The 68,655-nt window shown below is 45.5% G+C and overlaps 2 protein-coding genes, 1 long non-coding RNA gene and 1 pseudogene across 3 annotated transcripts; 1 reads left to right on the top strand and 3 right to left on the bottom strand.

Annotated features, from left to right (window-relative positions):
- The first annotated feature begins 9,090 nt into the window (after positions 1-9,090).
- On the top strand, positions 9,091-17,323 carry GPRC5D (G protein-coupled receptor class C group 5 member D). The gene is made up of 4 exons (XM_068561142.1): positions 9,091-9,143; positions 9,927-10,853; positions 15,858-15,926; positions 17,056-17,323. Exons 2-4 carry the CDS (start codon positions 9,959-9,961, stop codon positions 17,061-17,063), a joined length of 972 nt encoding a protein of 323 aa, XP_068417243.1. The 5' UTR covers positions 9,091-9,143; positions 9,927-9,958; the 3' UTR covers positions 17,064-17,323.
- Positions 17,324-18,993: 1,670 nt separating this feature from the next.
- Positions 18,994-24,944, bottom strand: LOC137775584 (uncharacterized). Its single transcript, XR_011076045.1, has 3 exons — positions 24,848-24,944; positions 21,500-21,598; positions 18,994-19,238 (listed from the first exon to the last, which is right to left on the bottom strand). It is a non-coding gene; the product is annotated as an uncharacterized lncRNA (long non-coding RNA).
- Positions 24,945-31,648: 6,704 nt separating this feature from the next.
- Positions 31,649-33,160, bottom strand: LOC137775583 (splicing regulator SDE2 pseudogene; annotated as a pseudogene).
- A 6,105-nt stretch (positions 33,161-39,265) lies between these two features.
- GPRC5A (G protein-coupled receptor class C group 5 member A) lies at positions 39,266-59,072 on the bottom strand. Its single transcript, XM_068560581.1, has 4 exons — positions 58,901-59,072; positions 43,436-44,364; positions 40,567-40,625; positions 39,266-40,269 (listed from the first exon to the last, which is right to left on the bottom strand). The coding sequence occupies exons 2-4, from the start codon at positions 44,355-44,357 to the stop codon at positions 40,177-40,179; spliced, it is 1,074 nt and encodes a 357-aa protein (XP_068416682.1). The 5' UTR covers positions 44,358-44,364; positions 58,901-59,072; the 3' UTR covers positions 39,266-40,176.
- Between the last annotated feature and the right edge of the window lie 9,583 nt (positions 59,073-68,655).

Here is a 68,655-nt window from a genome sequence, read left to right as displayed (position 1 = left end):
ATATTAGTTCATCAATAGTAACAAAGGTACCATACTATTTCAAGATGTTAATAATAGGGGAAACTGAAGTAGGAGGCGGGAAAGGGGGAGAATGGGAACTCTGTATTTTACACTCCATTTTTCTGTAAACCTAAAACTGCTTTTTCAAAAAAGTCTGTTAGGGACTTCCCTGGCAGTCCTGTGGTTGAGACTCCGTGCTTCCACTGCAGGAGGCATGGGTTCAATCCCTGGTGGAGGAATTAAGATCCCACACGCTGTGCGGCATGGCCAAAATAAATAAATAAATAATAAAAAGTCATTTTCAAAAGCATAGCAGAGACAACATTGCATAGTATTTTACTGATATTTATATAGAATATAAAAACTTTAAATAACAACACAGAAACAAAAATTTAGACATGATTTTTATTTAGTGAACAAATGTGCTTACCTGTTTGTAAATTCATTCCATGTACTACCTGAGGAGAAAGCAGTGTGTACATCTGGTACACTGTTGGACCTGGTTCTTTCCCTTTTTAAATCCAACCAAAATTGAAAACCCTAAAAATTCACCCAGATAGGTTGTTGTGATTAGTAATATAGTAATACTCTCTATTTAGCACTGGAAATTTTTCTTTAATCTTAATCCACATGATAAACATAATGTCTTTTTATCATTCTTCAGTATAAGAATTAAATGCAATCATTTATTCTCTTCATTGTTCAAGTTTAATTCAATTATTGATTCACAGTTTTGAAAACCAAATGGATCCTTTTTTACTAATATTTATTTATTTATTTGGTTGTGCCGGGCCTTAGTTGCAGCATTCAGGCTCCTTAGTTGTGGCATGCAAACTCTTAGTTGCGACATGCATGTGGGATCTAGTTCCCTGGCCAGGGATCGAACCTGGGCCCCTTGCATTGGGAGTGCGGAGTCTTAACCACTGCACCACCAGGGAAGTCCCTCAAATGGATCTTTTATTCGAACATTTTTCTTTCAAACTTCATATTTTCCTCGAAAAAGTAATGATTGTGACCTTGAGAGAAAAGCAAACTGTAACAATGCATATCTCTAACTTTATTTCACTCAAACTGACTTTATAACCTTCCATTCTATGTGTTACAATTATGTTGGGAACATACAGCAGCTAGAATTACCTTCTTTATAAGGAAAATTTAAAGACTTTGGAATGAACATCCTTTCGATGGAACGCTGGTGCCTCTGAGATTACCTGATCCTATAAAGATGTGTGCCTTTGGCTTCGACTAGGCTATTTTAGAACTCTATAGAAATAAACGTTAACTTGTAGAAAACTCATAGCAATGCAAGTAAGTCTTGCATTTGACATGTACATAAATCCTGTTTAGCGAAGGTTTAATTGAACCGCTGGAACAAGAGGATCCATTTCCCAACTGGCTTTTCCATTCCCATGTCTGGTGCTTTGGCCACGATGGCTGGAAGGCTGGACTCAGCTGGTGCTGTTGACCAGAGAACCTACATGTAGTCTCTTCTGTGGCTTGGGATTCTAAGAACAAAGCAACTGTGTCTCAGGAGAAAGCAGCCAGACACCAAGCACTCCAAGGGACCAAAACTGAAGCTGCAAGGCGTCTTTTGACCTAGCCTTGGTAGAATGTGCACAACATCACCTCCACCCCATTTTATTGGTTACAAGAGAATCACTAAGGCCAGCCAGGGCTTCAAGTGGAGGGGAATTTGACCCCATCTCTTGATGAATTACAGCCATCTTTTAAAACCACCACGTCTTTTGGAATCCTTGAATGTGTTTGACATGTTAAAATATATCACGATTTTCTTCCAAAATTGTACTTAAGAATGTCCCAAAATCAGTTAAACGTGCACTTTTATTATCCGAATACCATGTCCAAAAATATCTGCCAAATGAGATAGTTTTTCAATTCGAGAAATCTACATCTTATTTCTGAGTGTATGTATTATGCTTAGCTTAGTATTTTACCTTCTGGCAACCAGGAATTCCACCGTGTACGTAAATGGATATAGCCAGCTCCAACATCTGAACAAAATATGTCTAAAGGTTTTGCTCACTGGCTTTTCATTTGATTTCAATAAATTTGTGAGGTTCAAGTAAAATTTCTTTAGGTGCCAAAGCTTCATGATGAATAAACCATGGTTGTTAGTCATTTTTTCTGGTCATATTTGTTGTCTAAGCTTATAATTCCTCTACAGTTTTCCAGTTTAAACAGCTGAATTAACAATATATTTTCAGGCTTTCCTGGTGGCGCAGTGGTTAAGGATCTGCCTGCCAATGCAGGGGACACGGGTCCGATCCCTGGTCCAGGAAGATCCCACATGCCACAGAGCAACTAAGCCCGTGCGCCACAACTACCAAGCCTGTGCTCTAGAGCCCACGCGCCACTATTACTGAAGCCCGTGAGCCACAACTACTGAAGCCCACGTGCCTAGAGCCCATGCTCCGCAATAAGAGAAGCCACCACAATGAGAAGCCCGCGCACTGCAACGAAGAGTAGCCCCCGCTCGCTGCAACTAGAGAAAGCCCGCACACAGCAATGAAGACCCAACGCAGCCATAAATAAATAAATAAATAAATTTATTTTAAATATATATATATTTTTTCCAACTCAGAGATCATATCTAATCCAGTTGTGAGTGAAATTAAACACCACAAAAAATCCCCTATAAAAATCCTTTTGTAGGAACAAAATTGTGTTATTTGTAATGAGGTGGATGGACCTAGAGTCTGTCATACGGAGTGAAGTAAGTCAGAAAGAGAAAAACAAATACCATATGCTAAAGTGCATATATGGAATCTAAAAAAAACGGTACTGATGAACCTAGTGGCAAGGCAGAAATAAAGACTCAGACGTAGAGAACGGACTTGAGGACACGGGGAGGAGGAAGAGTAAGCTGGGACGAAGTGAGAGAGTAGCGCTGACATATATACACTACCAAATGTAAAATAGATAGCTAGTGGGAAGCAGCCGCATAGCACAGGGAGATCAGCTGGATACTTTGTGGCAGAGGGGTGGAATAGAGAGGGTGGGAGGGAGGTTCAAGAGGGAGGGGATATGGGGATATATGTATACGTATAGCTGATTCACTTTGTTGTACAGCAGAAACTAACACAACATTGTAAAGCAATTATACGCCAATAAAGATATTTTTAAAAAAAGAAAAAAATCCTTTTATCACTCATTTCCGATCTAATCGAAAGTGTTGGAAATTTATATCAGTGCTTTTATCAAGCTGAATCACAAACTCTATATCAGACTATAATTGCATTAAAGCGTTGCTTCCCTGTGTTCTGCAGTAGTACAGATTTGGTGAGATATTATGAGATACTAAGAGGTTTAATTTTTAATTTGTCAGCTGATTTATCATTTTACCCTCAAAAATCATATGTACTATTCCATACATACTGGAAGAATAATTTTTAGCAGCTGTGTGACCCGTTTTCCTTTTTGCCACTTAATATGTTGTTAAATGGATTATTAGAAGTCTCTTTCATTAATAGTAGATGACAACTTAGAAATCATTGATAAATTTATGTATTTTCCCTTTGGAAACATGAGGGACTTATTGACAGGTTACCATGTTATTTTCTCGGGTGTGTTTTTAATTTTGAAGATTTTAAGTTTTCATTTGTAAAAGTTTCATCACAAATTATATGTTGTCTCTCATTTTTGTTAAGCTTTGCATATTTTATTAAATCACACTTAAATAATCTTCATTATAAGATTTTGCATCTACTTCTTCCTTTTCAGAATGCAGCTCAAATAATAAAAATTTTTATTGGTCAGCATTTTTCTCAATATTGTCATGTTTACACTTCCAGATCGAGAAGTTGAACTTGAACATACCTCTACATTTTCCCATCATCTTCTTTCTACTAATAATGATAAAACAACCCAGTATAAGAGCAATGTATATTAGTTCAATTAAAATGTTATAATAGGGACTTCCGTGGTGGTGCAGGGGTTAAGAATTTGCCTGCCAATGCTGGAGACACGGGTTCGGTCCCTGGTCTGGGAAGATCCCACATACCGCGGAGCAACTAAGCCCATGCGCCACAACTACTGAGCCTGCGCTCTAGAGTCTGCAAGCCACAACTACTGAGCCCGTGTGCCCTAGAGCCTGTGCTTCACAACAAGAGAAGTCACCGCAATGAGAAGCCCGCGCACCACAACGAAGAGTAACCCCTGCTCGCCGCAACTAGAGAAAGCCTGCGCACAGCAATGAAGACCCAATGTAGCCAAAAAAGAAAAAAAAAAAAAGTTATAATAGCCACCAACTGGGGAAAAAATGTCAGATAACTTCCTTCCCCCAAAATACTCTGAATACTAATTAAATAATACTCAGTTGAGAGTCTTCACAATTTCCTGACCCAAATAAAACACTGCGGTTCTTCACAACTAACTGCACATTATAATATACAATTAAACTGTACAACATTAACATCCTGATAGGAAATTGATCAAGTTAGCCATCATATACCAGAAAACTGAAGGAGTTGCCCAGGGCCAGCTACATAATTTGCAGGGCCCAGAGCAAAATGAAAATGTAGGACCCTGCTTGGACATAAGTCAATCCCCCGTTTCCAAGGGCCCATCACCCCAACCCACGTCAGACAGGTGAGTCCAGGTGGAATGTGGCAGCAGTCGAGAGACAGGGGCAGAAATGGGGAAACCAGGTGACCCAGTGCACCTGGGGTGGCATGGAGGGGTGGCTGGGAACCTGTCCCAGAGAGACGGGGGGCCGATGAGACATAGGCACCATGGAAGGCAGGTCATGCATGAGCCGAGGCTCCAAGCCCCCAGTGCCTGCTCCACTGTCCCATCTGACTTCACTGATAAAACACAAATTCAGGGCTTCCCTGGTGGCGCAGTGGTTGGGAATCCGCCTGCCAATTCAGGAGACACGGGTTCGTGCCCCGGTCCGGGAAGATCCCACATGCTGCGGAGCGGCTAGGCCCATGAGCCACAACTACTGAGCCTGCGCATCTGGAGCCTGTGCTCCGCAACAAGAGAGGCCGCGATAGTGAGAGGCCCGCGCACCGCGATGAAGAGTGGGCCCCGCTCACCGCAACTAGAGGAAGCCCTCGCACAGAAAACGAAGACCCAACGCAGCCAAAAATAAATAAATAAATAAATAAATTTTTAAAAAACAACAACACAAATTTAAAGATTAAATTAATAAGAATTTCAAAACAGTGACGACAAAGCATTAAATTCCAAGTACAGGACAATTCTGTATGTTGGGCCCTGAACAAAGGCACTGGTGGCACCCCCATGAAGCCAGCCCTGGAGAGGGCAGTGAGCAGAAGAGTGAAGGATGTTCCCAGCTGACTCACCCCATCTCACACAGCTAGCTGGTCCTCACATGGTTGCCATGACAGCTGTTTGGGGATGAAGGGTATGTGATGCACTCTCCTAATCTTTCACGTCTTGACCGACTTATCACATCTAAGGGCTTATCTCTCTTAGGGCCTGTCCTCACGAGGTGAGAAGTGTCAGGAAAGCAACCTCGTACAGCAGCAAGAATGGGACCAGGAGTCAGACAACGCTGGTTGTCTCCCTCTAACATTCCACACCTTGGGCACGTCCCTTCGTCTCTCTGGGCCTCTGCTTCCTTATTGCTAAATTCTTCATGTTATAATGGTGGCTTCCTTATTATTATTAATGAAAGGGTTAGACTAGGTCACCTCTAACATTCCCTCCAGCTCTGTTTCTGGGAGAAGGAAACAATGCAAATAGATGTTTGGCAAAAGGCGTTTAGCCTCTTGACTGTTTTACCTCCATTTTCAACGGACTCGTTGTAATCAGTATAATCTGACTTATCAAAGCCATATCTGAGCTGTTTGGTGTGATGTTGTCACCACATAAAAGACAAAAGTAAGGAGGTGTGAGTAAGCAAAGGAAGCCCTCATTTCCTTAGGGCCCAGAGCAGATAGGCTAATCCTATGACTCCAGATTTTAAAATAACAATAATCAGTACCTGTGACAGTTCTTTTATCTAAGGTGCTCAAAGGGCTTTGTGGTCATTAACCCATTAATTCACCTGCCTCAAGCCATCAGGGGGTCAGGAGGAATCTCCTTAGAAGACCAGCACACCAGGAGCTCAGACCTCACAACAGTGAAGAATGCCATGACTAAAGGCCAGCCAGAACTGGGCCGGAGGAGAGACAGGGCCACCAAAATAGTCCTCTTGGAAGAATTAAATGGGAAATCTTCCTGTTGGTCTACTAACAGCAATTTCACAGCTCACAAGGGTCTTTGAGTGAATCCTCCTGGATGTCACATTTTAGCATCTGGAAAATTCCTTTATGCTTAACGTAAACTTCAGATTAGCTTTTACAGCTTCAGACAGACCGTGCTTATGCCCAAAGCAAGTAAAGGGGAGGACTCTTCTCCCTAGAATCATCTTCTCTCAGAGGAAAAAAAAAAAGCTTTTTAAAGTTAAGGCGTCTTGGGACTTCCCTGGTGGCGCAGTGGTTAAGAATCCGCCTGCCAATGCAGGGACACGGGTTCGAGCCCTGGTCCGGAAAGATCCCACATGCTGTGGAGCAACTAAGCCCGTGCGCCACAACTACTGAGCCTGCGCTCTAGAGCCCGCAAGCCACAACTGCTGAGCCCACGTGCCACAACTACTGAAGCCCGCGCGCCTAGAGCCCGTGCTCCACAACAAGAGAAGCCACCGCAATGAGAAGCCCGCGCACCACAAAGAAGAGTAGCCCCCGCTCACCTCAACTAGAGAAAGCCCGCGCACAGCAACAAAGACCCAATGCAGTCATAAATAAATAAATAAATAAATTTTTAAAAATAAAAAATAAAGTTAAAGAGCCTTTATATGATAAAACACAACTGCAGAATGAATTTGTCCAGGGTTTGTTAAGATTCTGATTTATTTGCAGGTGGTTTCCATTTAAAAGCATTGGTTGGAAAACCACACTGCTAAAAAGTACCTTCACGTGGCCTGGAATTCTATCATTAGAATCCTTCAATTAATCAACCCATCCATCACCTAGGAGGTGCTCCCCACAGGGCCAGGTGCTATGGGGACATAAACTGCGGAGCCTAACCCCCAAGCAATTACAAGTCTAATCAAGGGGATGAGACCATTACAAATAAAAGTAATTAATAGATGTATTATTTAAATTCATTTATTGCTTATAGCTATTAATAAATTGATTAATACAAATAAAATGGGCAGAAAATATTATTTCTAATTTTGGACAGCACAGACCCTACATGTTGTAGAGTTCCCGGCAGGAGTGATCAGTGAGGGCCAGAGTGATCAGGGAAGCTCACAGAGGAGATAAGATGAACTAGACCTCAGAGGTAGGGAAAGTGTATTTGGGTAGGAAGCAGGATCAATGGGAATTGAGCACAGAGGATAAGTGGGAATAAAGCAAAAGGCAGTTCAGGACAGGGACAACCTCTAAGAGAAGGCAAGCAGATGGGAGTGAGAAAACCAACCTGAATAAAACACAGGGTCAGGAGACCTGAAGGAAATATGGTTGGATGGGGGAGGGAGGGGCCAGATCACAGGGACACTTGAAACCACACTAACAAGCACTGACTGGGGTCTTCAGAAGTCCTCTGTCAAATGCAAATATCCATATATTCAATATCCTGTAATAAATCATAACAGAAAAGAATATGAAAAAGAATATATATCAACAGCAAAGATATATATATCTCTGAACCACTTTGCTGTACACCAGAATCTAACATAACATTGTAAATCAACTATACTTCTATTTTTAAAAACTAATTGCAGATAACTAATAGGGACCTAATGTCTAGCATAGGGAACTCTACTCAATACTCTGTAATGGCCTATACGGGAAAGGAATCTTAAAAAAGAGTGGATATATGTATATGTATAACTGATTCACTTTGCCGTACAGCACAAACACAACATTGTAAACCAACTATACCCCGATAAAAAATGTTAAAAAATAAAATAAAAATAATAATTCATTTAAAAAATGAAAGCAAGGAAAACCTCCAAACATTTTTTAAAAAGGCAAATATCCAGGAAAAGAACCAAGGAGTTAAGTAAATTTGAAGGGGGGCTTGGGGGGTGGCCTGAGGTCAGTATAGCTTGGACCCTGTACTGCGTATTCTATTATACGTCACCACAGAGAAAAAGAATATGTTATACCAATATCTGCTGGAACTTTTAACTGCAAGTTCTTCTATCTTGGGCCCTGGGAAAGCCACGACGGAATGAGACCCAGAAAGAGTACGTTCTGATGGGCGTGAGGAGAGCAAGGAGAGAGGGAAATTATACCAAAGGCTTTGGCAATCCCGGAAGAGCTGGTCCAGGTAGGGACCCCACTTGATGGGCAGCCAAAGCCTGAGGAAGGGGCTGCCCAGGTGGCGCAGTGGTTGAGAGTCTGCCTGCCAATGCAGGGGACACGGGTTCGAGCCCTGGTCTGGGAAGATCCCACGTGCCGCGGAGAAGCTGGGCCCGTGAGCCACAATTACTGAGCCTGAGCGTCTGGAGCCTGTGCTCCGCAACAAGAGAGGCCGCGATAGTGAGAGGCCCGCGCACCGCGATGAAGAGTGGCCCCCGCTTGCCGCAACTAGAGAAAGCCCTCGCATAGAAACGAAGACCCAACACAGCCATAAATAAATAAGTAAACAAAATACAAAAAAAAAAAAAAAAAAAAAAAAAAAAAAGCCTGAGGAAGGACCTCCACAGGAGAGGAAAAGAAATGGGCAGAGCAGAGAAGACAAATTTCCCCTAATCACACTGATGCCAACCACCGGCCCTTTTAATGTGCATAACCCTTCTTTATGGCCCAGTAAACCTCTTATTCCTCTGGCATGGATGCTCTTTTGGATCTTATGATCAAGATGTGGGGAAGACTGGAGACGGCTTTTTAGGGAATAGGTCAGAAGAAGAATGAAGTGTCCTCGCGTGAGCCCAACAGAGGGCCTCTCGCAGCCTCCAGACCACATCGGAGGCTGTGGGGAGGAGGCGGTCTTTCCTAAAGCCACACCCCTTTATAGGCCCTGCAGGAACCCGAGTGCGGGCCTCCATCCTTCCGCCCGTTTGGGGAGAGATTAAAGACACTGAGGTTGTCTCCTTCTTACTCATTGGCAGTTACAACCTCGCAGCCACTACAGTCTTGGCCTCCAGCGTGCACACAGAGGAGGTAAGTGGGACTGAAGGGGCCATGCCCTCAGCTGTCAGCCTGGGTCACTCCAGCCAGCTGGCTTGGGAATAGCTGAAGGGGAGTAGAGCTAGGGGTATTCAGCTGCAAGGTACTTGTTTCCAAATGAATATGTGTGATGTTTTTCTAGACAACCCCAGGCAAGACATAGAGTTTGGTGCTAAACTCTCCAAAAAGTTAATTGAAGGCAGAGACCTTTTTGTAAAATTCTTTGACAGACTAAAACAGTGGGTATTTAACTGTAATGCACTGCCTTGGATTGACTTGAATTAAAAGAAGGAAGAGTCATTAAAATGACTGGGAAAAATCATCTGCCTGTCTCCTTCGAGCAGTGCCTCATGTCTTGAATGATCAAATGGTCCATTAATGTTGACAACGCTTGTTCTGGAGCCTGCTATAACTGGAGTCCTAACCATCATGCAAACGTGGTCACATGCCCGATTTTTATGAAAAAGATTCTGCCTTAGCCCTCAAAAAGCCTTGGTGGAAATTGTGACGTGAAAATTCATGAGTTTTCTGGAGCCCCTAAGTGAAGATGGTTCTCCTTTTCCCAGCAGGATAGAGCTAGGATCGTTTTGAGGGGTTGATAGTTTTGAGCTATTTCATTCAGTAGGTCCAGGTATCTTCATGTGGGAATCGGAGATATTATAGTGTCCTGCCCAAGACTACCCAACAGGGGTTCTTGAGGGTGCAGGTCAAGTTATGAAGTTATGTTTGTTCCTTTGTCTTTTACTTTTTTTTTTTTTTTTTGCACGGGAACAAAAGACCATTCTCGTGAGGTCCACCTACAAGTCACCATGTATGAGGACTGCAGAGAGTCCACTGGGGACTATTACTTCCTCTGTGACACCACGGGAGCGTGGGGCACTGTTCTGGAGTCCCTGGCAGCCACTGGCATAGCAGTTACAGTTTTGCTGCTCCTGGCATTTCTCTTCCTCATGAGAAGGGTTCAAGACTGCAGCCAGTGGAATGTCCTCCCCACGCAGTTCCTCTTCCTCCTGGGCGTGCTGGGGCTCTTCAGCCTTGCTTTTGCCTTCATCATCCAGCTCAATCAGCAGACCGCCCCCATCCGCTACTTTCTCTTTGGGGTCCTCTTTGCTCTCTGTTTCTCGTGCCTCTTGGCTCATGCCTCCAACCTGGTGAAGCTGGTCCGGGGTCAAGTGTCCTCCTCTTGGACGACAATTCTGTGCATTGCTATTGGTGTCAGCCTGTTGCAGACGATCATCGCCACCGAGTATGTGACTCTCATCATGACCAGAGGTACGATGTTTATGGATATGACACCCTATCAACTCAACGTGGACTTCGTGGTCCTCCTGGTTTACGTCCTCTTCCTGATGGCCCTCACGTTCTTCGTCTCCAAGGCCACCTTCTGTGGGCCGTGTGAGAACTGGAAGCAGCACGGAAGGCTCATCTTCATCACCGTGCTCATCTCCATCATCATCTGGGTGGTGTGGATCTCCATGCTCATGAGAGGCAACCCACAGCTCCAGCGGCAGCCCGAGTGGGACGACCCTGTCCTCTGCATCGCCCTGGTCACCAACGCGTGGGTTTTCCTGCTGCTGTACATCATACCGGAGCTGTGCTTTCTCTATAGATCGTGTCAGCAGGATTGCCCTCTGCAAGGCAATGCTTGCCCACTCCCAGTTTATGAAGGCAGCTTCAGAGCGGAGAATCAGCAACTCTCAAGAGGTACTTTCCTGGGGAGCTTGGGGAGGCTCTCCCGTAAGAGAAGCAGGAGAAAAAAACAGGGCAAGAGGATGAACCAAGAGAGAAAGAAAAGGGAATGGTCAGAATTTAGGTGGGTGACTACATACCTCAAGCCTGGAGATGGGGACACTCAGAGTCAAGGTTAAACTTTTCTGAAAATTCAGTTCCTCCGAAATACAGAGATTTATGGGGAGAGGCCAAGACAGAAATGACTCAAAGGCCCTAAATAGAAAGGGTGTGGCTCTGAGTATTCATGCTGGACAAAGAAAGGCACCCCCTATAAAATGAGTTAACCAGCCCCAAATTAGGCTTGGCCCATGCCATTGCATGACATACTATGCTAAGTGCAGATGTTTTGGCCATCAAGTGCAAAAGCAACCCTGGCACCAGTGACTGACATTTTTCAAGTTTAAGTCTCAAAGCCAACTTGCCCAAATATCATAACAGACTGATTTGTATGACTCATCCCCTCATTAGAGTCTCAAAGCCCAATAACTGCTGGATTCCTACTTTGTAAACCATTCACTCCTTGAAAGCCTTCGAGGTTTACAAAAAGTGACAGGATGAGCCATGAAGTCAGAATTCTGAGCAGAGTCTCAGATGTGTAATCATTAATAGAAATAAAGAACTTGCTTATGTGACATTTTCAGAATAATTTCTGGGTCGGATTTGTATCCTTATATAAGACCAAGCCACCTGACTATATACTGTTAAAGAATAAAATATATTATCCATGATAACAAGGAGGCTTGGACCCCAATAACCTGGGGGGATTAGTGGCTAATTTCAGTTATCTGGAAATGTGTCAAAACTCATTAATCCCTTTCTGAAATATCTGGCCTATTATTCATAACCCAGTATCACAGTTCTACATCAAATTTTGTGTCTTAATAGGCATCTGATTTCTCACAGTGTATTTCTAATGTGCAAAGATGATGTTATTTTATATATTGTATAGCACACATTATGCTTACCAGGCTCAAAAAAATTAATAGAAGCTTTCCTTTTAAGTCATACACTTTTTTGAGCTGTAATCTATGGCTAATTACATACTCAAATTCAATCCTGTGCAGATGGAAGCATCTATTAATTCTTTTCAGTTCAGTTGACCACGAGTTGGAAATTGACACTACACATCCTTCTTTTAAGAGTTTTTCATTGCTTTTGATGATGTGAGGTTTGGGGCAGAATTGCAGCGTCGATCTTTCTTGAAACTACTTCTCATAGTTCTCACCGAAAAATAGGATAAAACTTCTTCTGTTTGCTTTGTTGCTGTTATGTTTCCAGGAAACAAAAGTCAGAGAGAGAGAGAGAAAGTTCTTAGAGTTTCATAATACCCAAAACCCACTGGGACTTGTAATGATCAATTTTCCATGTGCCCAAAAGACTAGGCAGGTGTTTAAAGTGTTCTAAGAAGTGTCTTAGTGGAAAAGCAAGAGCTTTCAAAAGCACAATGTTTCCTTAAAACTATCCGTATTTCTGGAGCGTGGGTAGAAAATCCATTTCTGCCAGTGAGAGTCATTAGCAACGTAGCTCAATATTGTGTGGCAGAAAAAAAATCGATAGTGTAGAAAAGAACATATAGATTGCTCTCCAAAACTAGGCAGAATAACCAGAAACTTAAGCTTAGAGAAGGAAATCAGAATTTAGGTCACCTAGAAAAAGTACAAATATCAAAAATTAGAAGGATGATTAAAATGCAAGAAAAAGTACAGGATGACACCTACCTAGGAAAAACGTACAAAGAGATACAAAATAAATAAGAGCCAGACCAGTACAGTATAATAACAATAACTCAAAAAATCCTAAGTGTTACTGTAGGTCATGAGCTGACGGTGGGAGCGCAGCCCACGGCTGTCTGTTTTTGTTTGCTCAAGAAACAATCGTAGTGCTGTGTAAACAGACAAGTGGTCAGCTGGAACAATCCGGCCGTTGTTCTCAGCATCTGTCAGTCCCTGACAAGAATACCCATTCCAGCTCTGAGATCCACTGATGAGAAGTGTGGGAGAGGCTGGGTGGAAAACCACAGAGATGATGAAGGGGTTATAACGTCAGACCTACATGGAAAGGTTAGGACAGTGAAACTGAGATGGTAGTTCTTAAGCTTTATGTGCCTTTCTCATGGACATTCAGGTTGTCTCTAAATTCTGTACTGAAACACAACATTTTGTACCAGTCCCTGAGGCGTGCATTTGTCATGTGACTCTTCTAATTTATAGCTATGACTCCAGTCACATAATTATTTGATTTACTGCTGGGTTGTGAGACCAGAATTATTCAGTTGAAAGAACAGTCAGACAAGAGGGGATTAGCAGGGAATTTCACACGTATGAATACCTCTCTCCAAGAGGTTGTTGTCCTGCTTTCTGTCTCCAGCTAAAGACGAAGGGTAGAAATAGACTCAAATCGAAGCACAAAGCATTTAGATTAAATACAAAACTAAGAGTTGGTACGCACTGAAATAGATCAGCAAAGCGGATTAAGGACTTCATTTCCTTGGAAGTCTTTCAAAAGATTAGTCTTTATCTCTCGGAAGTGGCTTAGGGTCTTAGTTCGAAGATATAAAAACATCTTGATGGAGAATGAAAATGCAATCAGGCATATTAAACACCAAACAAATGGGTATAAATATTCTTTGCCCCGTGTTATAAACGTGTTCCTTAAAAACTGTAGACTGATGGAACTTTTAAAATCAATTGCTCTTTTAACTGAGAATTTTAAATGTGATATAATTTGCAAAGACCTTAAATATAGAATATCAGCCATGAATCTTTGTTTATGAAGGGAAAGCTCCTGTTCTAATTATTGCCTGCTTTATCTGTTTTAGATGAATTAGAATATTGTTATATCAAGTTTGCTAAAAGCAAGACCCCTGTATATTTTAAAGGATCACGTAACTGTGGGCATTTTTTCTATCCTGTGTTTAAATATCTACAGACAAATCTAGTATGATTTTTTTGAAGGTATTATTAAGACAGAAATAATGAGGCTATGAAATGTAAAAATGGGTCAATGAATATCAAATGATGTAAAACGAGAGAAAAATGTTCTTGCAAACAGAGGTCCTTCAGATTGTTTTCCTTACAGCAAGTACCAGGCATACCAACTTTTGGCAAACATAGCCTTTTTTTGGACAATTCTCAACACTTTTTGCTTCAAGGTGCCCACCTTACTAGGAGAAACCAAATTTGGATGGTCCCAGGCAGTGTCATTTTTGTTTGTTCTTTCAGGGGGACAAGACTGAAAACCTCTCTTTGTAACCCTCTAGAGCTACAGGTCACAAAGAGCGAACTGGCGTAAAGTACAGAAGAAGCCGTGAGTCTGGGCAGGATTTGCTTGGTGTGAGGACAGACCAGGCAAGGATAATGACATTCTCTTTGTCATTATGCTTGGGTGACAAGGATAATGGGGCAGCAGAATGGGTGCAGACCCTGTCCTCACATGCCCTGGCTTCGAGGCTCAGCTCTGCTTCTTACCAACGTTGAGACCCAACCAAGCTCCCCAACCTCTGGGAGCTCAGGCTCCTTGTAGTGAAATGATGGTCATAGTGTCCCTGGCCCCTCCAGGTATCAACGTAAGGTCTTACTTACTCAACTCGGATCCATACCAGGAGGTGGTGGCAGGATTAATAGAGAGAAACACTCGACTTTTTGGTAAATTCATGAACAATAACTCAAGCCGGAGAATTAGGCTTCTCTAATTTATGATCTGGTCTGATGAGACTATTGGAGGAACACGGGTTACCAAGGGCCTGAGTGGGAAGGAGTCTTGTTATGCTGCAAGGAACGAAGTTAAACCAAGGATTCAGTTCATTTCTGCTGAAAGAAGAATGTTTTATTTTCACAGGATTCAATCCCTCTAAAAAACACCAGTAGGAGGAGGATGTCAGAGCATCAATTATAACTATACCACCAACACCACCGCCAATAACAATATACAAAGGGAAGCACTATGGTGCTTTCTATATTTCATGTCCTATTCCAAGGGCTTTCTAGATATTGATAGATTTAATCTTCAAAGCAACCGTATGAGATAGATTGACTATTATGACCATCATGATTCCTCTTTTACTCCCATCAGGAAACAGAGGCAACAAAACGTTAAGGAACTTGGCCGCAGGTAACACAGCTAACAAGTGAGAGGGCAGAACAGTCCATGCGCTCAGCGCTGCAGCCACTAAGCAGGAACAAAATGACACGGCTACGTCCCAGACCATCAAATGACAACTATGTATCGAGCAAGGACCTGGTCTAAGAGACAGGCACAACTCCTGTCTTCACAGAGCTTACAGGCTTGTTGAGGAGACAGATATTAAACAACCAAGTGTGATTATTCTACGACAGTATAAAATGGTCTTTAGGGATTTTAAAAATTATGTCCAGTTTTTTTCTTTTCTTTTTTTTTTTGGCCGCACGGCACGGGCTGCGGGATCTGAATTCCCAGATCAGGGGTCGAACCCATGCCCCCTGCGGTGGAAGTGCAGAGCCCGAACAACTGGACCGTCAGGGAATTCCCTATGTCCAGTTTTTAAAATTGAACCAAAGCTTGCAGAGTATCAAGCCTAAAGGGACTTTAGAGATGACGTAGTGAAGGTCTTTTATTCTACTGCTGAAGACAGTGAGATGCCCAAGGTCACGAAGGTACGAAGACCCTGACCCCGTGCTAGGGCTCTTTCTGTAGAAAGCAATGATGAGCCTTCAGCCTCTTCAGTTACTAAACACAGATGTGCTTCTCCTGAGCACACAAATGTGATCCCTATGCAACCTTCCTCAGAAGCTTTAAAAACACTCTTTTTAAAATCACAGATTAAAACCACACACACACACACACACACACACACACACACACACACACAGCCTCCGCGGAGAATTCCTTTTTTAAAGGGTCAGGAGCCTCTTTGCAAGCCATTGAGTCTCATAGTCCTCAGGTGCTGTTTCCAGGTGAATCCGTGACACTAAGCCAGCCCTTCTGTCCTTTGACTTTCAGCCCAAGACGGTGATGGAGCTGAGGAGGATGTAGCATTAACTGAATATGGTAACCCCAACTCGGCAGCAGGTAAATGTGCCCATCTGCATTCTCCAGGGAAGGACAGAGCAACTCACTCCTTCCCTAGGAGAGCAGTCAGTCTTCATCTCCAATGGCTGTACTGACCTGAGAGAGGAGAGGCAGGGCAGGGTCATCCCTCCAGGCATGTGGAGCTTGAGCCATCCAGACTGAATCCACACCAGGGCAGTGCAATAAAGCTAAATCATGCCTTTGCCTCTGCAGGAGCCCCTCTCAATCCCCACCGCCACTGCCATCGACAGTATATTCTGGTGCAGGTGAATGTCCCTGAAGGAAAAGGCAGCTTGAAGGGTTTGTGCGAGGGTGAAGAGATGCAAGCTCACGGCTTGTTGCCTTGGGGACAACAGGGGATTATAAATATGTATGAGTGTCAGATCTGTTCTTATTATCAGTTGTCTAAATGTACCCTCTGGGCCACGCTGGCTGCCTCTCTGAGTCACTGTCTAGCTCCAGCAGCCCAGGCTGCCCCGAGAACTGGGCTGGGTCTGTCAGCATCAGCTGGACGCCCAGATGGGTGTACCAATTTTAATCCTTGCCTGCAAAAACAGAGGGACACTGCTGAGTAGGACTGGAAGTAACTTGCGTTTGTGCCGTGATGGCTTGAAGACACACAAATCCGAACAGCTAAAAATACCACTTTGGGACACAATTGTTTTATTATGAGGATCAGAAGTCACTAAGATCCAAGAGGGAAAGCCATGCTCAGACTGTTTGTTCAATGAACTGTGCTAGGCAACTCTAACTAGGTTAAACCCTCTGGTCTGTTATCTGAGAATTTGCCTTTTCCTGGAATGACACACAGACCAGGACACAGCTATATCATCTGCTATAATTAATCCTCCAGAGGGCCTTTACACGATGAGAAAATCTGTACTATCCCTGCCAAGAATTTCTCAGATTACTTTCAATTTCCAGTAATCCTGCAAAAAGATTCTTGTTAATGGCTAAGAGGGAAGATGGTAAAGTAGTTGTGATATGGATAGGCTCAACATTTTTTTCCTTTTTTTTATTATCAAAAGATTAAATGATGGTGAAATGATAATATTTCAAGCATAGTTTTGGAGAGTATTATCCCCTATGTTGCCTCAGAAAGCTGATGATGGCATTTCTTCTTTTGCAGACTGTTGATCCCACACAGGAGGATTTCATCCCTTGGGCTAAAGGAAGCCCTCAGCAAGATGCAGAATGATAAAGTCCGCAGGAAACATGAGTAGTGAAAACCCAGAAGATCATCCTACTGTAGCCCTGATGGGCCACTGGGAAGCCCACCTGTCAACAAAACATCAGCTCGTCCTTCCTTCCCTGACACCTAGTCCTCTCCATCCATCTGGACCCTTCATCAGGAGACTGCCCTTTCAAGCAGAATTACAATCTTGCTGGCCACCCTACCGTGACTATGTGTCTCTTTCTTCATTCTTTTGGCTGCATTGGGTCCTAGTTGCACGCAGGATCTTTGTTCCAGCACGCGGGATCTTTGTTCCAGCGCTGGAGCTCAGTAGTTGTGGCACACAGGCTTAGTTGCCCCATGGCATGTGGGATCTTAGTTCCCCGACCAGGGATCGAACCCGCCTCCCCTGCATTGGAAGGCGGGTTCTTAACCACTGGACTACCAGGGGAGTCCCTCTTTCTTCATTCATGTAACTGAAAGATTCCCTTCCCCAGTAATGCTAGGACAAATTGGCATCTCTTACTAATGGGACCGAAAGACCTCAGTCTGATGAAATTATGGTCATGCTAATATGACAAATTATAGATGTCAGTAGCAACTTAGTACTGGATTACCCCTCTAGTCATTTTTATAAAGGGCCCCTAAATATGATTGACCCAGAATTTGCAATAAAAGTTATAGCAGAACCCTCAGGATCCCCACAATTGTGCATCTCATGGGCTTGCAATCTGGCAGGTTTCTCCCATGATGTTAGCACCCTCATGACAGTGAGTACGGCAGCAGATGTGACTGAGGTCAATGACCTGCTTTGATGAACTAAAAACAGCAAAGGGAGAGCCACCCGAGTTGATGCTCGTAAAGGATTTCAGGTGTACATGAAAAGGAGAGTCCACCTGTCTTGATGTTTCTAATGCACTGATGCCTCTGCCCTAATTACTTTTCCTTCATCCCTCATGCAGCTTCCCATCCTTCCCAGTGGATATATACATCCTTAAGACCCATTTGTTGGGGCTTCCCTGGTGGCACAGTGGTTGAGAGTCTGCCTGCCAATACAGGGGACACGGGTTCAAGCCCTGGTCTGGGAGGATCCCACATGCCACGGAGCAACCGGGCCCTTGAGCCACAATTACTGAGCCTGCACGTCTGGAGCCCGCTCTCCGCAACTAGAGAAAGCCCTCGCACAGGAACGAAGACCCAACACAGCAAAAATAAATAAATAAGTGAATAAATAAATTAAAAAAAAAAAAAAAAAAAGATCCTTCACTTTCAAAAAAAAAAAAAAAAGACCCATTTGTTAGATATAACAGGTATAACAGGACCAGAGTCAGAGGCGTGTTGCCCTAAGGATTTTTAGAGTCTAATTCAGCCTCCCACCTCGCAGATGAGAAAACAGAGCCTCGGAGAAATGGAATGACTTGTCCAAAGTCACACGGTAGTTTGTGTTGGGCCAGGTCTTCTGACTCTCAGGCCACTCCTCTCTCACCCTACGAGGCTTCTCCATGCCTGTATTTCTGTATTAACAAGTAAGGCGTGCACCCTTGAGAATCAAATGTGATATTTCAGACCAGTGAGTGTTGAGCGCCTGCTATGTGAAAACACTTTGAAAAGAAACTAAGATTCCATATATTGAAAAAAAGCCCTTTTAATGACCAGTGCACGGCATGGATGAGTATTTCCCGAGCACCTGCAAGGTACCAGGAATTGTTCTCGGACTCAGTCCTAGGCGGACAAGGCACACAACGCTGCTCTGACGGGGCTTACGTTTTTGGTGGGGGAGATAATACAATGCAGAGAATTTCAGGAACACCACTTCCTCTGTTATCAAGTCCAGACACATACTGCTCACAGCACAACAGGCCAATCAGTCCAGAGACAAAGTGTTGGGGCAAAGAACGGCAACTTTATTCGGAAAGTCAAAAAACCAAGAAGATGGAGGGCTAATGTCCTAAAGACCATCTTAACTCAGAATAGAATTCAGGCTTCTTTTATGCTAAGGGAAAAGGGGAAGCAAGAGGGTTCAAGATTAAAGGATAAAGGTGGATTGCAGGCTTCTTGGAGCCACCTGGCCTTCAAGGGAAGCATAACTTTGTTCTTCTGCTTGCTCACGTAGGCTGGATCACGAGGCTTCTGCAAAACTTCAAGTTGTTAGCAGTTATTTTTACTTTCCCATTCTTATCTCTGCTTAGTTGCAAGGTTTCCAGGCTGAAAGAGAACTTATCTATAAGTAATAGCCATAACTAATCCAGATCCAGTCCGTGGGATAGAAACTTTCTTCAGGAGTTTAATGAACTATTTGGGTACAAGCAACATTTCTCTAATGTTTAACTCTTGATGTGCAAGGCTAAAGTAATGGAATACACAGGCTAAAGAATGAGAGAGGCAGTTTCAACATGGTGTTAGTTCTGTTCTTCCTCTGTTACACCTCCTTTTACAGACAAGGAAAGGGACTTGCCCAGGATAATATGGCTTGTTAGGGGCAGAACCGACTAGAATCCAGGTTCCCAGCTGCTGCTCAAGGGCTCACCCTCTACACAATGTTCCAGCGATTTCATATATTTTTCTGCTGCACTCAGATTACCTGCTCCTTTTTCAAATCTGTGCCCTGAGCAATGTTCTCAGCACAAGCAAGCACCTAGGTGAACGACCAAAGAGTTTGACCTTCTGCCCTTATTGGTAATAAAAAAATAGAAAATGTTTAAACATTAAGACTCTGACCTACTGATTAGGTGGCATACTATTCAACAAACCACATAAGAAACCTAATGTGAGAGAGAACAGCAAGCCATGCAAGCTTCCATCTTCTCTGGAGGGAAAACATCATCACTGATCTCCTAGTTTTTATCCCCAAAATGATGACAATGACACCTTCAACATAATTTTGTTCTGTTCAGTTTTGTAGGTGAGAGGTGTTTAAGTCAGCTGACAAATGTCAATAAACCTATTAAAGTCATATAGGATGGCTAATATTGTTTCCCAAAATGTTTTCCCTAAAATCAGTAAAGGTAAAATCGAACCTCTTTGTACCAAATTGCCTCCGAGGTTTACAGCACAATTTTATCAAATTTTGGACCGTGCATTAATACTAGTTAGATTTGGGGGGTTGTAAGGTTGCAAAGTATCTCCTCCAGGCTGTTTCAGGAATGGAGTTGTAAGGTTACATGTGGGAGGAGGGAGCGAAAACTCTCTCCGGGAACCCACTACAGCCGCCGGCTTCATGGAGATGGAATACTGTCAGGTGTTGGGTGGACCCTGTTGTCTCCTGCCCCAGCCCCACAATCCCCCTCAGCCACTTTGATACTTTCCTCACTATTTCCTTTTGTGGTATCTTCACACGTCCATCCACCCACTAGCCGCTGACTTATTCTCTCCCCATATGTCATAATTCAGATTCCTGAGTGGGAGTCTGCTTGGTCCAGCTGATCATCATTGTCTCTGATTGGGTACTCCTTTGCCTTGGCCAGCCTCTTCATTTACATTCAGCCTGTGGATTGGCTGCCCTTGGATCCAGTACCCACCACTGGTCCATTCAGCTATGTGCGGCTTGGTCTTGCGGTGCAGACTTGATTGTATATGTCTGCTCTCTCAGCGAGATGCTGTGGGCAGGGAATTATCCTCTGGGCAGCTAGGGAAGGTCTAGCATGCATGATGAGTGACCTACTCTGGAGAGATTAATCCAGGAAAATATAATTTTATGAAATTATAGAATATTTTAGTGAAAATACCAATTCATTTCTTTTGAGTTTATGCAGCAATTCATGTAAAGCTAAAAACCTCAATAGTCTTCTAAGTTGGGATCCATGAGGAACCACTTAAAATAATAGACAAAACTATTTATGGGGCTTTCCTGGTGGCGCAGTGGTTGCGAATCCACCTGCCAACGCGGGGGGCACTTGTTCGAGCCCTGGTCTGGGAAGATCCCACATGCCACGGAGCAACTAAGCCCGTGTGCCACAGCTGCTGAGCCTGCGCTCTGGAGCCCGTAAGCCACAACTACTGAGCCCGCGAGGCACAACTACTGAAGCCCATGCATCTGGGGCCCGTGCTCTGCAACAAGAGAAGCCACCGCAATGAGAAGCCAGCACACTGCAACAAAGAGTAGCCCCCGCTCGCTGCAACTGGAGACAGCCCGTGCACAGCGGTGAGGACCAAACTCAGCCAAAAGTAAGTAAATAAAATAAATAAATTTTAAGAAAACTATTTACGATACGCATATTATACTCAATTACTCAATTACTCAATTCAACATGGAGTATCTGAAGATCTAAACTCATTTACTGAATGCAAAAGCTGTTTATTCACTTAAGTATTTTAGATCATCCTCTTCTGATTTTATTTTTCTGATTTTATTCATTTACCAAAAGAAAGGGTATCAATGAAAAAATTCATTACGAAATACCTTCCTGCTGGAGGGAACTCCCTGGTGGTCCAGTAGTTAGAACTCCACGCTTCCACTGCAGGGGGCCCGGGTTCAATCTCCGGTCAGGGAACTAAGATCCTGCATGCCACGCAGTGTGGCCAAAAAAATAAATAAAATAAGATAAAATAAAATAAAACGCCTTCCTGGTAGAGCATGGCTGGTTTGCTCAGTAGAGCATGGTGCTGATGAAATACCTGCCCAGGTAGAATTAATATATCCTTCATCTTGATGAATTTTTTCCTGATCCAGAGGATCAAAGATTTGTTTCTCTCTACATTAAATTCCATGATCTCTCCATAAGCTTAAAGGGTCTTTTACTTATGCCTTATTTCAACCTGTGGTCTGGTCAGGTTCAAGTTTCCTCATTCTCTCTACCCATTATTCCTTCTTCTTTCTTCCTTTAAACAAATGCTCGCTTTTCCTAGGATTATATCTACTTCACATTGGCCAGATTTATGCCTTCTTATCCTTCTTTTCCTCCTTCCGCAATCAGTTCCGAATCTACCTTTTCCCAGAAACTTTCTCTGATGACATGGAGACACAGGGCTGTCACACACCAACTTATGGCAGAATAAAAGTCTCTTTTTTTCTTCAAACTCAGATGGTAAACAAGATACTTCTGTAGCATCTTTCTTTGAATAAGCCTAATCATCTATTTCAAAAGTACACAGTTCATGAGAAATAAGCTAGAAAATCTTGTTTTTTCTTCCTTGGTACAAAAACCTCTGTATTTTGCATCTGAAAGAAGTGCTTCTCAGTTAACATTAAATGGGAGTGAACATCTTTAACTTCTGAGAAGTCAAGCTTGACATCTGAGTAAAGAAAGACTTTTTCTTGGAGTTGTTTAAAATGTCTTTTTTAAAAAAATATTTGTTTATTTACTTATGTTGGCTGCGTTGGGTCTTAGTTGCGGCACGTGGGATCTTTCGTTGTGGCGCAAGGGCTCTTCACTTTGTTGCGATACATGAGCTTCTACTTGTGGCACGTGGGCTTAGTTGCCCTGTGGCATGTGGGATCCTAGTTTCCCAACCAGGGATCAAACCAGCGTCCCCTGCATTGCAAGACAGATTCTCAACCACTAGACCACCAGGGAAGTCCCTGGGAGCTGTTTAAAATGTCTTAATGGCTAAGACCAGTTTTAAGCCGCTGGTCTCCAGTGAGAGATCATGTTGCTACTCTTCAAAGATAGATTAGTTAGAATTATGTTTGCATTTTAACATATATCAGAACTTATTTATTCAAAGGACTTCAAAGTGACTACCTCAGGAGGCATAAAGATCACCATTACTTAAAGCATTATTAGAATGCCTTTCCTGGACTGCCTTCAAGAATGTCTCAGGGGGCTTCCCTGCTGGTGCAGTGGTTACGAATCCGCCTGCCAATGCAGAGGACATGGGTTCGAGTCCTGGTCCGGGAAGATCCCACATGCCGCGGAGCAACTAAGCCCGTGCGCCACAACTACTGAGCCTGCACGCTAGAGCCCACGAGCCACAACTACTGAGCCTGCGAGCCACAACTACTAAAGCCCACAAGCCTAGAGCCTGTGCTCCGCAACAAGAGAAGCCACCACAGTGAGAAGCTCATGCACCACAATGAAGAGTAGCCCCCGCTCACCGCAACTAGAGAAAGCCGGCGTGCAGCAACAAAGACCCAGTGCAGCCAATAAATAAATAATAAATAAATAAATTTATTTTAAAAAAAAAGAATGTCTCAGGAAAATCAGAGGGATTGGGTTGCTAGGATGGTCAAACTCTGAGATCAGAGAGGTGAGTTCAAGGATGAATTTCTACTACTGATCTCATCCATCACTCAAAGAACTACCAAGTACACTTTGGAAATACCATCTGCTATCTTTCTGGATTTTTTTGTTTAATATTTATGCACAGGCAAGGTACACACTTGCAAGGCATGTTGTTATTTTGCAGATGAAGAAATTGAGGATCAGGGAGATTAAGCCACTTGACCAAGGTTTTAGATAGTAAGAACCCAATTCTGGCCACACCACGCAGCATGTGGGATCTAGTTCCCCAACCAGGGATCAAACCCGGGCCCCCTGCACTGGGAGCGTGGAGTCTTAACCACTGGACCGCCAGGGAAGTCCTTGGATTTTTCTAAAGATAGTGAAACTATTAGAACTTGAACCATATTTAGGATGTGGTTAAATCAAGTCTGGGTTTGGAAAAGAGTCCTCTGGGCAGACTTTTTTTTAATGTGAAAATTTAGAGGATTATATTGACTTTTCTACGTTCTTAGAGAAACCCAATTCACATCTAAATGTTTGATATTTGATCTGAGATTTATTCACATTTTTACACATAAATTATTTAATTGGAGGTTAACGTAATTTTTCATTTCAACAGGATTTTCACATGATTACAGTCACAAATCCTGGAGTCACAAGTTCTGTGTCATCACAGGATTCAAGATAAACTAAACTGGTAGGAATTTCAGTTGCCATCCATTACTGTCCACTAACTGTAGGATAATGGAGTCTATGCTGTGAAGCAGAAGAGAAGAAGCTATCCATTTAAAAAGGTGTAAAACACAGACAAAGAAAAGATACAAATTATGGCATTGCATATATATTTCAATTTATAGAACTGACACTTCTTAACTGTGACATGTTCTTTATATGATATAAACGCACTAAGGGAGCACATTGTGCTTTTAAAATTCCTTTTTGAAATTCACCCCTTAATTATTGTTATTAGGAGTTGAAGGCTTTGTACATCTTCCACCTGAGTATAAGGAGGGGGGCTGGGCTTTTTAAAATATATGCTACAAAGGGAACGTTTGGATGTAGTTTCCACCTGGACTTTATCTGCATGCAGAAGAAACTTGTATAGACTTCATCTTCAACTCATCTTTAAATTCCTTAATATCTAATTCAGTGGCATCATTCCCAGGGCAATTTGTTTCTGGAAAAACTGAGCTTTCCAATTTTTTGTTTTGAATATATAGCTGATTCAGACTGAAAGAATGTTTTCTGTGGTTCTGTTCTTATTAGGGGTTTGTTTTAAAAGCAAACGAAAATCTATGGAAAAGAAATGAGAAGATACCTATAGCAGGAGGAGATCTTAGAACATAAAGATTTGGGTTGACTGGTGCATTAGCCTAATAATAATGCGTTTTTATTTTTTAGCATCTTACAATTTACAAATGGTTTTCACATCCACTGTCTATCTCATTTGATCTATTGGATGGATTAGACTATTTATTTATTTATTTATTCTTAAGATACTAAGAATCTAAAACTGCCCTTGGGCCACCATCACTCGGCTGTTTTGTACAATACAATCTGAACTATAAAATAAAATAGACGCATACCTCCAAAGAATCCTTATTTGTGGACAGAGATGTCACTGAAAGGTTTCCAAAAAAGACTGTGCTTTAGCTATAGTTGTTATTGCCATGTCCTGCTGTTGATAATGCATTTTTGTGAAGGCCAAAACAACTGGTAGAAATGGCTATTTAGGAAATAAGAAAAGTCAGTCAATTTTATGGAAAATGTCAGCTGTGGGAGTCAGCAGTGCTATTTGCCAAATGTTTCCAAACTCTCCTGCCGTCCAGGCCCATGGTAGGATGGCACTTTTTCTCCCTTTTGAGGTTGGGTGGGACCACGACATTAATTCTGGCCAATAAGTTGGAGCAGAAATGATGTCATTGCCAAAGCTGATTCCAGGCAGAAGCAATTAATTGTTGGTCCAACAAGGTCAAGAACTTTTTTCCTCCACCATGTGGCAAGCAGAGCTTCAAACAGTGGCTGCTGCATCCATCTGGGTTCCATGATGAACATACGGTGTGAGCAAGAAATAGAACTTTCTTATTGTAAGCTGCCCAGATTTGGGGTTGTTACGTCCGCCTGCCCAGCCCAGCCTGACTGACTGTCGTAGCCACTGAACAAATTGTCTGGTACCTTAACGTAAAACAAGGAGGTACTTGTCCGAATATTTTACTTTACCACTTGTTCTTCCAGTGTTCTACAAAGGCATCCTTAGATTAAAGAAAAACCATCCTGAATTTAACTGATATAGGCCAGACCTCTCTGCCAGGCGTGTGGCTTTACAGCTGTTCACATAATTACACTTCACTGGGACAGCTGCCGTCATAAAAGCATGCAGAGGGCAAGGTGGTAACTTAGAGTCACTCTGTCTCAGAGACCGAGGGCAAGAAAGACTTCCCAATAGAGGTCAAAGCTTGAGCTCTGTCTTACACGGGAGGTAGGTAGAAATTCATGGGGCAGATGACGTTGGGAATGATACTCTGAGCAGCCGCTAACAGGGCATCTTTGTTTAAGTTAGAAAAACGTGCCCCCTCTTGGTGGATGAATCAGAAAACATGCCCGCAGCCCCCAGGGATGCAGCCTATGCTAAGGGCACGGAGGTTGGTAAGCAGAGCAAGGCTGAATTCCAACCCCACTCACCATCTCAGCCAGGTGTCTTGGCGCAGTGCAGAAATCAACAACAACTATGCAACTGACTGCAATGACCCAGATTTGCAGGGCAGAAAACATGTCAGTGCAAAGGCATAGCTGCAAAGAAAACCAAGGCGTATTGGAGAACTGCAAGGCATTCATTATTGCCAGAGCAGAAACACACAAAGCGGAAAGCAGTAAGAGATGAGGCTGGAGAACTGGGTTTCCTCGGCTCATACCGGGCTTATATCCCAAAAGCAGGAATCTGGATGTGGGTGTGAAGGACACGGAAAGGAGTGGCCGTTCAGCCTGGAAGCTGGGGCAGAGGCATGTGTACCCCTGTGCACGCTTATCAACAAATCCTCCCACATTTTGAACCTAATGGAAAAAGTTAACAAAAGCTCTCCAGTCAAAAAATATCTAGAGCCCTTCATTGCACAATCTGTTTACACGCCTTTGTCAACCCTCATAAACCCCCTGGGAGGGACCTGACAGGCACACCAGCCCGGGAACCGCAGCCTGATTGGAAAAAATTGTTCCTGTTGCGAAATAACGCAGGGTCGTGAAACAAACAAACCGTGACAGCCTGTTTTTTTATAAAATGTCTCTGTGTTGTTGATCATGGACTTTTTGCACTAATTTTGGTTCTTTTAAATATTGTAATTTATCTTGATGACTGAGGGTTTTGGCGCTCCCTTGAATTTTGTGCCGGAGGTAAGAGCTCCGCTCTCCCCACCCTGGCCCCAGCCCTGCGGATGGATCAGATTTGCCTGGTGGGAAAGGGTGGGACGGCGGCTGGAGAGGGAACCCTGGCTGATGTTAGAATTACTTAGGAAGTTTTAAGAGCTCTCCATGGCCTGACCTCACCACAGACCAATTTAAATCAGAATTTCTGGGAGTGGAGCCCAGGCATGGGTATGTGCTTAAATCTTTCCAGATGATTCTGTTTTGCAGCCAGGCTTGCAAACCACTGCGGTTAAACAGATATTTAGGTTTCGATGTACAGAATGAGGAAGAGGAAGGTGCCAGGATCCTGACCTGGGTAACTCGGCGGAGGAGTTTGTAAAAGAGGTGACCCCAGGTGGAGGGTCCAGGAGGAGAAACAGATCTGGAAATGGAGAGGGCAGCAGATGAGTTGTGTTGAACCGGTTGAGTTGGAAGTGGAAATGCACAGTCATCTGAATCCAAGGCTGTGGAGTTCCACCAGAAACAGAGAGAGAGTTTCGGGAATGAGCTAAGAGGTGGAGGCGGGTGTTGTGAGAGGAGATGTGCTTTTACGGGGAGCATGAGGAAAGGGCCCCAGAATGCCTAGTGGTGGAGAAGCCTGCTCCATCCCTAAGGGGATTCCCTCCTGATGCCGTTGCTTCCATAGCCACTTCCACCTTTAACAGTGGGAGGTCTCCACCAAGATCCCTCCAGGGACGGAACCGGAGCCCTGTTTGCAGAATCACACTATAGCTCCAAAACAAGAGAGCAGACGAGAGTCTTCCTCTGGATTTGAGTTCAAAGGTGGGGAAGGCAGCTGCCGGGGCTTGCCTGGAAGATTGGTGGATTAGAAAATGAGGACAAACGTAGCTAACTCTCCAACGCCTTTCCCCAAACCTGCCCAATCAGAAGAATCATCTGGGACACTTGTTACAAATATAACTTCTCATACCTGGATCCGGACCTACTAAATCAGAACCTCCAGAGAGGGCCCTGGGACTCTGCCTTTTTAACAAGTTCCCATGTGACTCTTAAGATAGCATGAGTTTGGGAAGTGCTGCTCTGCTGACAAGAGAAGGCTTCTTCTTTGCTCTGGTTTGGAGCAAAGTCTGCCTGGGCTTTTCCAATTTGGCCCGAGAAGGCAGAAAGTGATTGGCTTGATATGGCATAATCAATGGAAAGATTTTATGAGTCAGTCCTGTCCCCAGGAACATTCAGCTTCCAGGTTGCATGTTCTTCTCTCCCCTTGTCCCGTGTAATGTTCAGCTCACTCCGACCCCACGCCTGCCGCATCCTTGCTGACCCTCGCCCACTCCCATCCAGTCCCAACCCAGGACGCACTCACCCAGTTTTCCTAAGAGAAAATGTTGCCAGAAGCAGCTTACTGCCTTGAGATTTAGGAAGATAAATCCTTTCCGAGCCTCTTTGCTGACACTCTCATCTATTTCCAGTTTGGTTTATACAGTCTGAAAGGTCCTTGTTCATCCATTTTGTTCAAGTCAGTTTAGAAAAGGAATGCACTTGAAAAAAAAAAGATTGCCATCGATCTTGGCGGGGCTGGGGAAGGGGGAATCAATCTAAAATGCTTCTTTGATTTTTGCCTTGGGGGCTGCCTTTCTCTTTTCTCATATTTGAAGTTTGTTCTTATGTAGTTCTCCTAGGAAACAGCACTTTCCCAAGCTTGACAAAGAAAAGCCTCAGGGAAATAAAACTTGGACGTGATGAAATGCACTCAGCCCAAAAAGTAAAGAATTTCTTTTCCTTCCTCCGAGGCTCAGGCTTGTGAATAGCTTGTATCACATTGGAGTTAAGTGTTCTTGTACGGAAACAAACAAAAGAATCGGATGGTTGATCAGCTGAAATTCATCACAATTATTTAAAGATAAATGACACCGAAGACACCAGAGCAAACAAGAGGGAATCTGACCGTGGTGCTCTCTGTGGGAGGTGCCATAATCCTAATTAGCCTGTGACAAACAAAAGAATTACCTTTCTCCCCCAAAATTTATTGGTTCCTGCAATAAATTCTCCTACCTGCGCAGGCACTGTGCTAGGCCCTGGGGCTACAGGAGGAAACAAAACAATTTTCTGTCTTTCTAAAACATTCAGAATAGTGGGAGAAACGCAAGTAAACCAACACAGAAATGTAATTGCAAATTATAAGCGCTCTGAAGCACACAGACTGATGACTCGGAAGACCAGCTGCTAGGGGAGACCAGCATTAAATAGACTGGAGGTGGGAGGCCTCATTAAGGAGGTGACATTTGAGCTGAGATGCAAATGTTGTGAAGGGGAAGAGCTGCAGCGGCCGGGGCAGGGAGACTCCAGTGAGAGGCGTGTAGAGCTGGACCCCCTCGAGGGAAGAACTGACGGAGAAACTTGTCTCAGAAATGAGTGATTGAAACATTAAGAACTCGGGGCCTTCCCTGGCGGTCCAGTGGTTAAGACTCCACGCCTCCACTGCAGGGGGCACAGGTTCGATCCCTGGTCGGGGAACTAAGATCCCGCATGCTGCGCTGCACGGCCGGGAATAAAGACACAGACCTACTAGAGAATGGACTTGAGGATATGGGGAGGGGGAAGGGGAAGCTGGGCCGAAGTGAGAGAGTGGCATGGGCATATATACACTACCAAACGTAAAATAGATAGCTAGTGGGAAGCAGCCGCATAGCACAGGGAGATCAGCTCGGTGCTTTGTGGCCACCTAGAGGGGTGGGATAGGGAGGGTGGGAGGGAGGGAGACACAAGAGGGAAGAGATATGGGAACATATCAGTATATGTATAACTGATTCACTTTGTTATAAAGCAGAAACTAACACACCATTGTAAAGCAATTATACTCCAATAAAGATGTTAAAAAAAAAAACAACTTATTTCCAAGTCAGAAAAAAAAAAAAAAAGAACTCTACCCGGAAGGGTCAGAACCAGACAGGAGAGAGGCATTGAGTGGAATGGATGACAAGGGTGGCAAAATGTTGATTCCCTAGGCACTGGGGCAGCAGGCAGGGTTTGGGGAGACCAGAGACCCAGACTGGCTATGTGGGACAACGCACAGCAGTGTCCATTTACCCCTGTGTGCCTTAAATTATTTGCACCACTTCTAAGTGCCCCAATAGGTGAACTGATTAGAAGGCCCTACTTAAGGCTTTAGGCCCAAACCGAACCATCTCGTGAAAACCTACTTGGGATTAACCTCGACTAGGTATTTAGGTTATATGCTCAAATTTCTTCACTGTATATGGAAAGGTTTTTTCAGACTGGAATGCATTTCTGGCTGATGGGACACTCTGAGAAAAGCAGGGGTCTGGGAAGCTGGAGCAAGTGGGGTAATGCCGTCTGGTTGTGACCCAACCCTTAGGGTACGTGAGATTGTGGAGACCGAGGTCCCAGGGATAGGTCATGCACCCTGAGTAAGGGACAGTGGTTGGCATGCATCCCTTCTCAGCTACGCACTCAGCAACCTTCTCATCTGCTACTGATTTGAATGGAAATATGTTTTCTTTGGCTTGATAATATGTATGCATACAGGCAGCGACCGGGATCAAGGATAATCGTTTCGTCACGCTTGTGGGAAGGGCTCTCCGTACCTTACGGTTCCATCTGATCTGTGGCTATAGGCAAGGGTAGATATGTGTATTGCCGGGGGGAGGGCTGGGGGCTGGAGTGCACATGTGCTTACACAGGCGGACACCTCACACACGTACTGGGATTTCAGAGACTCCCACAGGCCGCTGGAAAAATGTATTTGCAGAGCATGAAAACTCTTCCGTTTATCCCTTATGCGGGCTTGATAAAGAACAATTTTTTTTTCTTTTTAAACCAAGGCCAATATTTTTTTTTTTTTTTTTTTGGCCATGCCATGTGGCTTGCGGGATCTTAGTTCCCCGACCAGGGATGAAACCCAGGCCTTGGTGAAAGTCCTAACCATCGTAACCACTGGACCCCCAGGGTATTCCCAAGAACTCTTTTTCCCCCTATCCTCTTGTTTTCTCCTAGAATTAAATGCAAAACTCACACACACGCACGCACGCACACGCCCCAGTGACCTGGGGAAAATAAACGGGTTCTGGTTTGGTGTGTCACTGCCTCCAGGTGTGGTGTGTCAGGAAAAGGAGGGGACAGAGGCCCCAGCCAGTGCCTTTGAAGGGGGTGGGGAGGGGAGGGGGGGAGGGAGGGGAGGGTGAATGCAATCAGAAGAACCACATGCCAGGGTCTGTGCCTTCAGAGGCTGCTTCTCCTCACACCGTCCCCCTCTTTCATGATTCAGGGAACTTCTGGGAACTTAGAGGGAAAAATAGCCATTCTTCATAGGAGGTTCTGTGATGAGGTCAAACCCATCTGCCCCATATCACAGACAGTTCATGACACTCTGGGAACTGGAGCTTAATGTTTTCCTGAATTTCTGATTCTTAAGTCCTTAACTTTTATTTCACCTTACAATGCTTTTTTCTTCATTATTTTGCCATTATTTGGTTGATGTTACAACCCTTCCTCCTGCCTTTCAACCCTCTCTCCCCATCTCCTCACCTCCACTCCCACACTTTCCCCCCTCTCCAGAGCCCTGGTCCTCCCCCTCCCCTCCCCTCCCCCTTCCTCCTCCTCCTCCTCCCCCTCCCCTCCCCCTCCCCTCCCCCTCCCCTCCTCCTCCTCCTCCTCCTCCTCCTCCTTCTTCTTCTTCTTCCTCTTCTTTCCTTCTCCTTCTCCTTCTCCTTCTCCTTCTCCTTCTTCTCTCTGTCTCTGTCTCTCTCTGTCTCTCGACTAGCTAAGTACAATCAGATGCTCCCTCTGACCCTCATCCTGGTTCCCAAGTGTTCACAGACTTCATGGGCTCATGACTCAGAGGACTAAGCTCATGCTGTCCAAGTGCAACCCACAAGCCTTTTTGATTTTGCTGAGCAATACAAATCATAGCGTTCTTATGCCATGAATCACCCTTGAAGAACAACAGGGACTAGTAGTTTTTGGACTTAAGACATAGTAGCTTTTTTTTTTTTTTTTTTTTTGGTTATTAAAAAGTCACCTTTAATAGCAACAAGAATAATGTCCAAGAGTCAACATTATACAGGTTGTAAGCGCTAGCCTATAAAGAAACAGGAAATCAGCTCTGATGAAATTCACTTCTTCTTCCCTTTCGAAGGCTTGGCAAACAAAGCTGGATCTATCCGCTCCTTTGCCAGTCCTCTGACAGAGAAGAGCCTCGCCGCCCGCTCCTGGAGAGTGCCCCCGCACTTCAGTCCCCGGGCCGTGAGTTCACACTTGAGCTTCTCCAAACCCAGCAACTCCACTTCTGCAACAGAGCTGAATGCCAGTAAATCTACAGTTTCCTGACCAATATCTGTGTTTCCTGACTGGCTTTCCTCCAGCTTGGCAACAGGTATGTTTTCCCTATCTTCTCCAGGTGCTCCCTTGGCAGCTCTTTCCCCATCAGTCATTTCTTTGGTCTCCTGCTCCTTATTCAGTCCAACTCCAGCTGCTTCCTTTTCTAAGGGTTCTTTACTCTCTGCCTCATTTTTCTCCTGGGTTTTCTCTGTTTCTATAGCCATCTTCCTTTCCATGTACTCCTGGGTAGATGCCTCTCCCAGCTCAGCATACAAGTCTTCTGAAATATCATTCCCAGAGTCCGTCACAGGGGTCTGTAGTTTTTCTCGTGATCCAGAGTCTGCACTCAATACTCTTGCCTGCTGAGAGCTACTAGGAAATTCGGCTGCCATCTCAACACCATCACTGCCATTTTGGGGAACGTGAAAGCTCATTCCTGAAGTACTAGGTGCTTCTGCACTGTCATTATCGGAGCTCTCAGAGCCAGACCCTTCTGCAGTCTCTAGTCCTTCCATGCCCAACCAAAAGCATTTCTTTTTCTCTGCACTGGCTGTTCTGTCTGTTTTTGATTTGTTAGGCCGTTTCCGACTCTCACGGATTTCTGCTGATACTGTCTTGCTGGAGGCAGCCTGCATACCTCGGAGGACGGAATCCTCCAGACGCTCGGCCATCTCATGGCACTGCTGCTGGTAGTCGGGGCTGGTGAAGCAGTGCCTGGGTTCTGCAAGCTTCCGCTGCAATCGTTCCAGGCGCTTTTGCTCCTTTTCAGCTTCTCGCTTGGCTTGTTGTTTTACCCATTCAGCCATTGCTTTTTCGTGATTGACATCTCGCAGTCTCCTTCCACTGAGATCCCGGCAAGCTTCTCGATTGGTTGTCTTCTCAATCTGAGCACCAAGTGCTCGGAGCATAGAGCCAAAACCTCCTTTTCCACCACGAAGTCTGGGTTCCAAACTATAAACAGCTCCATGCTGCACTGTGTCACTGGTGTTAACGAGTGATCCATTGCATTTCACACAGTAGCATTCCACTGGAACATCCTGATCTTGGCAGTGTAGGTGGATAAAATCGCGTACGGAGCGCGGGGCGGAGGCACACCACACCGCCTTGCATCCGAAGCTGGGGCTCCGAAGCCACACCAGGGCCGCAGCCTCCGCCATTTCACCCAGTCGCCGAATCTCAAGACTCCCAGAAGCCGACATAGTAGCTTTTGAGTAAAGAACTAAATCAGGCAATATTTCAGGCATGGAGTGCATGTACCCGAGGCAAGGGGTTGGGGCACACTGGTTTTTATAAAGTTCAAGTATCGTTGCAAAGGATTCTACATCATCATCATCATGTCCACAGTAATGCAAAATTAAATATAGCACAGACTCTATTCACAAGGCACCTTCCATTCTAAAGCAAGGCTATGAAGAAAGGTTCTGTAAAATACAACTACCAGCCAGGGGATGGATTAAGACACCCAATAATAACACTTACTAAAAGGTGAGGGCACCAAGAACAACAACGCATCAAGTAGAAGTCCAGAGCCCTGAGGGTTACAAGACTCCCTGAGGTTATCTACTCCAGCCTCATTCCTAACACAGAATTCCCCACATCATCCTCAGCAGAGCACCCTTGACCTTGAACACTTCTAGCAAGAGATAACCCACCACTTCACAGGCAGCTCTTCTGGGATCCATCTCCCTCCAATTTCTAACCCTGGAGCCGTCTGCTGTGCCGTCATGATTACAGGTAGTTGAGGCAGGCTGCAGCTGTGCATAGGAGATCCAGAGGTGGCCCTCCAGCTTTGACTCCCAGCCCTCCCACTTGGCAACTGTGTCACCTTGGACACTAGTTAACCTCTTAATGCTTCCATTTCTGCAGCTGTTAAATAAAGGGAGATGATGATCATAATAACTCATATGGTTTTTATAAGTATTAAATTATATGAAACAAGTAAAGCACTTAAATGGAGGCTGGCATAGAGGAAGCACACAATAAATGTTAGCAGTGATGATGGTCATACACACTGCAAAGTCTTCTCCTTTCCAGATGAAATATCTCCAATACCACCAACCATGCTGTATATCACGTAGTTCTAAAAATAGCTCCTCTGTTAGACGCTCCTCCATTACGGTGAGATGCACAGGAATGGATTTAATATTCTGATGCGGCATAACCTGCCCCAAGTTCAGTGGGAATAGCACCTGCCTTGACCCAGACTTCACAATGGTATCAGTGCTGCCTTCGATTGAGTTGGCTTTTTGTCTGCTTGGTCCTTATCAGTCTATTCTATTTCCAAGATTTTGGATCATCTTTACTATCATTATTCTGAATTCTTTTTCAGGTAGACTGCCTATTTCCTCTTCATTTGTTAGGTCTGGTGTGTTTTGACCCTGCTCCTTCACCTGCTGTGTGTTTTTTTGTCTTCTTATTTTGCTTATCTTACTGTGTTTGGGGTCTCCTTTTCACAGGCTGCAGGTTCGTAGTTCCCATTGTTTTTGGTATCTGTCCCCAGTGGCTAAGGTTGGTTCAGTGGGTTGTGTAGGCTTCCTGGTGGAGGGGACTAGTGCCTGTGTTCTGGTGGATGAGGTTGGATCTTATCAGTCTAATAAACACCTAAAACTACTAGGTCTTTTTCATAAAACCTGCGGTGGAACCAAGCCTTTCCAACCTATACTTATGTAATTTATTTTGGAGGCATGAATACATTTACATCTATTAAACTAAATTCTTGGTCTGGGATCTTTATTCCAGTCTACTGCAATACATTTGTATTCTGGTTTTATTATTCAGTCTTTCCTAATTTTGTGTCATGTGCAAAATTTGAGAAATATGCTTTATTTTTACCCAAGTGGTCAATAAAAATGTTATCCAAACAGATCCAAAAACAGAGCCCTGTGGGACACCACTAGAGACCTCCAGCTAATAAATGACCTTTTCTTGGATGTTTGACTTATGACTCCACCTAACTCTATGATCATTAGACCTGCCTTTTTCATGAAGATAGCTTGTTCATAAAGATATCATGCTAGACGCAAACTATTATATATAGAATGGATAAACAACAAGGTCCTACTGTATAGCACAGGGAACCACATTCAGTATCCTGTGGTAAACCATAATGGAAAAGAATATGAAGACGAATACATAGATGTATAATTGAATCACGTTGCTGTGCAGCAGAAATTAACACAGCATTGTAAATCAACTATACTTCAATAAAAAAATTTTTTAAAAGATACCGGCTAAAACAATGTATGCTTTTACTATTTCAATTTCTTGTGGGTAAAAAAAATAGTTGATCTGGAATTATTCCTTCTTAAGAGAAAGGAAGTAGCTTTACATAATCACAGGGTATGGTGCTAACTTCTACCACCATGTCCCAGAGCTCAGGGCATAGCTACATGGGTTTCTCAGAGCTTTTTAAATTGAGTTGATAAAAATCCAGCAGGTTTGGTAGATCATATTATGGAAGGGGATCTGACTCAAAGCAGCTGGTAACCAAATTTCATTAAAGTTTCATCTTCTTTTCTGTTGAAGATCATGGTTGGATCTGGTGCTTGAGATCCACTACACACACAACAGCTCCTTGCAAAGTTTTCCTGAGGACTGCCTCTGAAATCTGCCCTCAGAAACCACATAGGGTGGTGATCATTTTGTAATGAATAAAAATATGGAATCACTATGTTGCACGCCTGAGACAAATATATTGTAAGTCAATTATATTTCCATTTGAAAAAAAGAAAAAGAAATCGCATAGAGAGTGAGAGATTGCCAAGGGTATCTATAGCTCCAGGCAAAGGAAAAGAACAGGGCCTGGGTATGGGTTTTTTTCTTTTTCTTTTTTTTTTTTTTAAATGTTTGATTCTCCTTGTTTTATTATTATTATTTTTTAAATTTTTTATTTATTTTTTATTTATGGCTGTGTCGGGTCTTCGTTTCTGTGCGAGGGCTTTCTCTAGTTGCGGCAAGTGGGGGCCACCCTTCATCGCGGTGCACGGGCCTCTCATTATCGCGGCCTCTCTTGTTGCGGAGCACAGGCTCCAGACGCGCAGGCTCAGTAGTTGTGGCTCACGGGCCCAGTTGCTCCGCGGCATGTGGGATCTTCCCAGACCAGGGCTCGAACCCGTGTCCCCTGCATTGGCAGGCAGATTCTCAACCACTGCACCACCAGGGAAGCCCCCAGGGTATGGGTTTTTGACACAGGCTGGGACTCAAGGAAGTGGAACGATTATTACAGCAACTGGGAAGATGAACTCTTGCTTTCCCTTGCAGCCCCTCCTTTGACAGAAGGAGGCTCGTGTGGCTTGCAGGTTGCGGAGGAGTGACCTGGGGTGACCCAGAAAATGTCAGTCCTCACCCGGTCCCTCTCCCCACAGCTTCCATGCCTGGGGGAGGGATGCCTGGAGGAGAAATCGGGGGGCAGGAAAGGCATCTGGGGAGGCAAAGGAAGATGAGAGGAGAGCTTAAAATATATGCTGACCACAGTCATTTTGTCTGATTCTTTCCTCAAACACCCCCTTTGGGAAAAAAAGTGTCTAAAACGGACCACACAAGTGTTGACAGTAGAAGGAGCACAGTACCAGAAATCTGAGCCCAGTTGTATTAAGTCTTTCAGGCCTGAATTCCCTCCTCTGTAAAATGAGGGCTGTGGTCACCAGCTAAGGAAGCTCTGTGACCTTCTCAAACGCTAACGTTTTAGGCAGCGGAGTGTCCCACTCTGAAGGGTCAGGGAAGTGGTGGTAATCAGGAGGTTGCAGGAATCGGGGTCAGGCACCCATCCTCTGCCACACACTCTGCATACCTGGAAAACCTGAAGCCAAGGAGGCAAAGCATCATCTGCCCCGATGGAAGGGATGCCAGAAAATGACCACAGGTGGACCACAGAATTTCCAAAGGCAGCTGGCTATACCCTGGAGGCCGAGCTCCCAGATCCGGGATCTCAGCAATCGATCGACACCTGAGAAAGATTTTTCTGAAGCTGCCACCTCCAGTTCTAAAGTAATCCCATGTTTCAGGTTGGGGCTGGAACAGTGGCAAACCTGCAAACCCGGTAGCAACAGGAGGAAGTGGACAAGGAGGGAAAGATTGGCGGGGCGCAGTTCAGTTCTCAGGGACGATGACAAGTCCAGAAATGACGGGAGAAAGCCCAGAACGCATGGGGCGGGGATTTCACTGCTGCATTCCCGGGGCCAGACTGTACTCTTGGTTTTGGCAAACTTTCCCTGACAAAAGCCAATGTTCTCACCACATAAACACTCTTCGACATTAATAACAACAGCCTATGAGACCAATACCTGTAAAGATGCCAGGTTGCATGCAGATGAGCTGGAAATACCTTGGAACGTTTCACAAAAATGAGACACAGGGCAATGAAGCTCTGGGAAAGGAGACGGAGCGTGGCTTCTTTAAAGACGCTGGGAGGGGCGATGCAAACAGCTCACACGTTCGAGCCTTTTAAAATGGGACGCGTTTGCCTCAAGCCAGCTGAGTAGCTGCCGCCCTGCCTCGTGCCCTTCACGGAAGAGCAGCTGTGGACTTACGCTGAGTCCCTGAGGGCCGATACCTGAGGTGTCACCGCCATCCAGTGGAACCAGGGGGGATGGCCGCTGTGGACGGCCTCAGCCTAAAGTGAGGGGCAGAGACGACACTCGGGTCTATTTCTCAACCGACAGTGAAAGATGAGGGGAAGGTCGTTGAGCTTCATTTCATTATCACCCATTTAGTTACAAGGAGATGCCGTTCTGGTTTCCAGCCATCAATCAATTGGCATCACTCAAGGACCAGGCTGGGCTAAATTTGCACATTCTATTTCAGCCCAGGTGGCGATGGAGACTTACAGGAGGGCTTTGAAACCCTCTTCTCCAGTAGCATAGCGATTCTCAGATTCCCAAACCTCCCGTCCCTGAGATGTCCCTATTTTAATAAAAGCGTTTCATTATGTCCAGAAGACAGAGACCTGAAGTCAGGTTAGCATGGGTGGGGGGACAGGGGTGACAAGTGCTATTTGAATGGGCAGCATTCTTCTGCCACCTGGAAAGAAAAAGAACTCAGTGAGGTGATGATCTACTTGTCCAAACTGTACTTCTTTCTTTTTTTAATTTTTTTGGCCATGCCACATGGCACATGGGATCTTAGTTCCCCAACCAGGGATGGAACCCATGCCCCCTGCAGTGGAAGCGTGGAGGCGTAACCACGGGACTGCCAGGGAAGTCCCCAAACTGTATTTCTTGGAGGAGAAACCAATCTCCAGCGATGGGTGCCATTTCCATGCCCTCTCCTGTTTTTGAAGAGGCTTGAGGATGGCCATCATGGGGCTACAAAGGCCTGGCACATTCTTTCCCTAATAAGAAAGCAAATCCAGAGTATTTTGTGGCTTTACCTCTCACTCAGCCCCCTTTGCTTGGTTGACAGGCCAGAGACAGAGAAGGAAAGAAAAGAGGGAAGGAAATACATGTTTCTTGAGTATCCACACTGCGATAGATAATATCCATGAAACGATATTGTTTTCTCTTCACAACAAACCTCACTGGGTTATGGCCTCTTTGGGAAGACTTGAATAGTCTAGAAGGATCCAAATCATCATTTGTAATTCGCCTTTTCAATACAAAGCTGGGCTAATGTGAGTGCGAAGTCGTATGGGAAACAATCAACTAAATCTCTGTGGAATGTCAATATCCCTAATTCGGCAAGACATTAATTGCTCTCCAACCTCTCCCCAGAAAACTGGGTTTTCTTTGTGATGAGAAGCCAAGCGTCAGGCTCTTAGGCGGTAACTCCCTAACTCAGCTATAATCTCGTAAAGGTCATTCAGTTTCTGTGCACGGGGATTTACTTTTTTCTTCTTCACCCGAAAGCGAGTTTCAATTGCCCTGCCCCACAAAGCCGTTTCTGGGATTAACCAAGTGACCATTGTTAGGTACCCTTGTCTTTTCCGAGAGATATTATGAACCAATTCTGTCAAATTAGGGATCTGGATTTATCCCCTCCTACAATTAAACCTCAGATGAAACGAGAAACTAACTGCCTTTGAGATCTCCTCCCTGTCTGACCCGGGCTGCCAAACCCCCTTCTGAAGTTGCCACTCCTCTGTTTCCTGGAGCAAAACCTCAGGTCCGTGACCCTTCCCAGCTTCCCCCTCACCTTTGCCGCTCACCCCCAAAACTGGGGAACACACACTTGTCGTAGACGTAAGGAGGAGGAAAGAAAGGTCAAGTCCACACCCAGTGGGACTGAACCTTGAACTTCAGCTCCCACGTGGAGACGAGAGCCTGCGACTCTCCCCATGTCCGGTGTCCACCACTCACACTGCCACAGCAACAGTCCAAGAGCTGCCACCACACCTTTATTGCATCTCCAGTGAAGAACGGTGAGTAACTTATTTTACAAGGAACGCTCCCCCGTGAGTGGACAATACCCACTTCCAGAACGCAGGGGGTGAACACGGAGTACATCTATTTACAGAGTCTGAGGAGCAAGGGGGTGGGAGAAGAGTCAGTGCCTAGAGCACTGAGCAGAGCTTAGAGCAAGCCAGTGCACACGTTCTCCTGGCAAAGAGAAACTGGGCTTGTCCACGCTGGTGAGGCCTGGAGGGAGATCTCCCGGTGAAGCACAGGGCCGGGAGGTGAGTCTGGGACCAGTGGTGAGTCTGGGAGTGAATTGGCGCTGGGGACCCTGGTTAGGCAGCATCACAGAGGTTAGCAAATTCCGGGTGACTTGTAGCCTCTCCCAACTGGGCATGAAGGGAAGTGTTGGTAAGTTGGCTTCCAGTGTAGATGTGGGTGGGGTGGTCTGAGAGACAGGCCTTTGCTGGTTTGCTCAGCTTTGCAGCTCTGCTCTGAGCCAAGCAATTCTCACAGAATCAGCCCACAGTTGGAAGAGTTGGCTTCTGAGGCTGAATGAGCCAGTGTGTGGTCAGATGACCAGAGCCTGAGTCATGTGTAGGATGGCAGGGATGGTTACGAGCCACCCGGAGTGGCCCAAGACTCCCACTCGAGAGAAGTAGCCTAGCTATGGGACAAAGGGAACGACCACAGTGGTGCTGAGAACTGCGGTCCCGTCGGCCCTCGTTAACCCCAGAACAGAAGAATCATGGCTGAAGGCTGCAGGGAGGCGAGGTCTTCCTGTGATGTTCTGTACAGCTTCCTGGGAAGACTCAGGACTCCGCCCACATCCCATGAACTCCCCGCTGGCCCTGCTGACTTGCTGTGTTCATCCCACCCTTCAGGACGTGTTAACTGACATCTTTCCTTCCTTCATAGTCACTGTAAGGGCTAACCCGAGTCTGGGCCCGCGGAATGGAGTAATCCTTTGGGGAGTTCCGATTCTGAAAAGAAAACATTCATATTCTTCAACCCACTCCACTTCCCGGCCATTTCCACAGCACTCTGCACTCCAACCTGGGCAGGAGTCTAACTTTCCTTCCCTTCCTCTAAGCCCTCCCCTGCCCTGCACTCCAGTCTCCTGTCCTAACGCCATGAGGCAGATTACAGGAAAGTAGACCCGCGATCCTTTCTAGGTGGCATCTAGGGGCCATCAGAGTGGCAACATCATCTATTCCCAAAGGACAAATGCTCCCGGGGTGCTAACACTGCTGATGAAAAAAGAGAAAGAGCTCATTTACCTGCAGCTGGAAATGGGTGGAGTACGGGGCATAGAACGTGTCACCTGTCTCTTCAGCACCTGAAACAGACAATGTGGGTTAGGTAAATGTCAGGGTCCCCTCCTTGACAGCCCCCACCTGTGCTCGCCCCATTTGAGTCATTTATAAAGCATGATGCATTATCCCTTTAATTCTCTGTCTCCCTGGTAGATGGTCAGTTTCATGTGGGAGGAGACTGCGTCCTCAAGCGCAGGCACAGAGTCAGCCCAAAACTGGTTGAACAAATGAATAACTAGCCACGTATAATCACTAGGGAAATGCTTTCCAAGACCTCTCCAGAGCCCTCCTCATCCTAGGACCACTCCAAAAGCACATTTGACACCAGTCTTTTCAGACACAGATCTGGCTGGAGGTGTACCTAGAGAGAATCTCACTGGGGATTTACCCACTTCCTTACCTGCCCAACCAGGGCGGGAAAAAGTCATGATTTTCTTTGTGAAGGGATAGAACCTGTGAGTAATTGTTTTCTATGTATTTAGGGGAAATCAGAAGGATTTTTTTTTTTTTTCGCCACACCACGCAGCATGCAGGATGTTAGTTCCCCAACCAGGGATGGAAGCCATGCTCCTTGCAGTGGAAGTACTGAGTCCTAACCACTGGACCACCAGGGAAGTCCAAAATCAGAGGGATTTAAACTCAGGAACAGACGAGTCAACACATACGCTCATCATGAATACGATTTAGGGAATTCCCTGGCAGTCCAGTGGTTAGGACTCTGCGCTTTCACTGTCATGGCCTGGGTTCGATCCCTGGTTGGGGAACTAAGATCCCACATGCCGTAGGGCACGGCTAAATAAATAAATAAATACAATGTAAAGCAATCCATTTATTTCCCACCAAATTTACCTGTTCAGTTTACTCAATAAATACCTAAACACCTTCTGTCTGTAAGATATTGTGAGGAATAGAAGGATTCATCAGAATGATTCCTGCCCTGAGGGTGCCGCTGGAGAGTCCGGAATATATGACAGCTACACAAATAACTACGCAATGAGACAGACTCTGATAAGATCATCTCAAAGGTCTAGAGTTAGGCGGGCGGAGCAAAGACTGAGGGGACTGGGGAATAGGGGCTCTGCAAAAGGGCAAGAATAAGGAGGGATACGTCAGGCAGAGGACAGACGCTCTTTGAGCCCAGATACACAGGCAGGAAATTGCAGGGACTTGGTTTGTTTGAACTGAGAGCACAGCTTCAGGGGTGGTGCGTTCGGGCTGTGAAAAGCCTCACCAAGGATTCGGGAAATGCAGTGGATGCTGGGGCTCCAGTGAGGCATGCGGGCAAGAAGGGGTGGTGGCCAGAGAAGCATTTTAGGGAGGGGAAGCTGGCAATGGCCAAAAGAATGAAGGGAAACAAGGATTAAAGGAAGGAAGACTAGGGACTTCCCTGGTGGTCCAGTAGGTAAGACTCCAAGCTCCCAATGCAGGGGGCCCAGGTTCCATCCCTGGTCGGGGAACTAGATCCCGCATGCCGCAACTAAAGATCCCGCGTGCCACAATTAAGACCCTGCACAGCCTAAATAAATAAATTAATTAATAATAAGGGAAGGAAGACTACTTAGGGACCGATAACACAGAGTCCAAGCGTGAGGTGACAGAGTGAGAGTGTCCATTGGGAATGCACAGGAGGAGGTGGGTGGTAAAGTATCCCCTCCGGCCCTCCCCCTCCCTTCACTCTTCCCAGTGCACAGGAGAGGGACCAGGGCTGCAGAGAGAAACACCGGCAAGCTTTGCACTGAAGGCTTCAAGAGCAAAGAAATTTACTAGCTGGAGCTACGAATCTGGCCTTGGAGGTCCCTCACTCCTGTCCCATACCCACTGCCCTCCCCTGATTAGGCCCGGAGGCTGATGTAAACCCAAGAGATCAATGCATAGAGGCGTATGAGCAAAAGCAGTTTCTGGCTATCAGTGCAGCCTGGCTGCTCAGGACTCCAGACAAGAGCAAAATTCCCTCCCGTGGGCCACAGACGGGCAATAAAATGTGTCTCTTCAGGCTACATCGAAATCCTCAGTAAATTTACGGAGATTCCCACTGGTTTATGATAAAAGAGCTTTCTCCCCACTCTGTGCTCTGTGGTCACTGCATGGCTGGGTTTTGTGCATTCAAATCTACAAAGCCTCCACATTTCTGGAAGGATTGCCTAGTTGACATTTATAAAGAACACTATCTCACCCACTTGTCTCTGGGAATTTATCTAATCATTCTTTTCCCATTCCTTTGCTCCATCTTGTTTTGATTCAGAGAAATCTACATGGTATTGGGTAGAACATACTAGATAAAGACCACCAAGGCCAGCTTCTAGTTCTACTTGTCTCTAACTAGCTGGATGATTTTTTCTTTTTTTAATTTTTATTCATTTATTTGTTCATTTTTTGGCTGCATTGGGTCTTTGTTGCTGCGCGCAGGCTTTCTCTAGTTGCGGCGAGCGGGGGCTACTCTTCATTGCGGTGTGCGGACTTATTGCGGTGGCTTCTCTTGTTGCGGAGCAAGGGCTCTAGGTGCATGGGCTTCAGTAGTTGTGGCATGCGGGCTCTAGAGCGCAGGCTCAGTAGTTGTGACACACGGGCTTGGTTGCTCCGTGGTATGTGGGATCTTCCCGGACCAGGGCTCGAACCCATGTCCCCTGCATTGGCAGGCGGATTCTTAACCACTGCGCCACCAGGGAGGTCCCTCTAGCTGGATGATTTTAAAGTAAGATCTGAGCCACGGGGACCTTATCTGTTCTATCGGGAGTATGACCTGATAATCTTGCATGTTCCTTACAGTAATAATATCTTATGATTTTTTCCCCATTTTCCCATAAGGGATTCTCCACCCAGCCAGGCGCTGTACCTTGAGTGATTCCCTCTTGAGAATAAGCTGTGTTCTCCACACCATAGCTCTGCTTCATGAGCTGAGGTTTACAGAAAGCATCCTCCACAGGGTAATCCATGGGGTTCCGTTGCTTTGTGAGCAGCTGAAGCTCGGGTGCAACATAAGCCAACAGGAAAACCCAGCCATTGGCCACCAAGGCTGAACTGAGGATGGTGTCATCCCACTCTGGGCCAGGGGTGGGAACCAAGAGCAGGCTGATCCACGTCACCCAGATGGCAATGGAGAGGAGCGTAGCGAGGAAGATGTGGGCCCCGTGCCTCTTCCAGCCAGTGAAGGGTCCCCAGAAGGTGAAAGAGGTCGTGAAGAAGGTCAGCGTCATCAGGAAGAAGACGTAGATGAGCAGCATGACGAAGTCCTCATTGCGCCGAGGCGGAGGAAGCTCAGAGAAGATGTTGACGTTGGTCCTGTTCATGGTGAGGACCACGTACTCGATGGCGATGACATCCTGCACCAGGCTGAAGCCCAGGGCCAGGCCCAGCATCGCCAGCATGGAGAGGGGCTGCCTCCCTTGGACCAGCCTCGTCAGGTTGAAGGCGTGAACCAGGAGGCAGGAGAAGCAGAGGGCAAAGAGGATGCCGAAGAGGAAGAAGCGTGTGGGCCCCGTGCTGCCGTCAAGGCTGATGATGAAGGCGAAGGTGAGGCCGAAGATCCCCAGCACACCCAGGAGAAAGAGGAACTGGGTGGGGAGCACTTTACGCTTGTTGGAGTCCTGCACCTTGCAGGTGAAGACCAGGAGGGCGATCATGAAGGCCACCGAGGTCACAGCGCCCACCGCAGCCAAGGCCTCTAAGACGATGCCCCAGGCTGCCTTCCTATCACAGAGCCTGTGGTACCTGGGGTCCAGGCCCAAGCAGCAACCGTCAGGGGGAACTGTGCCCATTCTCGTCCTGCAAGAAAGCAAAGTTGCAGGTGGGGCTGAATCTCCCCACAAACTCAGGCACGGAGGACCAAAAACGATTCGGGAACTATTTTGTATATTTAGCCAGGGTTTTTGCCCCTGAACTTACAACGTTAGATCAAGCTACTAGCTGTTCTCCACCTCTCATGGCAAATTCTAAAGGCTGATGAAGGGAAGAAACAATCTCATACCTTCCTCCCCGCAATTTAACTATGTTAATATTTACCCTGAAGCCAGAGGGCCCAGGGCTCTGACAAGGTGTTTCAGAGTCACATCTCGAAAACTACGTCACAAATAACTTGCCAGGGGTCCTGATATGTTTGGCTAGTGTTTCCTTGGGAATTGGTGAACATGGAAATAGGTAACCATAAAGTTAACACTTTGCGAATTCCCTGGCGGTCCAGTGGTTAGCGCTCAGTGCTCTCACTGGTGGGGTCCGGGTTGGATCCCTGGTCAGGCCACTAAGATCCCACAGTCAGGGCAGTGTGGCCAAAAAATTTAAAACGTAAACACTTTAAACATAATTTGTCAGTCTCCAGTTTTTTTTCCACCTTGGGCCCAGCCTCAGATATTATTTGTAAGCATCCCATTCTCTCACGGACAAGAGGAGTTATCTGAATTGTAGATTTCTCTGCAGAAGGCCAGCCTTCCCCTCTCAGCCCCTGGGTCCTCTTCCTCAGCTCTGCTGTCACATATTATTTTCCCTTCTTAATTAAGGTTTGTAAGGATGGCTCTGCTAATCCAGAAAAGCAATGGAAGGGGTCTTCCCTGTCATAGGGTTGGCCACGCGTTGCGGCTTGTTGGATCTTAGTTCCCCAGCTAGGGATCGAACCCATGCCCTCGGCAATGGAAGTGTGGAGTCCTAACCACTGGACCGCCAGGGAATTCCCCATAGTGAGCTCTTAATTAGCTACCTGTAAGGAGGGATGGCCCGGATGACACAAAAACGGTGGGTGACCCAACAAAAAATATTGCCAATAGCTAATGCTCATTTTTACTATGAATCAGAAACCCTTCTAATCACTTCTCATATATATGTTTATTAGTTTAATTTGATAGCAATCCTATAAGGTAAAAATGATTATCCCTATTTGACAGATGAGGAAACTGAGGCAGGGAGAGATCAAGTTATTTGCCCAACATCACACAGCCAGGAAATGGCAGAGGCAGGATTTGGATCCAGGTTTTATCTGGCTCTAGGTGAGGATCCCTGGTCTTAACTACTATAGGTGCTACCTCTCCAGGGAGTTCTAATGGGCCTTAGAATGCAATCTGAGATATTCCCTCCCCCTTCTTTCCCTCATCAGATGCCCAGTAAACCAGCTATTTGTGGTCCTAATTCTACTCTCTTAGTCCAGCCCCACTGAAGGATAGGTGCTCCCAGGTGATAGATGATCCACAAGGCAGGTAATCTACTCACCCACTCAGGGATAATCAGAAATCGACTTGAGGTAGAGCAGCTTACTTCCTATACATCTGTCCTTAATCTCCCAGATCTGCTGCCTTTTTTCCTTCCACAACCTCCATGTCAATTTTAGACCCAGCTGATTTCCCAAACCCCATGAAATCGAATTCCTAGGGATTCCGGGCACACGTGGGAAGATGAGTTGGGAAATGGGAAGGGAAAGGAGTTTGTTCCCATATTTCCTCAAAATGGATGATTCTTAAATTCCAAAGTCAGTGTCAGATAAGATGTTGAAATTCAGGACCGCTCTGGTTTTAACAGCTTCTCAACAAGACTATAATTTTTTTCTGAATTATATTACTGTTTATAACTTTCTATGGCACGATTCTTATTGATTTGTTGTATACTATTTATGCATGTAGTCTTTTTTTTTTTTTTTTTTTGGCTCTAGCTTTTCTTTTTCTGACAGGATTGCTCACTCAACAGAGAAATCTTTTGAATTGACTGGAAGACAAATATTGCGGGGGCGGGGAGCGGGGGCAGAGTTAAAAGAAGGGAAGGCTCGTTGAGACCCCCTCCATAGAAAAGCACAAGTGAAAGCTCTTGGCCTCTTCTAGTGACAAATTGGGAGAAAATGTGCATAAAGAAATCAGCAAGAAGAAGACAGCTGGGATTGAGAAGCAGGAAAAAGCAAAAAATATCTAGAGTCCTGCCTCTTTCCTTATAGCAGAAAATACAGCTCAGAATTTCTGCACCACATACCCATAAATCCCTATAAACAAGATTTCTCAGGCCCTTCACAGCACTGTAGGGGTGCTGTGATCAACCCAAGACAAACAAGAAAACCCTCCCCTCCCCTTCCATCCTGTCTCTTCAAAACCAAATCACAAAATATGACACAAATGAACTTATCCATGAAACAGAAACAGACTCACAGACATAAAGAACAGACTTGTGGTTGCCAAGAGGGAGGGGGTGGGGGAGGGATGGATTGGGAGTTTGGGTTAGCTGATGTAAACTATTATATGTAAAATGGATAAAAAAGGTCCTACTGCATAACACAGGGAACTATTAATTCAATATCCTGTAATAAATCATAATGGACAAGAATTTTTTAAAAAAAGATCAAGGACTTCCCCAGTGGCACAGTGGTTAAGAATCTGCCTGCCAATGCAGGGAACACGGGTTCGATCCCTGGTCCGGGAAGATCCCACGTGCCGCGGAGCAACTAAGCATGTGTGCCACAACTACTGAGCCTGCGCTCTAGAGCCCACAAGCCACAACTACTGAAACCCGTGCGCCTAGAGCCCATGGTCCGCAACAAGAGAAGCCCTGTGCACTGCAACGAAGACCCAACGCAGTCAAAAATAAATAAATAAATTTATTAAAAAAAAAAAAGATCAAATCACAAGACGGAGCACAGCGAGGTGGGACACATAATGAGCAACTGCTGGCTGACTCTGCAGAGCAAACAAGCATCCTCCTCCGCGTAGACAGAATTCAAACACCTGTTTCCCTTAAAGATGCAAAATCTGGACTTCCCTGGTGTTCCAGTGGGTAAGACTCCACTCTCCCAATGCAGGGGGCCCGGGTTCAATCCCTGGTCGAGGAACTAGATCCCACATGCCACAACTAAGAGCCCACATGCAGCAACTAAGAGTTTCCATGCCGCCAACGAAGATCCCACGTGCTGCAACTAAGACCCAGCTCAGCCTAAATAAATAAATAAATTTAAAAATAATAATAATAAATAAATAAAGATGCAAAATCATCTCTTCAGTTCAATGAGATAGTTGTGTCCCAGCATTGTTTTATTCACATAGCCATTAGGAAAAAATTATATATATGTATATGCCATATAACACATACATACATATATGAATGACTATTATGTAGATGCTAGCATTTTATATGTGTGGTGTGTTCGAATAAAATAAATAACTTAAATAATTGATGGCTTAAATCCATCTTCCATACTTTGTAATGAAATTTGCCTCTCCAAGCTTAACTTTTTTTTTTTTTTTGGCTGCGCTGGGTGGCATGCAGGATCTTAGTTTCCCAACCAGGGATCGAACCAGTGTACCCTGGAGGGGAAGCACGAAGTCTTAACCACTGGACCTCCAGGGAAGTCCCTGCAAGCTTCACTTTACAATATAGCCATTCATTCAACCAGCACCACTATGTGTCAATCATGTCAGTCACTCTTCTAGATGCTCAATGGTAAAGGGGAAAACAGACATCAGACATGATCCTTGCTGTAGTAGAAGAAATAGATGGACAGATGGTGGTAATCACCACCACTGCCACGACCTTCCTGTGGCCTTCCCTGGCCAGGGGTCTGTCACCTGCAGTCCACTCCAGGGAAATGACACCCTGGTCATCCCGACCGCATGCAGAGCACAGAGCAAAGAGTGGGTTACGTTCCACCACCCCAGTGCAGTGCAGAATGAGACACAGGAGGAAAAAGAAAGGCAAATGCACTTCAGATACAGGCAACCCCTGAAATACAAGGCCCCCCAAAGTCTGATACACTTCGCCCTGGGTGGAACCGGACGGGTGGGGGGGGACACGCCCCCTTGTCTATGCTGAGGATGCAGAAGAGGAAGAGCCAGGTCTAATTCAAGGGCAGCGGCACAGGGGAAGGGACCAGGCTCCAGCATTTTCTTTACTCTCCACCTCCCCACCTCACTTCCTCTCAGATTAATCATAAGGGCAGTGTCCAGCTGGAAAGGTATTTCTCTCACCTCCCCGCCCTTCCCTGGAAACTGCTCCTTCCCCACCCCTCAGGGCAGTGCTGTTTGTTGACAGGTAGTTGTTATCATAATTACCTGATAATTATAAAGGACTCTGAACCTGATGACTGTCAGTCTGGAAAGACTGATGAGGTTCTCACCTAAAGGAAGGTTCTGGTGCTGCACAGAGGGATGGCAGGGCAGAGACCTCCTGCTCCCAACTTGGACCTCTAGGCCCTTCCCATCTGTGCAGCTGTGCAGGAAGGGTTTGTGTCTTGGGGCCTCCTGGTGCCCACAGACCAGGGTTCGACACTGTAAGCACGTAAGGTAGGGGGTCCCTGGAGAAAGAGAACGAGGCATGGCTTTCTTGACATAAGAGAAGCCATTTTTGGCCTAAGTTGTTTTGTGATCTAAGCCTGGTCACAGTGCTTGCCCATGAACAGGTCTCAGAAATTAATGATCTTTTTTTTTTTTTAAGATTTTTTTTTTTTTTTGATGCGGACCATTTTTTTAAAGTCTTTATTGAATTTGTTACAATAGTGCTTCTGTTTTATGTTTTGTTTTTTTGGCCAGGAGGCATGTGGGATCTTAGCTCCCCGACCAGGTATCAAACCCGCACCCACTGCATTGGAAGATGAAGGCTTAACCACTGGACCACCAGGGAAGTCCCAGCAATCAATGATCTTAAGGGAACAAAAGAATGCAGAAATAAGCAACCTTGATCAGGCAAGAGAAGTACCAACAGCAAAGATAATAGATCAGTTGTAAAGACTCCCAGTTCTGCTCAAAGATTAGCCTGAAGTGCTCAACCACCAGATCAACTGGAGTCTAAGGGGTGATGGTGTTGACCTTTTCTGATCCTCATGACTTAAGTCAACAAAAGCTTGGACTCTGTCGATGCCCAAGCCCCTTCATGAATATGCATGGACCCTTAGCTTAAAACTTCCCCAATATTGCCATTTGTGGAGACACTGCTTTGGGAAAGATCCCCAGTGTTCTCCTTACTTGCTACAAGTAATAATAAATCCTTCCTTCTCCTGATCTTTGGCTTGGTTGTGTCTTTTGGCTCAACACTCACCAAGAAGTGAATCCAGTTTTCCAAGTAACAACACGAGCAATTGACAGTGGGTATGTAGAGGAGAAGAACCCCACTTCCCCCAATTTCGCCTCCACCTCCCACCCCCAATCATGCAAGGGAGATGGAGAAACAGTCCCTGAATTACCTTTAAAATGCTTTTTTTAAAGTAAAAATAGAACTACCATATGACCCAGCAATCCCACTACTGGGCATATACCCTCAGAAAACCATAATTCAAAAAGAGTCATGTACCACAATGTTCATTGCAGCACTATTTACAATAGCCAGGACATGGAAACAACCTAAATGTCCATTGACAGATGAATGGGTAAAGAAGATGTGGCACATATATACAATGGAATATTACTCAGCCATAAAAAGAAACAAAATTGAGTTATTTGTAGTGAGGTGGATAGATTAGAGTCTGTCATAGAGAGTGAAGTAAGTCAGAAAGAGAAAACCAAATAACGTATGCTAACACATATATACGGAATCTAAAAAAAAGAAAAAAACGGTTATGAAGAACCTAGGGGCAGGACAGGAATAAAGACGCAGACGTAGAGAATGGACTTGAGGACACAGGGAAGGGGAAGGGGAAGCTGGGACGAAGTGAGAGATTGGCATGGACATATATACACCACCAAACGTAAAATAGATAGCTAGTGGGAAGCAGCTGCATGACACAGGGAGATCAGCTCGGTGCTTTGTGACCACCTAGAGGGGTGGGATAGGGAGGGTGGGAGGGAGACGCAAGAGGGAGGACATATGGAGATATATGTATATGTATAGCTGATTCACTTTGTTATAAAGCAGAAACTAACACACCATTGTAAAGCAATTATACTCCAATAAAGATGTTTTAAAAAAAAAAAGAATAAATTTTACCAAGATAAAGATAAAAAAATAAAACATGAAAAGAAAAGATGTTTAAAAAACCCACTTTTTTTAATGTTTGTTTTTATTATAGAAAATTTCAAGCATACTCAAAAATAAAGAGAATAGTATAATGAAGGCCCATCATTTGGTTTCAAAACTTACCACTATTTGCCCTATTTTCCTTCATCTACATCCCCATCCCACTCACTAGATCATTTTTAATCTAGTGAGAAATCCCAGACATCATTCTATGCATAAATGCTTCAGTATGTGTCTCTAAAAGATAAAACCCTTTTTAACTTAACCCCACTTTAAAAATTAACGATGACCCTTTAATATCAAATATCCAGTTAGGGTTCAGAGTTCTCAATTCTCTCAAACGTCTTTTTTAAAAACTTCTGAGTAAGTAATTTTTTATCTGAGTGACTAAGTTTTTTGGAATAATCCTTCCTAATTCACCTCTCAGCCCTCCTCCACCCCTTCCCCAGCATGACAGCGATTTCGCAACGGGTCTGAAGTGTCCTGAGCACTTTGAATTTTGTCAGAGAGAAATCAAACTCACCAAACGCACTAACAAGCAGGTCTGCACTGAGAAGGCGCTGGGTCACATAGGGAATGGCCCAGATGAGCTACCAGGAAAGTGGCTGGGGACGAAGGACAGGGTTCTGAGAAGCTGAGGGCTTCTAGCAAGCAGGGTTTGAGGAAGAAAAGGGAAGCATCAGCATTTGGGATTAGAAACCGCCAGGAGCTAAAGCGACAGCCTCAGAGAAGAACCTAAGGGCTGGAGCAGGAGAAAATGAAACTGGTGGCCATATGGACATCATAGGACCAGAGTCATAACCAGATTCTGGTCTGGTTATGTCTGCTCATCACCAGAGTCAAGGGCAGACAGACCTGTGGGAATTCCCTGGTGGTCCAGTGCTTAGGACCCTGCGCCGTCACTGCCGTGGCCCGGGTTCAATCCCTGGTCGAGGAACTAAGATCCCACGAGTTGCGAGGCACAGCAAAGACAAAAAAGGGCAGAGAGACCTAGGGTCCAACCAAGAAAGGACTTGCTCCTACAAAGACCAAACGGGGGCAGCCCTGGCCGCGGCTGGTCTCCTGTCTAAGTGACCCCAGGTGTCTTCTGGTAGCATGGGTCCTGAGCAAGCAGCGCCAGTAAGCAGAGGGATTCACTGGCATCCAGTCATTCACTCCCACTCAGTTCCCTGATTGACTAAACCCTGCGCTCTGGAGGGAGATAGTGAGGTTTCAGCGTGTGCCGCCTCTGGCCTGAGACAGGAGAAAGGACTTTGAGTCATGAGGGTGAGACCCTCTTCACTTATTACAGCAGCTGAGCCAACTGCCGCCGTCCAATAATCCACCAACACCCACAACCAAGACCCTGATAGCCCTCGGCGCTGCCTTAAGCCCTTTACAGGTGAGCCAAGGCATGACAGAAAGGTTAAAAAAAAAAAAAAAAAAAAGAGGGAGGAAAGGGAGAAGGAAAGGAGAAACAAGAAGAACCAGAAGCCGTGGCTGAGGGGGAGGGGAGGACCGGGAAGGAGGGAGTCGCTGTGCTCAATTCCCAGCCCTGTGACTCCGCCCCTTTAGGAAAGAGGGGTTTCAGCGGCCTCTGTGTGCGGACACCATCTCCTGGAACCTCCATCCTCTCCAAAGCGGGGCTGGGTGCTGAACTAGGCGGTCTGAGCCCATGTCCATTTCCTCTGTTCATCCCTCTGGGGAACTCCTTGTAGACAATTTCCAAATCACTTTCTCCCTCCCCCTCATCCTCCTTCCTGCCCCATTTCCTGTCATTAAAAGAATATGTGCTGCAAACTCCTAACCAAACCCCAGACCAGGGCTGGAGGTGAGGTGGAAGGGTCTGAGTACGGGCTGGGCTCAGGACGCAGGGTGAACGCTCACCTGCCAGACAGAGCCACAGGGGTGCTAGAGCAGGACTGGCCCTAGACTGGTCTTGACACACGGCATTGACTGCGATGCAGGGACAAATGCCAGCATGTGAAGGGTCTCTCAGCTTCTTCTTTGCAACCTCTGAGACTCCTGTTTCCCCAGAGAGGTGGGGAGGCATCTGGAGTTACTTACGTCCAGACCTAGTAGGTTGCCTAGCTGACTGTATGCAGCCCACCCCAGATTATCTGAGCAGGAATTACCCGCGGCCCTGAATCTTGCCCAGAGCTGATCTTATGTTCCTCCTTATGAGATCTATCTCCTTCTGTCATCTAAAAAGAAGAAGACGATACATGTATAACTGATTCACTTTGCTGTACACCTGAAACTAACACAACATTGTAAATCAACTATACTCCAATAAAAAAATATTTTTAATAAAAATAAATAAAAATAAAAAGAAGAGGACGATACTGACCTCTTAGGACAACTGCCTGGGGAATGATATCAAATAACTCAAGTGTTTGTTAAAGCTGGGCCTTCACACCATCCCAAGCCAGGCAAACTGGCAATTTTCTAGCATTTTAATTTTCTCTCTATTCTTGGAATTGCCACATTCAGTCAGTAGTAATAACAATAGTCACAATACAAGTATGATTAAAACTAATGACAACTACTGTCACGTACTGAGTCCTCTTATGAGCCAGGCTCGATGCTGAGTGTTTATACGTTTTTTTATGTGCGTTCACCCATTTACATGCTTTTACATCTATTTTCATATTTAATATTCCTACAACCCGTTTTATAGGTGATTAGACTGACTCTTGGAGAGATGAAGTTACACGTCCAGTGTGAATTAGTTAGGAAGAATATCCCTTTATGAGTAGTCTTAATTAGAATTTAATCTTTTGTTTCATCTCTAAATCACTATTATGCTCTCTGAAGCTTTTCTCCCTGACTCCAGCTTCACTCTATTTTTTTTTTTTTTTTTGAAATTGAAGTATAGTTGATTTACAATGCTGTGTTAGGTCCTGGTGTACAGCAAAGTGATTCAGTTATACATATGTATATATTCTTTTTCATATTCTTTCCATTATGGTTTATTACAGGATATTGAATATAGTTCCCTGTGCTATACAATAGGACCTTGTTGTTTATCCATTCTCTGTATAATAGTTTGCATCTGCTAACCCCAAACTCCCAATCCATCCCTCCCTCACACCCCTCCCCTTGGCAACCACAAGTCTGTTCAAGCCTCTCTCTATTTAAACCACATCCAAGAAGTCTCCAAAATAAGCAATCCTGCATTTGGTCAATCTTCCTGCATTTGCTGTGTTAAGTGTACAAATCATGCAGACCCGCGGACAGAAAGTGTGGCCGCTGCCCCTAGGAGCACCAACAGAGTCACACTGACATACAAACAAGGGTTGCAGAGTGTGCAGGGAATGCTGAGGGCACACGGAAAACAGTGACCCACTCTACCTAAAGCGGTAAAAAAAAAAAAAAGGCTTTAGAGAGGAGACCAGGGGGAGATGAGGCCTGAAAGATGGGCAGGGAATGGTGGGAGATTTTAAGAAGGTAGAACCAAATGGAGCTTAGAGATACAGGCTCGTGGGGAGAGATATCCAGTTTAACTTTGTTAAATCTAAGATGAATTGGGGGGACTTCCCTGGCAGTTCAGTGGTTAAGACTCCACGCTTCCACCACAGGGGGCACGGGTTCGATCCCTGGTCGGGGAACTAAGATCTTTTTTTATTGGAGTATAGTTGATTTACAATGTTGGGTTAGTTTCAGGTGTACAGCTAAGTGATTCAGTTATACATACACATATATTCATTCTTTTTTAGATTCTTTTCTCATATAGGTTATCACAGAGTATTGAGTAGAGTTCCCTGTACTATACAGTAGGTCCTTGTTGGTAATCTGTCTCATATATAGTGGGGGGTGTGTGTGTGTTCATGCCAGATTACACCCTCTTTTTACAGTGGAGGAAACAGAGGAACAGAGACATTAAATAACTTGCCCAAGATCACCTGGTTCTTAGAAGCCAGGCTCCTGGGAGTTCCCTGGTGGCCCAGTGGTTAGGACTCAGCACTTTCACCGCCATGGCCCGGGTTCAATCCCTGGTCAGGGAACTGAGATCCCACTAGCCGAGCGGCGCAGCCAAAAAAAATTTTAAATAAAAAATAAATAAAAGCCAGGCTCCACAACACCAGATTGTGCTGACCCTGCGTGCTTGAACATGTGAGCCTGAGGCTCAGGAGAGGTTTGGGCTATGAGCACAGATGGGGGGTCACGGGCTCATAGCAGGTATCGGAAGGCTTTGGAGGAGACCAGATCACAGAGGAAGCATGCACGGCAGCAAGAGGGCCAAGGACAGAACCCTGGGACACCGTCTCATGGAAGCAGGAGTCAGCAAAGGTTGTTCAAATGAAACTGCCAGGGTTAGTACAAGAAATAAGCCCGGCTGGTTTCTTAGAAGTCAAGGAGCAGTTTCCCAAAGAGTGGTTGATGGACTTAAATGCTACAAGGGCAGCAAAGAAGAGAAGACGTGGGAAGGAATCTTTGGGTTTAGCAATTTAAAAGCATATCAAAAGAAAAATAAATAAATAATTAAAAGCATATCGGCTCCTTTCTGTCTGTTACAACAGATTCAGCCTCAGTGTGAGCTTCAAGGCTTTTCTCCAACTGGTCCTCCCACCCACTTTTTCCTGGTTTCCTAACTCCCCTCCCCACATCTATGCAAGGTAAGCAAAACTTCCAAGAGTATTTTCTATCTGGAAGGGAACTGGGGCTCATCTAAGACCCTCTCTTACAAAGTCGCTCTTTGCCTCATCACATGCATTATTCTCCTTGCCAGAAAGACCCTTCTCCTCCTAGCCACAATTCATGTACCATGTTTCTTAGAAACTTGACGCAAAACTTACCTCTACCGTGAGGGTTTTTTAATTATTAGTCCCATCTGATTCTACATTTGTAGATCTCTTCATAGTTTTTGCAATTAAGTATTTCTCAGTGCTCAAGTGTTTCCATATATATGTCATATATTATACATTAATATCAGTGCTAACTCACCTATCAGATAACAAGCTTCTTAAGGAAATAGAGCAAGTCTTCTATTTGTTGGTATCTCCCTATGTGCTCTGCACAGTGGTTGTTGAGCAAATGTTTTGGACTAAAACTGAGCGTGAATATAACTCAAAGCAAGTTATTCATTAGCAAGTGTGAGTAATGGGGAGGAAGGATTTGGGGAGCTGAATATGTGCTGATGCTAATCCTTGTATTTTTATCTAGGCTGAGCTCTAAGACGAGGGTGGAGTCCCACAGAAATTTCTCTGCCCTAGGTGAAGGATTAGCTGTAAATGGAAAGTGTCTACAGGGAAATCTCCAGGATCCCCCCTTCTGGGTAAGCCATCAAGATTCTGAGGACATAAAAGTAATGCATCGTGGCAACAGCTTATGAATAACATCTGAATAACATCACTGAGTTGAGTTTCTATGTAGTAACTGGGAGAAAATAAATCATCATTCCACCACAGGCAGATCTAAACAAGTATAACAACAGTGTTCATCCCAATTTATTCACTTTTGGAGGTATTACCATCTTCCTCTGCTCTAAACAATGCATGTGAACTTCAGATAAATTACTGAAGTATAAAATAAAATACTGGAAATCCCCTTTTTTAACTTAAGATTTTGAGTGAAACTACTAAATCTCTTAGGCCCAGAATTTTAAGATATAAAATTTCCAGGAAATAGGTGGATAAAGTGAAGGCCTCTACTGGTATACCGCCTCAAAGCTCTCAAAGACACCTTCTTTCAAGTATTTTATTTCAACATATGAAGGTAACATATTTATGTTCCCAAGCTAAACTTATCTCTCCTTACAAGCCTTTATTTCTAAACCCTGAGAATGGTACTACCATACACTCAGTGTATCTAAAAATACAATATAGACTATCTAATGTGGGGGAAGATAGAGAGAGCAGACCACATGGCCAAAAATTAGATGACAATAGCAAGCAACTATTATTACAATAAATGTAAATGGTAATTTTTTTATTTTGAAAAGATGAAATTAAACCATATTATACCTGTAAGAACCTCACCTAAAACAACGAGATTCAGAAAAGTTGAAAGCGAAAGAAAGGAAAAAATGAAAATAAGTGCAAAAAAACCCAACAATAACAGATACGTTTATTTAGCAAGTATTATGTATCAGGTACAAAGTTAAATAATAGCTTACTCAAGGTAAGAAAATTAAGTAAGAGTTGAGTTATTAATATCACACAAAGTTTAGTCAAGACAAAAAGCTATTATATTGACCTAAAAGCTTTCTTTATAATAATTAAGAATACTCCACATTGAAGATACAACCATCATAAACTTTTATGCACTGAATAATACAGCACCAAAATACCTAAAACAAAAGCTACCAGAAATACAAGGAGAAATCCAAAGAAATACTGTAGTTACAGAAACTTTAGTACTTCTTTATCAGTCTTCAGCAGATGAAATAGAAAAAGCAAATAGTAATATGGTAAATTTTTATAAATGTTCTATGGATCCTTTAATATGCTCTATCTTCATATTTTATTAGATCTCTACTATTAATCATGTCATTCAGATCCTTTATATCTGTGATCAGCAAACATCTTTTGTAAAGGACCAGATAATAAGGAACTTAGGCTTTGCAGGCCATTTGTTTGTAGCTGAGAGCAGTCATAGATGATACATAGACAATGAGCATAACTGAGTTCCAATAAAACTTTATTTACAAAAACAGACTGTGGGAAGTGTTTAGCCAGGAATCTAGTTTACCAGCCCTCTCTATATGATTTCTTTTATTGACGTGGTCATGGAATGTTTACAAAAACAGCGTATTTTAGACCATACCAAAAAAAAAAGTCTGAAATAAGAAATGTACAGGAATGTACATAATGCACAGAAATGTATATAATCTGACCACAGGCAATAAAAATAGGAATATAAGTAGAAACAAAAACACCAAACTACTCAGAAAATTTGAGACTCCTCAAGCAAAATTATTATTCGATTCATTGTTTTTAAAGGCCCTATCGTACCAACATATCATTTCCTGCCCATTTCCTCAGCTCAGTCTGTGGATTTTTAAATAGCAGTGGACCTGAAGACAAACCCCCAGAATGAGAATAAAATCACAGTCAAAACTCTTCTTCACGCCCTCTTACCTTCAATTCCCACTAAGGAGTGGAATACAAAGAAGCAGGCTCCAATGAGGACGCCCAAAGAGACACATACAGATAGAGAAGGGCTAGAATCTCAGCCCTGGGAAGGAGCTGGGGGCCTTTCCAAGATCCCTTAGGAGGAACTCAAGGCCCAGCCCAGGCCTCCTCACAGCTACATGGCCTGCAGAGCTGGGGTGAGAAATCAGGCTTCCTGACTCAAGGCTAAGAGCACTTCCCAGGAATGTTAGCTCCTTCTGAGTTCTGCTCATTCCCATCTGCCCTTGGAGCACCCATCTACCTCTCCACACCCCAGAGGAGCCTCTTTCCTGGGTGACACCTCTGCTGACCCTCCTTCCCCCCGCATTTCTTCCCTCTCCTAGGAGAAGCCAGCACACAGACTGGAGGGCGGAGTTCTGACCCCCCATCCTCACCCCTCCCCAGGCCCCTTGTATCTGAAGTGGCTCAAGTATTCCCCTTCAGGAATGAGCCCACAAGCCTGGCTGATTCAACCAAACCCTTCAACAGGTGTGGCGTTTACAAAACCCTCAGAGGCAAAAATCAGTCTGTAAAGAAGTCAGGAATGGAAAGTCCTTCAAATTCCTTGAACCTGAGCTGCCTCCGCTTCCTTCCCCCGTGGATGTTTAAGGGACCATCTTGGACAGTTTGGGCCCATTCCCGAGTCCCATCTGGTTGGTGCCTGAAGGTGGGCTATTACTGGACATTCAAATGGACATTCAACCCAGGGATCCAGAGCAACTCAAGGGACAGCAGAGGAGGGAATGCTGCAGAGCTGAGGGCCACACTCACGTCAAGAGAAGGGATGGCTTCTAGAATCTACTTCCCAAAATTCAGAAGGGCACACTTGTCGTGGAAGGACAAAATAAATGGACACTTTATAGTACCTGGGTAAAGTAGCAGTGGTCACCATCTCCTTCTTCCTGCCCACCCAACCAATTCCCTGCCATTCCTCTAAGATATTCCTCCTTCTTTTCTCTTCCCCTAGACTGACCCCAGAACTGCTCACCTGCCTGGCCGGGATTCCACCTACTCAGTTTGTTCAATGTGTCTGAGCAGAAACTATTTATCCTGATTATCTTTTTGCTCTCTGCCTCTTAGCCTGGGAAGCCCGGGATGGGGGTGTGGGATCTGAACTGAATTAAACTACAGGAATTCCTTTCCTGGGATTGTTTTTTGCTCCGAGCCAGCTGTAGTCTATTACCAGGGTTTCTTTCCTCTCGTATCCCCTCTCCCAGCGCCGCTCTCCCCGCCGCGCGTCCCCCCCGGAGGATTTCAATCCCGAGGCCGGGCGCGCTCTGTGCGCAGTGCGCCTCACTTACCCTGCTACCTTGGCTTCGGCGAGTGAACTTGACGCTGCTTCCCACGCACAGAGGCAGCACAGGAGCCCCTCGGTGCTAGCGGAGCCCGCGGGCAGCAATCCCGCCCTTCCGGCGCGGAGCAGTTATAAAGGCGGCTGTCGCCGGAGGGAGGAGGGAGAGAGGGGGTGAGCAGAGGCACGAGGGGCGGGGGAGGGTCAGGGTGGGGTGGAGTAGGGGGAGAGGACACGCCTATTCCAGTTCCACGGCACTGCGTGCTGTTATGAAAATAAAGTCCCCGTGCCAGGGAATGAGCCAAAAGCCGCCTGACGTCAGCGGCACAGTCACCCTTGAAATAGGTGGTGGTGGTGGTGGTGGTGATGGGAGGGGGCACCCAAGGCACCCAACCCGCCCCACCCGGCGCATCAGCAGCTCAGGACGTCCCAGGGCACGGGGGTAAAGAAAGGAGTCAGAGGGGACTGCTCAGTGTCCGTCCTGCCAGCTGTCACCCCCAGGAGGGAGCCACACCTGCCCTTGCTCCGGGCACTCCCGTGCGCCCAGGGCAAGGGCTAGACAGCTCGCAGCGCCTGAGTGATTCCTGGGTCCTGGGACCCCTGGGAAGCTAGGCCCGGGAGAGGAGGAGCTGGCCACCCTCTCGGATCTCCTCAGCCAAGGCAGGTGAAGCCAAGGAAAGCCTCCTCCCTGGGCCCAGAGTCAGCTCTGCAATTCCGCCGGTCAGAGCTGTCCCCAGACGGGCACCGTGAAGGCTGCCCCAGTGCGGAGAGACGGGGAGATGGTTCCCTCTCTACTTTCCTACCTCTCTTAAAGCCTTGACAATGCAGGTGGAGGAGAATGTGGATGCCAGATAAAATTATGAAATAAAGGAATTTGCCTTTGGTGTCTGGTTCCCCCTCCCTCCGCTGCCCACTCCTTGGCCATGATCAAGCCAATCCCACTGAAACCTGTCTTTATTGACTTGTCAAACAGTCCCTGAGAGGCTGCCGCCTGGGTGCTGGCCTCAGGCAAGGCTCTACCCCACTGCCTGGCAGGAGGGCGCTGTGTGCTTTTAAGGTGCTGCTTGGTTAGCACACTGGTCAGCTAACCTGGGATACTATGCATGTAATGAACGGGGAAGGCCTAGGGCTCCCCAGCCTTCTCCTCACGTCTCCTCACACCCCAAGTTTCCAGTCTTTTTAAAGGTGACTTTTTGGAGACAGTGCCTCCACTTTTGTTAGGTTTTTATTTCTCTCTCTCAAGAAACCACAGCCAGTGTGTTGAGTTCTGGAACACTTCCCTTGAGGCCTGCAGCTCAGGTCCACGGGCTCCTCTCCCACGCTCCTAGGCATGCATGTGCATGTGTGTGTGTCTGTGTGTGTGTGTGTGTGTGTGTGTGTGATTGCCAGGGACTGGGAATGACAGTGCTTTTTAGTGTGTGCCATCTGCTAAATCAGGTCTCCTCTCTTGACCACAGTTTTCTCATCTGTTGAAGGAGGAAGTTGAACTAGTTCAGCCTTGTCCCCTAGATGTGTCATTCAAGCCACGAAGGTCAGCCACGTGTGTAATTTAAATTTTCTAGCAGCCACATTAAAAGAAATAAAAAGAAACAGGAGGAATTAATTTTAATGATGTATTTTATGTAACCCAAGAGACCCCAGACATTATCATTTCAACATGTAATCAATATTTTTAAAAATATTAATGAGCTGCTTTACATTCTTTTTTTTTTTCAAACTACATCCTCAAATGCCCAGTATGTGTTTTATGCTTCCAGCCCTGACCAGATTGGACCAGCCCTGGACCAGCTTCCAGCCCTGGACCAGCCGTTTCTAAGGGCTCTTCAGGCACTGGCATTTTAGGGGTCTGGATCACCAAGGCTAGGGTGAGGTTCATGGCATCAAGAAAAAGATGTCAAATCGGAGGAGGGAGTGAAAGCAGAGGGCTCATGACTTTGGGGATTTGCCCCACATCCCCCTACCTCCGACGTCCACAAGAAACTCGGGGAAACCTAATGAGAAAGGGGTGCATGTGTTTTGTTTTTCCTATTGCTCCTCCTTCTCTAGTGCCGGCTGTCTGGCTGGCTGGTGGGTCCAGGGCTGCGTGCAGGAGAGCTTTGTGGGGATGCCTGCTTTGAAGTCCTGCCCGTGGTCACCTGTGCCCATTAGTCTCCGCCTTTCTGTTGATGTCAGATTTCCCACCTTGTCCTCCTAGCACTCTCCCTTCTACCCTCCTTTCCTCCTCCCATCCCTTTATCCATAGCCAGCCCAGCATCAAGCCAGGACTGGGGCGAGGCACTCAGGGCACAAAATTTAAGGTGACACTAACACAGCCCTGAGAGTGGGCGCCCTCTGAAAATCTGAGCCCTGGGTGCCTTGCGCTGCCCCAGGATCCTTGCGGGTCCAGCTGTCTGAGAGGTGGGGTGGGACTTGGGGGGAGACTGAGGAGGGCGGGGTAGCTGAACAATTGTGAGACGCCCCTCAGGAAGACAGGGACAGTAGCTGAAATAATTCATTTGCTGATGGTCCAGAGAACAAGGCTGAGGGCCTTGGAAATCAGTGGGAGAAAGACCGTAAGGGGAGTCTGGAGACCCAGGTACACTCCAACTCAAGTTCTCCTCCTCTGAGTGTCACCTGGCTTCGAGTGACAGGTGACATTGTTGAGGGACACAGAGGGAAGCTCAAGTGACTGGAAATGAGAAGAGAGAGGCTCACAATAAGGGCACTTGTTCCAGAGGCTGGAGAGCACCTTCATTCAGCTGCAAGGCCGGCAGAGGTCACTTTCCATGAGGAGGGGCCAGGTCTGCCTCCCTCTGGGAGCCCCAGAACCCGGTCCTTGCTGACCCTGCCCTCACCGCCCAATCATCGCCGCCAGGACCCCATCCTTGATGGCAGGACTGAACCGGGAATGCGGTGGCTCTCCCAGTGCCCTGGTGCTCTGACCCCTTCACCACGGCCACCTCTGCATCTGGGGCTGTAGAACCTCAGGGCAGGAGCTGCCCCTTTCTCTCCCCACACTTCCTCACCAGCAAGATGGAAGGTGCCACCTGCCCGCCCCCTGCCCCCCGACCTCCATGAAATCCCATTTAAGAAGCGCAGTGGACTTCCCTGGTGGTGCGGTGGATAAGACTCTGAGCTCCCAATGCAGGGGGCCCAGGTTCGATCCCTGGTCAGGGAACTAGATCCCACATGCATGCTGCAACTGAGAGTTCTCATGCCACAAATAAGGAGCCCATGTGCTACAACTAAGGAGCCTGCAAGCCGCAGTGCAACCAAATAAATAAATAAATATTTTTTAAAAAACAAATAAGCCTACTCCCTTGGGAAACCTGTAAGCGAGTGGGCCCTTGTGGAAACGCCAGGTGAGGCTGAGGTGGCCTTTTTTTAAAAAAAAAAGAAGCATCTGAGGAATTCCCTGGCGGTCCAGCGGCTAGGACTCCGATTTTCCCCTGCAGAGGGCACGGGCTGATCCCTGGTCAGGGAATCCCACATGTCATGCCGTGAGGCACAGCCAAAAAAAAAGAAGCACCTCAGTTGGAGGAGAAAAACAGAAGGTAATTTTATGTCCTCAGGTCATTACACTCATGGAATGGAGGGGATCACTGAACCTCAGCTCCCGCCAGGTTCCTGCTAATCGTGGCTTCTCCATCCAATCACTAAACCGAACAGGAAGCAGCTGAGAGCCAGCTACACACCAAGCATTGCAGGGAATGTAACACACGTATGAGAAAGATGCCACTCCGCCTCTACGCCTGAAAGGAATCTCAACGTTTTTTCAGCCATTTAGCAGCTGGGGATGAACTTCTATATAACATGCTAGGGACTCATAAGAAAACTGCCTTGAAGGAGCTCAGTCTGGAGGAGAGATGGATGTAACGAAACAAATGTATGCATTGTGTTACATGTTATGCCGAAGGAAGGAACACATGGGGCCACAGCTGGGCATGAAAGGCCACAGCGTTCAGGGTAGCCCTCCCCCGGCGGGGGTGAGGCTTCAAGGAAGAGTAAGTTTTTCAGGTGGAGCGGGAGGAGGGCGAGTAACAGCCTGGAGGGCATTCCAGGCTGAGAGGACAGACTTTGCAAAGGCACAGAGGTTGTGACAGCCCTGCCTGTCAGTACAGCGTGGACACCGAGTGTGGGCAGCAGGAGATGAAACCGGACAAGTAGACAGTGGCCAGCTGGAGTGTGGAGTCCCAGACTCACCCTGGAAGCAGAAGGGCACGGCAGCAGGAAGCAGGTGGCCCACCTGACCTTTGAGAATGTGTGAGATGGGCAGCCCCTCTGGCGACCGGTGTCTTTTTTTAGTTCTTGGCCGCTCTGCATGGCATGCGGCATGTGGGAGGTTAGTTCCCTGACCAGGGATCGAACTTGCACCCTCTGCAATGGAAGCGCGGATTCTTATCCAATGGACCGCCAGGGAAGTCCCAGCAACCGGTGTCCTTATAAGAAGAGGACACGGAGAGATGCACAGGCACAGATGAGGCAGAGACACAGAGGAGGAGGCCACAGGAAGGCAGAGGCAGAGATTGGAGCTACACTGCCACCAGCCAAGGAGCACCAAGGATGGACAACAGCCACCAGAAGCTTCTCCCTCAGAGCTCCAGAAGGAACCAGCCCTGCCCACACCTGGGCTCCAGACTTCCAGCTTCCAGAACCCTGAGAGAGTAAACTTCCGTTGTTCTGGTCTGACATACTTCATTACACAGCCCTGGGAAAGTAAAACACTCTGAAATGGAGATGATTTTGCACCAGCCAGCAGGTCCTGTGAGCTGCTAAGAAGAGCTCGCCTAGGGCAGCAGCAGTCCCAGGCCTTCATCTGGACGTGGCCTTGGTTCCATCCTCCCACCTCCAGGAGACGGAAGCAAAGAAGGGGAGCACGCAGAGGGTAAACACGTGTAGCGCGGGAGACACAACACTTGAGGCCCTGGCATGCAGCCTGTGGGGAACCTGAGCTTGCAGTCAGCACGCTGGCCGAACACCAGCCCTGCCTGTCTCCTGCCTGTCCCTGCCTGTCCTCTGCCTCGTGGGGTCGGGCCATTAAAAATGCCAGGGTTACAGCTCACACTTGCCCACCTGTTCTGGGACTGACTTTAAGACTGCGCTCGTACTCAGGGTCTTGATTCCAAGGAGAGTTATGAGCTGAAGCTGCCATGCGCACCAGAGAGGTGCCACCAGTGACCCCAAGGCTGGAGTAGAGAATCCCATTCAGTGCCCAGACGGGTTCGGTGACTGAGAAACCCAATGCAGCTGGCAATGTCCTCTTTCAGCTCCCTCGCACCTGCCCAGTGGATCTGCCCTGACCTATCTCTCTCTCTCTCTCTCTCTCTCTCTCTTTCTCTCTCTCTCTCTCTCTCTCTTGCTCTCTCGATCTCTCGCTCTCGCTCTCTCTGGTTGTACTCAGCCCAGGGCAGGGAGGCAGTGACCAGGGGCGTTCACATTGCAATGAATTTGAATGGCGACCCCTGGGGTCAGGAAGATCTGCTCTGAATCCTACAAACAGCTCCAAGGTCTATTTCCTCATCTGAAAGAAGGAAGTTCATTACATTGAATTCACAGTGTTCACAAGCATCAGATTGAGTTACGCAAGGCGCATAGGAGATATTCAGTAATATGCATCCACTCACTCATGGATTTCCGGCACTGAAGGCAGGAAGGCAGCTTCCTGAGTCTGTACATGAAAGACAGGTAAAACGGTGAAGCTGGCAAAATTGTCCTTCAGTATCTTGCCCTTGTCAGTCCTCTCCCTCATGTCCAGTTACCCGAACGCCCTTATATTTTCCATCGGCTGCTCAATCAAAAAAACTCATTCGAACCACAGTGTCCAAGGACTGAAAGGATTACCTTTTGCCCCTCCTGGGAGTATTTTCTATTAAAAGAAAGGCTTACCAATTCCATTCAGCAGTAAAGAGAAACGAACCACTGGTACATACCACAACATGGATGAATCTCAAAAACAACATACCAAGAAAGAGGAGGAAAGAGTACAGAGTGTATGCTTCCAGTTCTATAGAATTCTAGAACAGGCAGAATTTATCTATGATGACAGAAAGCAGATCAGTGATTGTCCAGGGCCAGGGGTGAGCGCTGAGGATTTCCTGCCCACTTTTTTGGGGTGATGGAAATGTTCTAGATCTTCATTGCAATGGTTGTTACACAGCTGCATGCATTTGTCAAAACTCAACAAACCATACCTTAAACATGGATGCATATATGTAAATTATACAGCTATGAAAATGATTTTAAAAGAAAAAAAGGAGTCTGTTAAAGAGGTTGATCTTTTTTTTTTTTTTTTTAAATATTTCTTTCTTTATTTGGTTGCACCAGGTCTTAGTTGCAGCAGGCGGGCTCCTTAGTTGAGAGGTTGATCTTAACACTAAAAAAAAAAATCTCTCAGAATAGAATTTTAAGGAAAGTGAAGGATGACAGAGCTGGGCAGAAGAGGGCACTTCAGGAGAACGTTTTGGTGGGACAAAATAATTTGGTGTCCCTTCCAGGCAAAAGAAGCTATTTGGGGAATGTGGTTAAGACGCTGAATATTTAGGATGCAATGATCACCCACACTCCTACCTGTTCGTTCTTCACTCCCTGGCTTGAGGCTAGGATATTGAATCATTCAAAAAATACATATTGAATATCTCTACGTGCCAGGAACCGTTCCAGAAGGTGGGGATTCCATCCTGAACAAGACAAAGTCTTCGTGCTCATGGAGCTGACATTTTAGCAGAGGGAAGAAAACAATAAGCAAGTGAATATGCTATGTTCAGCAGAGTTGGGAGGTAGGGTTGGAGGGAATAGATGCTGTTATACACAGGGGGCCAGGACAGCCCTCTGGGAGAAGGCGACATTTAGGCAGAGACCTGAATGTAGTCAGGGAGTGAGCCTTGCGGATCTCTAGGAAAGCAGCCCAGGCAGAGGGAACAGCTGGGCAGGGCCCTGAGCTTGGCACGTTCATGGAACAGTAAGGAGGCCGGAGAAAGGTGCAAGGGAGAGAGTGGGGCAGGAAGAAGGTGCAGATCAAGTCCAGCCTTGGAATCACTGTGAGGTCTTTGGCTTTCACTCTGAATGAGACGGGAAACCGGTAGCGGTGAGGAGGGACATTTTACGAGGGTCACCCTCTCTGTGCTGAGAATGTGCGTTGGGGGGGGGCTGGGGGCAGGGCTGGACAGTGCAAGGCCACTGCTAGGCAAAGAGGCTGCTTGGAGCAGGCGTAGCAGCGGGAGTAGTAAGAAGTGGCCAGATCCTGGATACATTCTGAGGATAAAGCCAACAGGACTTGCTAGTGAATTAATTGAATGTGGGATGTGAAAGAAAGAAAAGGAATCAAGGATGATTCCAAGGTTTGAGGCTTTGGATACAATTGAAAAGAAATTCCTTTTGTTCTATGTGTTATCAAGAAACAACTAGGACCCTTATTACTAAATTCTTCTTTAAAGGACCATCTTTTCAAAATAAGAAATGGAACAACCGAATGTTTGGGTTTTTTTCTGATTTCTTTTCTATTTTTTTTTAACATCTTTATTGGAGTATAATTGCTTTACAGTGTTGTGTTAGTTTCTGCTGTAAAACAAAGTGAATCAGCTATATGCATACATATATCCCCATATCCCCTCCCTCTTGCGTCTCCCTCCCACCCCTCTAGGTGGTCGCAAAGCACCGAGCTGGTCTCTCTGTGCTATGCAGCTGCTTCCCGCTAGCTATCTATTTTACATTTGGTAGTGTATATATGTCGGTGCTACTCTCTCACTTCGTCCCAGCTTACCCTTCCCCATCCCTGTGTCTGCAAGTCCATTCTCTACATCTGCGTCTTTATTCCTGTCCTGCCCCTAGGTTCATCAGAACCATTTTTTTTTTTAGATTCCATATATATGTGTTAGCATACGGTATTTGTTTTTCTCTTTCTGACTTACTTCACTCTCTATGACAGAGTCTAGGTCCATCCACCTCACTACAAAAAACTCAATTTTGTTTCTTTTTATGGCTGAGTAATATTCCATTGTATATACATGCCACATCTTCTTTAGCCATTCATCTGTCAGTGGACACTTAGGTTGCTTCCATGTCCTGGCTATTGTAAATAGAGCTGCAATGAACAGTGTGGTACATGACTCTTCTTGAATTATGGTTTTCCCAGGGTATATGCCCAGTAGTGGGATTGCTGGGTCATATGGTAGTTCTGTATTTAGTTATTTAAGGAACCTCCATACTGTTCTCCATAGTGGCTGTATCAATTTACATTCCCACTAACAGTGCAAGAGGGTTCCCTTTTCTCCACACCCTCTCCAGCATTTATTGTTTGTAGAGTTTTTGATGATGACCATTCTGACTGGTGTGAGGTGATACCTCATTGTAGTTTTGATTGGCATTTCTCTAGTGATTAGTGATGTTGAGCATCTTTTCATGTGTTTGTTGGCAATCTGTATATCTTCTTTGGAGAAATGTCTATTTAGGTCTTCTGCCCACTTTTGGTTTGGGTTGTTTGTTTTTTTTTGATATTGAGCTGCATGAGCTGCTTGTATATTTTGGAGATTAATCCTTTGTCACTTGCTTCATTTGCAAATATTTTCTCCCATTCTGAGGGTTGTCTTTTCGTCTTGTTTATGGTTTCCTTTGCTGTGCAAAAGCTTTTAAGTTTCATTAGGTCCCATTTGTTTATTTTTGGTTTTATTTCCATTTCTCTAGGAGCTGGGTCAAAAAGGATCTTGCTGTGATTTATGTCATAGAGTGCTCTGCCTATGTTTTCCTCTAAGAGTCTGATAGTGTCTGGCCTTACCTTTAGGTCTTTAATCCATTTTGAGCTTATCTTTGTGTATGGTGCTAGGAAGTGTTCTAATTTCATTCTTTTACATGTAGCTGTCCAGTTTTCCCAGCACCACTTATTGAAGAAGCTGTCTTTTCTCCATTGTATATTCTGGCCTCCTTTATCAAAGATAAGGGGACCATATGTGTGTGGGTTTATCTCTGGGCTTTCTATCCTGTTCCATTGATCTATATTTCTGGTTTTGTGCCAGTACCATACTGTCTTGATTACTGTAGCTTTGTAGTATAGTCTGAAGTCCAGGAGCCTGATTCCTCCAACTCCGTTTTTCTTTCTCAAGATTGCTTTGGCTATTCGGCGTCTTTTGTGTTTCCATACAAATTGTGAAATTTTTTATTCCAGTTCTGTGAAAAATGCCATTAGTGGTTTTGATAGGGATTGCACTGAATCTATAGATTGCTTTGGGTAGTATAGTCATTTTCACAAGGTTGATTCTTCCAATCCAAGAACATAGTATATCTCTCCATCTGTTTGTTAAATCATCTTTAATTCCTTTCATCAGTGTCTTATGGTTTTCTGCATACAGGTCTTTTGTCTCCCTAGGTAGGTTTATTCCTAGGTATTTTATTCTTTTTGTTGCAATGGTGAATGGGAGTGTTTCCTTAATTTCTCTTTCAGATTTTTCATCATTAGTGTATAGGAATGCAGGAGATTTCTGTGCATTAATTTTGTATCCTGCTACTCTACCAAATTCTTTGATTATCTCTAGTAGTTTTCTGGTGGCATCTTTCGGATTCTCTATGTATAGTATCATGTCATCTGCAAACAGTGACAGCTTTACTTTTCTCTTCCAATTTGGATTCCTTTTATTTCTTTTTCTTCTCTGATTGCTGTGGCTAAAACTTCCAAAACTATGTTGAATAATAGTGGTGAGAGTGGACAACCTTGTCTTACTCCTGATCTTAGAGGAAATGGTTTCAGTTTTTCACCATTGAGAACGATGTTGGCTGTGGGTTTGTCATATATGGCCT

Source organism: Eschrichtius robustus, chromosome 13 (genome assembly GCF_028021215.1).
Source record: "Eschrichtius robustus isolate mEscRob2 chromosome 13, mEscRob2.pri, whole genome shotgun sequence".
Taxonomy (NCBI): domain Eukaryota; kingdom Metazoa; phylum Chordata; class Mammalia; order Artiodactyla; family Eschrichtiidae; genus Eschrichtius; species Eschrichtius robustus.
Note: the sequence above shows the minus strand (reverse complement) of the source record. Positions and strands in the feature narration are given on the sequence as shown.

Excerpts from the sequence above, each read along its gene's own strand:
- GPRC5D (XM_068561142.1), top strand. The coding sequence starts at position 9,959 with ATGTATGAGGACTGCAGAGAGTCCACTGGGGACTATTACTTCCTCTGT. Across the intron at positions 10,854-15,857 it reads GAATCAGCAACTCTCAAGAG|CCCAAGACGGTGATGGAGCT; the intron begins GTACTTTCCTGG and ends TTTGACTTTCAG.
- GPRC5A (XM_068560581.1), bottom strand. The coding sequence starts at position 44,357 with ATGGGCACAGTTCCCCCTGACGGTTGCTGCTTGGGCCTGGACCCCAGG. Across the intron at positions 40,626-43,435 it reads TCAAGAGGGAATCACTCAAG|GTGCTGAAGAGACAGGTGAC; the intron begins GTACAGCGCCTG and ends TGTCTGTTTCAG. Across the intron at positions 40,270-40,566 it reads CCACCCATTTCCAGCTGCAG|AATCGGAACTCCCCAAAGGA; the intron begins GTAAATGAGCTC and ends TTTTCTTTTCAG.